General features: G+C 40.6%; 1 protein-coding gene across 3 annotated transcripts; it reads left to right on the top strand.

The window, feature by feature from the left end:
* Positions 1–19038: 19038 nt before the first annotated feature.
* LOC309816472 (signal-regulatory protein beta-1-like) lies at positions 19039–55181 on the top strand. Of its 3 annotated transcripts, none has more exons than XR_014296028.1 (6): positions 19039–19141; positions 35287–35640; positions 41977–42297; positions 42863–43192; positions 51807–53104; positions 55079–55181. XR_014296028.1 is itself a non-coding variant. In XM_082644006.1 (6 exons), the coding sequence occupies exons 1-5, from the start codon at positions 19069–19071 to the stop codon at positions 51908–51910; spliced, it is 1182 nt and encodes a 393-aa protein (XP_082500132.1). In that variant the 5' UTR covers positions 19039–19068; the 3' UTR covers positions 51911–51912; positions 52539–53419. The 3 variants fall into 3 exon arrangements, 2 of the variants coding, with proteins under 2 accessions (XP_082500132.1, XP_082500131.1); XM_082644006.1 differs by lacking the exon at positions 55079–55181 and having other exon boundaries at positions 51807–51912; positions 52539–53419; XM_082644005.1 differs by lacking the exon at positions 55079–55181 and having other exon boundaries at positions 51807–53423.
* Positions 55182–72089: the final 16908 nt, after the last annotated feature.

The raw sequence follows: 72089 nt of genomic DNA, 5'->3' as shown, positions 1-72089 counted from the left end.
GGCTCAGCGGCCATGGCTCACGGGCCTAGCCGCTCTGCAGCATGTGGGATCGTCCCAGACCAGGGCATGAACCCGTGTCCCCTGCATCGGCAGGCTGACTCTCAACCACTGAGCCACCAGGGAAGCCCTGTTGGAAGATTTTTAATCACAGTCTCAATTTCAGTGCTTGTGATCGATCTGTTTATATTTTCTATTTCTTCCTGGTTCAGTCTCGGAAGGTTGTGCTTTTGTAAGAATTTGTCCATTTCTTCCATGTTGTCCATTTTATTGGCATTGACTTGCTTGTAGTAATCTCTCATGATCCTTTGTATTTCTGCAGTGTCAGTTGTTACTTCTCCTTTTTCATTTCTCATTCTACTGATTTGAGTCTTCTCCCTTTTTTCTTGATGAATCTGGCTAATGGTTTATCAATTTTTTTTATCTTCTCAAAGAACCAGGCTTTAGTTTTATTGATCTTTGCTATTGTTTCCTTCATTTCTTTTTCATTTATTTCTGATGTGACCTTTATGATTTCTTTCCTTCTGCTAACTTAGGGTTTTCTTTGTTCTTCTTTCTCTAATTGCTTTAGGTGTAAGCTATGTCATTTATTTGATATGTTTCTTGTTTCTTAAGGTAGGATTGTATTGCTATAAACTTCCCTCCTAGAACTGCTTTTGCTGCATCCCATAGCTTTTGGGTCATCATGTTTTCATTGTCATTTGTTTCTAGGTATTTTTGATTTCCTCTTTGATTTCTTCAGTGATCTCTTGGTTATTAAGTAGTTATTATTTATTCTCCATGTGTTTGTATTTTTTACAGCTTGTTTCCTGTAAGTGATATCTAGTCTCATAGCATTGTGGTCAGAAAAGATAGTTGATATGATTTCAGTTTTCTTAAATTTACCAAGGCTTGATTTGTGACCCAAGATCTGATCTATCCTGGAGAATGTTCCATGAGCACTTGAGAAGACAGTGTATTCTGTTGTTTTCGGGTGGAATGTCCTCTAAATATCAATTAAGTCCATCTTGTTTAATGTATCATTTAAAGCTTGTGTTTCCTTATTTATTTTCATTTTGGATGATCTGTCCATTGGTGAAAGTGGGGTGTTAAAGTCCCCTACTATAATTGTGTTACTGTCGATTTCCCCTTTTATGGCTCTTAGTATTTGCCTTATGTATTGAGGTGCTCCTATATTGGGTGCATAGATATTTACAATTGTTATATCTTCTTCTTGGATCAATCCCTTTATCATTATGTACTGTTCTTCTTTGTCTCTTGTGATAGTCTTTATTTTAAAGTCTATTTTGTCTGATACGAGAATTGCTACTCCAGCTTTCTTTTGATTTCCATCTGCATAGAATATCTTTTTCCATCCCCTCACTTTCAATCTGTATGTGTTCCTAGGTCTGAAGTGGGTCTCTTGTAGACTGCATATATACGGGTCTTGTTTTTGTATCCATGCAGCCAGTCTATGTCTTTTGGGTGGAGCATTTAATCCATTTACATTTAAGGTAATTATCGATATGTATGTTCCTATTACCATTTTCTTAATTGTTTTGGGTTTGTTATTGTAGGTCTTTTCCTTCTCTTGTGTTTCCTGCCTAGAGAAGTTCCTTTAGAATTTGTTGTAAAGCTGGTTTGATGGTGCTGAATTCTCTTAGCTTTTGCTTGTCTGTAAAGGTTTTAATTTGTGTATCGAATCTACATGAGATCCTTGCTGGGTAGAGTAATCTTGGTCGTAGGTTTTTCCCTTTAATCACTTTAAATATGTCCTGCCACTCCCTTCTGGCTTGCAGAGTTTCTGCTGAAAGGTCAGCTGTTAACCTTATGGGGATTCCTTTGTATATTATTTGTTGTTTTTCCCTTGCTGCTTTTAACATTTTTTCTTTGTATTTAATTTTTGATAGTTTGCTTATTATGTGTCTTGGCATGTTTCTCCTTGGATTTATCCTATATGGAACTCTCTGTGCTTCCTGAACTTGATTAACTATTTCCTTTCCCATATTAGGGAAGTTTTCAACTATAATATCTTCAAATATTTTCTCAGTCCCTTTCTTTTTCTCTTCTTCTTCTGGGAACCCTATAATTCCAATGTTGGTGCATTTAATATTGTCCCAGAGGTCTCTGAGACTGTCTTCAATTCTTTTCATTCTTTTTTCTTTTTTCTGCTCTGCAGTAGTTATTTCCACTATTTTATCTTCCAGGTCATTTATCCAGTCTCTTGCCTCAGTTATTTTGCTATTGATTTCTTCTAGAGAATTTTTAATTTCATTTATTGTATTGTTCATCATTGTTTGTTTGCTCTTTAGTTCTTCTAGGTCCTTGTTAAACGTTTCTTATATTTTCTCCATTCTAGTTCCAAGATTTTGGATCATCTTTACTATCATTATTCTGAATTCTTTTTCAGGTAGACTGCTTATTTCCTCTTCATTTGTTTGGTCTGGTGGGTTTTTACCTTGGTCCTTCATCTGCCGTGTGTTTCTCTGTCTTCTCATTTTGCTTAATGTACTGTGTTTGGTGTCTCCTTTTCGCAGGCTGCAGGTTCATAGTTCCCTTGGTTTTTGGTGTCTGCCCCCAGTGGCTAAGGTTGGTTCAGTGGGTTGTGTAGGCTTCCTGGTGGAGGGGACTGGCACTTGTGTTCTGGAGGCTGAGGCTGGATCTTGTCTTTCTGATGGGCAGGACCATGTCCGGTGCTGTGTTTTGGGGTTTCTGTGAACTTATTATGATTTTAGGCAGCCTCTCTACTAATGGATGGGGTTGTGTTCCTTTCTTCCTAGTTGCTTGGCATAGGGTGTCCAGCACTGTAGCTTGCTGGACATTGGGTGGAACTGGGTCTTGGTGGTGAGATGGAGATCTCTGGGAGATTATTGCTGTGTGATATTATGTGGATCTGGGAGGTCTCTGGTGCACCAATGTCCTGAACTCGGCTCACCCACCTCAGAGGCACAGGCCTGACTCCTGGCCGGAGCACCAAGAGCCTGTCATCCACTCGGCTCAGAAAAAAGAGAAAAAGGGGGAAATATATATATATATATATATATCATTGCTCCCAAAGTCCACCTCCTCAATTTGGAATGATTCGTTGTCTATTCAGGTATTCCACAGATGCAGGGTACTTCAAGTTAATTGTGGAGATTTAATCCGCTGCTCCTGAGGCTGCTGGGGGAGTTTTCCCTTTCTATTCTTTGTTCGCACACCTCTGGGGGTTCGGCTTTGGGTTTGGCCCCGCCTCTGCATGTAGGTCGCCTGAGGGCATCTGTTCTTCGCTCAGACAGGACGGGGTTAAAGGAGCAGCTGATTAGTGGGCTCTGGCTCGCTCAGGCCCGGGGAGGGAGGGGAATGGAATGCGGGGCGAGCCTGTATAATGTTGCAACATCCTGAGGCTCCGTGTGTTCCCCCGGGGAAGTTGTCCCTGGATCCCCCGACCCTGGCAGTGGCGGGCTGCACAGGCTCCCGGGAAGGAAAGTGTGGATAGTGACCTGTGCTTGCACACAGGCTTCTTGGTGGCTGTAGCAGCAGCCTTAGCGTCTCATGCCTGTCTGTGGGGGCCGCGCTGGTAGCTGCGGCTCCTGCCGATCTCTGGAGTTCGTTTAGGCGGCGCTCTTAATCCCCTCTCCTTGTGCACTGTGAAACAAATAGGCAAGAAAGTCTCTTGCCTCTTTGGCAGCTCCAAACCTTTTCCTGGACACACTCCTGTCTAGCTGTGGCTCACTAGCCCCCTGCAGGCTGTGTTCACGCATCCAACCCCAGTCCTCTCCCTGGGATCTGACCTCCGGAGCCCGAGCCTCAGCTCCCAGCCCCCACTCACCCTGGCGGGTGAGCAGACAAGTCTCTCGGGCTGGTGAGTGCTGGTCGGCATCGATCCTCTGTGTGGGAATCTCTCCGCTTTGCCCTCCGCACCTCTGTTGCTGTGCTCTCCTCCGTGGCTCCGAAGCTTCTGTAAGGTCAGCTGGCCTGAGGCAGGTGATGCAAACAAATTCACCGGTTGCATCAGCCCAGGGACTTTCAGCCTTCCCGCTCTTGAGAGGGGCGGAACTAACGGTCCTACAACTGATGCAACTGGTGTCCGATATTGCCACAGCACCCGAAGAAAACCGCCAAATGAGGACTAATCTACACCAAGAACGATCTGCCCCACCCTTTCCTTTCTACCCCCTATAAATCCCACCCAAGCCCTCAACCGGGCGCGACTTCTCTGGCCCTGCCCTTCGGACCAGCGAACCTGTCCGGGAGCGCTCCCGAATAAAGCTAATTTAAAGCTCTTTGTTTCACGGTGCCATCCTTTACGGCCAGGCCTTACAGCTTCCCCCCCTCCGCCACCGGCAGTCTCCGCCCGCGAAGGGGCTTCCTAGTACGTGGAAACTTTGCCTCCTTCACGGCTCCCTCCCACTGGTGCAGGTCCCCTCCCTATTCTTTTGTCTCTGTTTTTTCTTTTTTCTTTTGCCCTACCCAGGTACGTGGGGGAGTGACTTGCCTTTTGGGAGGGCTGAGCTCTTCTGCCAGCGTTCAGTAGGTGTTCTGTAGGAGTTGTTCCACGTGTAGATGTATTTCTGATGTATTTGCGGGGAGGAAGGTGATCTCCACGTCCTACTCTTCTTCCATCTTGAAGCTCCTCCCTCAAAATTACCTTTTAATGATTGTGTGTGAATGTGAAATTTTAAATGAAGGGTTTGATGGTACTTGGTATAAGTTTTTAGGAAAAAAATAATGCCAACTTCCTTACACTCCCAGAACTTGTTCCTTCCAAGAGTTGGTGCATAGTTGTCATTATATTCTATGCTTAATTAAAATATAACAAATAAAATTATTTTTTTATTTTTATTTATTTATTTTTTTTTGCGGTACGCGGGCCTCTCACTGTTGTGGCCTCTCCCGTTGTGGAACACAGGCTCCGGACGCGCAGGCTCAGCAGTCATGGCTCATGGGCCCAGCCGCTCTGCGGCATGTGGGATCTTCCCAGACCGGGGCACGAACCCGTGTCCCCTGCATCGGCAGGCGGACTCTCAACCACTGCGCCACCAGGGAAGCCCCCTAAAGTTATTTTAATAATTGAAGTGTTTTTCAAGTTCAAATTTGAATCAATTCCTCTTTGACAATTTCACTGAAACTGGGACATGATTTTGTAGGGTCCTTCTATTGGCTTTTTGTTGTATTTTCTAATACCAAATAGCTGTATGTGTTTATATCATTTGGTTGTGAAGAATAAATAAGTTAACACATGTGCAGTGACTCCAACATGGCTCCCAGTGCAGGGGAGTAGTTATCATCAGCTGTGCCTGGGTCTCTGTCCTCCCAACAGTGTCCTGGACCCCTTACAGTCCGGAGACCTCACTGGTGACTGGAGTGGTCTTGCTGAGACCCTCCGTGCTTTTACTGGTCCTTGTCACCCTCTGGAGACCATGGCATTTGCTTGGTGATACCTTGCCCTGGCCTGTTCTCCACAGGCACCACCTAGTTACCAGACCGTCACAATCTGTTCTCAGGGTTCTGCTCTTTGCTTGGTAGGAATCCCTGCCTGTGTGCTGAAGGGGAAAGACTGAGAACCGATAGTGACCTTCTGGGGATGGTGTCTTGCCTGGCTGTCCCACCCATTAGCAGTATCATTGATGTAACCATACAGGTCGAGATGGGTTGAGTATAAAGAAACAATATTTGGAGAACAAACATACGCTTAGTTTTTTTCAAATTGCACTACATAAAAGGAGTTTCTCTCTCTACCCTAGACCAAGAGCTGAAGTCTGTCTTAACTGGACCCCTGAAAGCTGATCTGATCTTAGACAATTTCATAATAAGGGTCTTGGAAACAGAGGGAAGGTGACCTGCACAGGGTCTTGCATTTGGCTGTGGTGTCAGTGCAGGGGTCAGAATCTGGTTCTCCCATCCCTTTGTTTAGTGTGAAAACTGCACCATGCTGTGTGTTCTTATGAATTCTACTGAAACCCTTAATGGCTTTTAGTATTTTAGAAATCTCCCAAATTTTCTTCAGTATACATATATTCTACTTCATAGCTGAAAAATCTGTTTGAAAAAAATTCCAGAAGTTTTTAGGTAATAATTCCAGCAGCCTGCAATCATAAATGCTTATAGCCTTATAGTTGGGGTATCAGAATAGCAAATGGTTAAACCCTGTGTCTGGCATAACTTTGTGACCTTGCGTAAATATTTAACTTCTCCAAACCTAAGTTTCTTCCTCTGTCAAATATTAGTATCGTGGAGTCATGAAGATTAGAGGCTAGGAATCTTCATAAAGTCATAGAGTAAGTCAACTGATATATAGGTTCTTAAATAGAATTCAGGTTCACCTTTTCCTATTTAATGGCCACAGTGGAAAAGAAAGGAAAGATTAGGACAGCTTCATCATTCCATGCTTCCATCCAAGCATGCATTCACTCATGCATTCCCACTCTCATTCAACCATGAGATTACTTATGCATGCATCTGTTAACCAATATCTAACTCCTCCTCTGTGGCAGGCCCTGGGCAGACGACCCCATGCTCAAGGAGCCCCCAGGTTCCCACAGTGAACTTCCTACGGTAATTGTCTGCTTTCTCTGGGCTGTGTCAGTTTCCCCTTGCAGTGACCGTTTCCAAGTCTTCACCCTCCTTGGACTTGCTCGCTGTTACCTGCCTTGTGCAGTGATTCTATCCACAGAGTATGCATCTCACCTGGTTGAAGAACTTCCGTATATTCAAGGGAGCTGAGCAACCCAGGTCAAAACAGAATAGTGATGGGACCTACACCCTGGAAGGCTTGCATTTGGTGAACGCCTCGGTGCAGGGGTCTGAGCGTGTGCTCACCTGTAAGGTGCAGCATGAGGCACAGTCTCGCATCCAGGCCAGCCTCATACTGTTCGCTGCATATACAGACCCATTGTATGTGACTCGGGCACATACAAATGTACTGGGAACCCAGGTAAACTCACCTCTACACCTGTGAGAAACTGGGTGACCTCTGTCTTCCAGTGGAGTGAGGTATTAACTCACAGAATCCCATTTGATATCTTCTCTGCCTATTGTCACCTAGGCCCAGAGATGCCTGCCCTTATCTTTGTGGCTTTCCTCCTGGGCTTCACGGTTCTGCTGGTAATCAGTTTCATAGTCACCTACTTCCACAGGTGCTGGAGCCTATAACAGGTGAGTTGATGGCAGCCTTAATCCTTAGAGAGGGAGATCAGGGCCACCTTCCTGAGCTGGCAAGAGGAATCCAGGGCGAGCCCAAAAGTCACACAGCAAACCAGCCTCAAGGAAGAGTTCTGAACAATCTTATTTCCTCCCAATGTGTCCTGGAATTCTCAGAGGCTTTCAACTCTCATACATTATTTAGTACCCTGGAATTTGAAGTTTTTACAATTATGTTCGTTGGGACCCTGGAGGTGAGGATCCAAGGTACAGAGTTGCGATAAAGGTCCAAGATTTGAGACCCAAACTCCAAAGAGTCCCTCTATAAACCATTGTATATTCAGTTATCACATGGTATATCCTAGGAATGAATAAGGAAAGTATTATTAAAATCAACTAATGGAACCTATCTGGGGGACTTGGATGTGCTGACTAGTAACACAGATGAATGTGGGTATGGGAGAGAGTTCACAACTTAGAAAGTGGTGTTGGGTGTAGTGAGTAAGGACTTCATTTCTGATCAGTGCCATGAACCCAGGCCGTGCTAAGTGCCTGCCACATAGTATGTACTCAGAAAACGTTTGTGGAATTAATGAATGAATGTTTTCCCCAATAGCTATTGCATACTCTTCGATACACTGCTTCCTGCCCTGTGCAAGGGGCTCAAGTGGAGAGAAGCTGTAAGGACCAGAGGTGACCCAAGACTGCCCCCCTTCACTCTGCTGTCCCCACCTCTACCATGCACATGCTCCCTTCCACACACCCTCCTATGTTCCTTCTGTCTGAGCTTTGGAGCTGAGTTAAGGATGGACATAGGTCATGGATATCTATAATGTCTGACCCTGATGCATTGAGCTTCAAACTGCCTCCACCCAAAAGAGAAACAAGTAGATCCAGGAAACAGATTTCCATTGTGCCCCTGATTGTGAACAACCTTTAATTTTCAGAGCACTTCTTACTTACATCCAGAGCTTTCGCAAGTGTGATTTCATTTTAACACATATATATTTAAAACCAATAAGTTGAATAAGCATTTTTCTATTCTGAAATTTATAGAGAATAATATAAAAATATCCATGGACCTATCTACCATGCTATCTTTGCAAACTGTTCACATTTTATTATGATCTGTTGTTCCTTTTAAAATTACTGTCCTGGATTTGGTATTTATAATCTCAATCATGATTTCATACTTCTACAACATATGTATAAATCCTTAGGCAATATATACTACTACTTGCATGTTTTAACTTTTATATAAATGCTATTATACTGTATACAGCATCCTTGAAGTTTTATTTTTATACTTAACACAGTTTGTGGGATTTATTTATGTTAGTATATGTAGTTTCATTTTCTTAATTTCCACTGCTCTATAGCTTCTATTATAAGAGTATGCTACAATGTATTGATTTTTTTTGTGATGTATATTAAATCTTTAATGTTTTGCTAGTACCATTTTGCACAAATATTCTTATCTTTGCTTCCTTGGCATATATGGGAGAGTCCCTCTTCCTTTGGTGTGGTCCACAAAGCAGACTATTGGTATCATTTGGAGATTTTTTTTTTTTTTAAAGAAGATGTTGGGGGTAGGAGTTTCGAGGGCTTTCTCTAGTTGTGGCAAGCGGGGGCCACTCTTCATCGCAGTGTGCGGGCCTCTCCGGAGCACAGGCTCCAGACGCGCAGGCTCAGTAGTTGTGGCTCACGGGCCTAGTTGCTCCGCGGCATGTGGAATCCTCCTAGACCAGGGCTCAAACCTGTGTCCCCTGCATTAGCAGGCAGATTCTCAACCACTGTGCCACCAGGGAAGCCCTCATTTGGAGATTTTGTTATATATTTTTTAAAAAAGGTTTTCAATTCTTTTTCTAAAAAAATTTTTATTGGAGTATGGTTGCTTTACAATGTTGTGTTAGCCTCCACTGCACAACAAAATGAATCAGCCATACACATACAGATATCCACTCCCTTTTGGACTTCCCTCCCATTTAGGTTCCACAGTGCATTAGGTAGAGTTCCTTGTGCTATACAGTATGTTCCCATCACTTGTCTATTTTATACATAGTATCAATAAAGTATATGTGTCAATCCTAGTGGTTTCCACTTCTCGATCAAGTTTTGCTCTTTCCATTAATGCTTTTGATCTCACTTTATTTTTCATGTGTGTGTATGTGTATGTGTGTATTACAGGTGGGGATCTTATTGAGATATTATTATTATTATTATTATTATTTTGATCCGCACTGCCCCTTTGCCGTACATCAAGTTTCCATAAATTTCTGGTTCTTTTAATGTGGTTTTCGTTCCATTGAGCTCTTTATCTATCTCTCTGACCAAACTACCCTGTCTTAGTTAGAATAGCTTTATAATAAGTTTTAGTACCTCATTTGGGTAAATCTTCCCACCTTTTCTGGTTGTTCAAAGCTGTCATGGCTATTTTTGACCCCCATGTGGGTTTTTTTTGTTTGTTTGTTTTTGTTTTTTGCGGTATGCGGGCCTCTCACTGTTGTGACCTCGCCCGTTGCGGAGCACAGGCTCTGGACGCGCAGGCTCAGCGGCCATGGCTCACGGGCCCAGCCGCTCCGCGGCACGTGGGACCCTCCCGGACCGGGGCATGAACCTGTGTCCCCTGCATCGGCAGGTGGACTCCCAACCACTGTGCCACCAGGGAAGCCCCCCCCCCCACCATGTGTTTTATTTTACTTTATTTTCTGCTTTTCAGAAATTGAAGTGTAGTTGATTTACAATATTATGTTAGTTTTAGTTTTAGGTGTACAACATAGTGATTCAAGATTTTATAGATTGTACCCTATTTAAAGTTATTACAAAATAATGGCTATATTTTCTTGTGCTATACAATATATCCTTGTTGCTTTTTGTTTTAAATAGTAGTTTTAATCTCTTAATCCCCTTCCCTCTCCCCACTGGTAACTACCAGTTTGTTCTCTATATCTATGAGTCTCTTTATGTTTTGTTATATTCATTCATTTTTTTATTTTTTACATGCCATGTATATATATTTGTCCTTCTCTGTCTGACTTAGTTCACTAAGCATAATACCCTGCAGGTCCATCCACGTTGTTGCAAATGGCAGAATTTCATTTTTAAAAATGACTAACATTCCATTATATATATGTATATAATATATATAATATATATTATATATTATATATATACCACATCTTTATTATCCATTCATCTGATGATAGACACATAGGTTGCTTCCATATCTCAGCTATTATAAATAATGCTGCTATGAACATTGGGGTTCATGTATCTTTCCAAATTAGTGTTTTTGTTTTCTTTGAATAGAGTGGAATTGCTGGGTATATGGTAGTTCTATTTTCAGTTTTCTGAGGAACCTCCATACTGTTTTACATAGTGGCTGCATCAATTTACAATGTCACCAACAGTGTACTACGGTTCCCTTTCTTCCACATCCTCACCAATATTTGTTATTTGTAGAATTTTTGCGGATAGCCATTTTGACAGGTGTAAGGTGATGTCTCATTGTGGTTTTAATTTGCTTATTCTGGTGATTAGCAATGTTGAGCATCTTTTCATGTGCCTGTTGGCCATCTGTATGTCCTCTTTGGAAAAATGTCTATTCAGGTCTTCTGTCCATTTTTTAATTGGGTTGTTTTTTGGTATTGAGTTGTATGATCTGTTTATATATTTTGGAAATTAACCCCTTATCGGTCATATTATTTGCAAAATATTTTCTTCCATTCAGTAGGTTGTCTTTTTGTTTTGTGAATGATTTCCTTTGCTGTGCAAAAGCTTTTAATTTTAATTAGGTCCCATTTGTTTGTTTTTGCATTTCTTTCTTTTGCTTTAGGAGTCAGATCCAAAAAATATTACTACAATTTATGTCAAAGAGTGTTCTGCCTAGGAGTTTCATGGTTTCGGGTGTTACATTTAGTTCTTTAATCAGTTACAATTTATTTTTGTGTATGGTGTGAAGGAATGTTCTAATTTCATTCTTTTACATGTTGCTATCCAGTTTTCCCAGCACCACTTATTGAAGAGACTGTCTTTTCTCCATTGTATATGCTTGCATTCTTTGTCATAGATTAACTGACCGTAAGTGTGTGGGTTTATCTCTAGGCTTTCTATTCTGTTCCATTGAGCTATGTGGCTGTTTTGTGCCAATACCATGCTGTTTTGATTACTGTAGCTTTGTAGTATAGTCTGAAGTAAGAAAGCATGATACTTCTAGCTTTGTACTTTTTTTCTCAAAATTGCTTTGGGAATTCAGGATCTTTTGTGGTTCCATATAAATTTTAGGATTATTTGTTCTACCTGTATGAAAAACGTCATGGGTATTTTGATAGGGATTTCATTGAATCTGTAGATTGCTTTGGGTAGTATAGTCCTTTTCACAATATTGATTCTTCCAATCCATGAACATGGTATATCTCTCCATCTGTTTGTGCCACCTTTGATTTCTTTCATCAGTGTCTTATAGTTTTCTGAGTACAGGTCTTTTACCTCCTTAGGTAGGTTTATTCCTAGGTATTTTATCCTTTTGTTGCAATGATGAATGGGATTGTTTCCTTAATTTCTCTTTCTGATCTTTCATTGTTAGTGTATAGGAATGCAATGGATTTATGTACATTAATTTTGTATCCTGCACTTTACAAATTCATTGATTAGTTCTAGTAGTTTTCTGGTGGCATCTTTTTAAAATATTTATTTATTTATTTATTTATGGCTGAGTTCAGTTTTTGCTGCTGCACGCTGTCTTTTTCTAGTTGCAGTGAGCAGGGATTACTCTTCATTGCAGTACACAGGCTTCTCATTTTGGTGGCTTCTCTTGTTGTGGAGCATGGGCTCTAGGCATGTGGGCTTCAGTAGTTGTGGCTTGTGGGCTGTAGAGTGCAGGCTTAGTAGTTGTGGTGCACAGGCTTAGTTTCTCCACGGCATATGGGATCTTCCTGAACCAGGCACGAACCTCTGTTCCCTGCATTGGCAGGTGGAATCTTAACCACTGTGCCTCCAGGGAGGCCCTCTGGTGTCATCTTTAGGATTATCTATGTATAGTATCATGTCATCTGCAAACAGTGACAGTTTTACTCCTTCTTTTCCAAGTTGTATTCCTTTTATTTCTTTTTCTTCTCTGATTGCTGTGACTAGGACTTCCAAAACCATGTTGAATAATAGTTGTAAGAGTGTATATCCTTGTCTTGCTCCTGATCTGAGAGGAAATGCTTTCAGTTTTTCACCATTGAGAATGATGTTTGCTGTGGGTTTGTCATATATGGCCTTTATTATGTTGAGGTAGGTCCTCTCTATGCCCACTTTCTGGAGTGTTTTTATCATAAATCGGTGTTGAATTTTGTCAAAAGCTTTTTCTGCATCTATTGAGATGATTATATTGTTTTTATTCTTCAGTTTTTTAATATGGTGTATCACATTGATTGATTTGCACATATTGAAGAATCCTTGGATCCCTGGGATAAATCCCACTTGATCGTGGTGTATGATCCTTTTATGTGTTGTTGGATTCTGTTTGCTAGTGTTCTGTTGAGGATGTTTGCATCTATATTCATCAGTGTTATTTTCTTTTTTAGTTGTATTTTTGTCAGGTTTTAGTATCAGGGTGATGGTGGCCTCAAAGAATGAGCATGGGAGTATTCCTTCCTCTGCAATTTTTTGGAAGAGTTTGAGAAGATGGGTGTTAGCTCTTCTCTCAATGTTTGATAGAATTCACCTGTGAAGTCATCTGGTCCTGGACTTTTATTTGTTGGAAGATTTTAAGTCACAGTTTCAATTTCATTACTTGTGATTGGTCTGTTCATATTTTCTATTTCTTCCTGGTTCAGTCTGGAAGGTTATATCTTTCTAAGAATTTGTCCATTTCTTCCAGGTTGTCTATTTTATTGGCATAAAGTTGCTTGTAGTAGTCTCTTATGATGCTTTGTATTTCTTTTCTTTCTTTAAAGGGAATGTTATTTATTTAGTTATTTAGTTATTTATTTGGCTGTGTTGGGTCTTCGTTTCTGTGCGAGGGCTTTCTCTAGTTGTGGCAAGCAGGGGTCACTCTTCATTGCGGTGTGCAGACCTCTCACTGTCACAGCCTCTCTTGTTGTGGAGCACAAGCTCCAGACAGGCAGGCTCAGTAGTTGTGGCTCACGGGCCTAGTTGCTCTGCAGCATGTGCTATCTTCTCAGACCAGGGATCGAACACGTGTCCCCTGAATTGACAGGCAGATTCTCAACCACTGAGCCACCAGGGGAGCCCCGATGCTTTGTATTTCTGCAGTGTCTCTTGTACCTTCTCCCTTTCTATTTCTAATTTTATTGATTTGAGTCCTCTCCCTCTTTTTCTTGATGAGTCTCCCTAAAGTTATCAATTTGTTCATCTTCTCAAAGAACCAGCTTTTAGTTTTATTGATCTTTGCTGTTGCTTTCTTTGTTTCTATTTCTTTTATTTCTGCTCTGACCTTTATGATTTCTTTCCTTCTGCTAACTTTGGGTTTTGTTTGTTCTTCTTTCTCTAGTTCCTTTAGGTGTAAGGTTAGATTGTTTATTTGAGATTTTTCTTGTTTCTTGCAATAAGATTGTAGTGCTATAAACTTCCCTATTAGAACTGCTTTTGCTGCATCCCACAGGTTTTGTATCATCGTGTTTTCATTGTCATTTGTCTCTAGGTACTTTTTTATTTCCTCTTTGATTTCTTCAGTGATCTCTTGGGTATTTAATAATGTATTGTTCTTCCTCCATGTGTTTGTGTTTTTTATGTTTTTTCCCCTGTAATTTATTTCTAATCTCATAGCGTTGTGGTCAGAAAAGATGCTTGATATGATTTCAATTTTCTTAAATTTACTGAGGCTTGATTTGTGAGCCAAGATGTGATCTATCCTGGAGAATGCTCTGTGTGCACTTGAGAAGAATGTGTAATCTGCTGTTTTTGGATGGAATGTCCTATAAATATCAATTCAATCTATCTAGTCTATTGTGTCATTTAAGGCTTGTGTTTCCTTATTAATTTTCTGTCTGGATGATCTGTCCATTGGTGTAAGTGAAGTGTTAAAGTCCCCCACTAGGGCTTCCCTTGTGGTGCAGTGGTTGAGAGTCTGCCTGCCGATGCAGGGGATGTGGGTTCATGCCCCGGTCTGGGAGGATCCCACATGCTGCAGAGCGGCTGGGCCCATGGGCCATGACCACTGAACCTGCATGTCCGGAGCCTGTGCTCCGCAACGGGAGAGGCCACAATAGGGAGAGGCCCGCACACCACAAATAAAAAATAAAGTCTCCCACTATTATTGTGCTACTGTCAATTTCCTCTTTTAGAGCTGTAGCAGTTGCCTTATGTATTGAGGTGCTCCTATGCTGTGTACATATATATTTATAATTGTTATATCTTCTTCTTGGATAGATCCCTTGATCATTATGTAGTGTTCTTCCTTGTCTCTTGTAACTTTCTTTATTTTAAAGTCTATTTTATCTAATATGAGTATTGCTATCCAGTTTTCTTTTCTTTTTTTTTTAAAATAGATCTTTTTTGGAGTATAATTGCTTCACAATACTGTGTTAGCTTCTGTTGTACAACAAAGTGAATCAGCCATATGCATACATATTTCCTCATATCCCCTCCCTCTTGAGCCTCCCTCCCACCGTCTCTATCCCACCTCTCTAGGTCATTGCAAAGCACTGAGCTGATCTCCCTGTGCTGTGCTGCTGATTCCCACTAGCTAACTATTTTACCTTTGGTAGTGTATATATGTCAGTGCTACTCTCAATTTGCCTCAGCTTCACCTTGATTTCCATTTGCATGGAATATCTTTTTCCATCCTCTCACTTTCAGTTTATATGGGTCCTAGGGTCTGAAGTGGGTCTCTTGTAGACAGCATATATATGGATCTTGTTTTTGTATCCATTCAGCAAGCCTGTGTCTTTTGGTTGGAGCATTTAAACATTCACATTTAATATAATTATCAATATGTATGTTCCTATTACCATTTTCTTAATTGTTTTGGATTTGTTTTTGTAGGTCCCTTTCTTCTCTTATGTTTCCCACTTAGAGAAGTTCCTTTAGTATTTGTTGTAGAGCTGGTTTGGTTGTGATGAATTCTCTTAGCTTTTACTTGTCTGTAAAGCTTTTGCTTTCTCTGTCGAATCTGAATGAGATCCTTGCCAGCTAGAGTAATCTTGGTTGTTGGTTCTTCCCTTTCATCACTTTAAATATATTGTGCCACTCCCTTCTGGCTTGTAGAGTTTCTTCTGAGAAATCAGCTGTTAACCTTATGGGAGTTCCCTTATATGTTATTTGGTTTTTTTCCCTTGTTGTTTTAATAATTTTTCTTTGTCTTTAATTTTTGTCAATGTGATTACTATGTGTCTTGGAGTGTTTCTCCTTGGGATTATCCTGCCTGGGACTCTCTGCACTTCCTGGACTTGGGTGGCTATTTCCTTTCCCATGTTAGGGAAGTTTTCAACTATAATCTCTTCAAATATTTTCTCAGGTCCTTTCCCTCTTTTCTCCTTCTGTGATCCTTATAATGTGAATATCTGTGCGTTTAATGTTGTTCCATAGGTCTCCTAGGCTGCCTTCATTTCTTTTTATTCTTTTTTCTTTATTCTGTTCCATGGTAGTGAATTCCACCATTCTGTCTTACAGGTCACTTATCCATTCTTCTGCCTCAGTTATTCTGCTATTGATTCCTTCTAGCGTATTTTTCATTTCAATTATTTTATTGTTCATCTCTGTTTCTTTGTTCTTTAATTTTTCTAGGTCTTTGTTAAACGTTTCTTGCATCTTCTTGTTCTTTGCCTCATTCTTTTTCCGAGGTCCTGGATCATCTTCACTATCATTATTCTGAATTCCTTTTCTGGAAGGTTGCCTATCTGCACTTCATTTAATTGTTTTTCTGGGGGTTTGTATTGTTCCTTCAACTGGTACATAGTCTTCTGCCTTTTCATTTTGTCTATCTTTCTGTGAATGTGGTTTTTGTTCCACAGGCTGCAAGATTGTAGTTCTTGCTTCTGCTGTCTTCCCTCTGGTGGATGAGGCTATCTAAGAGGCTTGTGTAAGCTTCCTGATGGGAGGGACTGGAGGTGGGTAGAGCTGTGTGTTGCTCTGGTGGGCAGAGATCAATAAAACTTTAATCCACTTCTCTGCTGGTGGATTAAGTGCTGAGTTCTTATGGGTGGGGCTGAGTTGCCTCCCTGGTGGTTGTTTGGCCTGAGGTGACCTATCACTGGAGGCTACAGCCTCTTTGGTGGAGCTAATGGCAGATTCCAGGAAGTCTAATGCCAAGGAGTACTTCCCAGAACTTCTGCTGCCAGTGTCCTTGTCCCTGTGGTGAGCCACAGCCACACCCTACCTCTGTAGGAGATCCTCCAAAATTAGCAGGTAGGTCTGGTTCAGTCTCCTATGGGGTCACTGCTCCTTCCCCCTGGGTCCTGATTTGCACACTAGTTTGTGTGTGTGCTCTCCAAGAGTGGAGTCTTTGTTTCCCCCAGTCCTGTTGAAGTCCTGCAATTAAATCCCAGTAGCCTTCAAAGTTTGATTCTCTGGGAGTTCCTTCTCCCATTGCTGGACAGCCAGGTTGGGAAGCCTGATGTGGGGCTCAGAACCTTCACTCCAGTGGGTGGACTTCTGTAGTATAATTGTTCTCCAGTTCTGGGTCACCCATCCAGCGGTTATGGGATTTGATTTTATTGTGATTGCATCTCTCTTACCATCTCATTGCTGCTTGTCTTTTGTCTTTGGATGTGGGGTATATTTTTTGGTGAGTTCCAGTGTCTTCCTGTCAATGACTGTTCAGCAGTTAGTTGTGATTCTGGTCCTCTTGCAAGAAGGAGTGAGCACACGTCCTTCTGCTCTGCCATCATTAACCAATCCCTCCTTTGTCTTTTGTTATAGCATTTCCATAAAGTGTATTTTGTCTGATATGAGCATTGATACCCCTGTTTCCTTGGCATTTCCATTTGTATGAATTCTCTTTCTCATCCCCTTAGTTTCAGTCTCCAAATGCATTTTAGAATCACTCTTTCAAGTTTCATGAAAAACAGTTTTAGAATTATTATTTTATTACATTGAATTTATATATTAATTTGGGAAAAGTGAAATCTTTTCCAATATTGAGTTTTCTTATTCATGGATATGATATACCTCCATTTATTCCATTGTTAAAGTAATTTTAAATTCACAGTTTTACAATTTTCCCCCCTAATTGTCTTATGCATCTTTAGTTACAGCTATCTTTAATAATTTCTAGTTTATATAATCTGTAAAAATTATTATTACTGCTTCCACTAGTTTTGACTACTGATTGTAATTGAGGTAGATCATCAATATTTTATCCAGCTTACAAAACTCTCAGCATTGCTAATTGTAAGGGCATTTTTGTGTGTGTAACTCTGTTAACTTTAATCCAATTATCCAAATTAGTTTCATCTTTATCAAATATTCATATCCAAATGATTTATAAGACAAATAGTTCTACAAGTTCTACATATGAAAACTGGAGTCTCTCTAACCTCCTGCCATTTTCCACCTCTGAGGAGAAACCACTTTCAAATCTTTTAACTGATTATTTTAGGTTTTAATGTCAAATGTCATACAACATGCTTCTATAGCACTTCTTGTTTTCTCACTCTTAGACAATTATTGATAGCCCACTATGGAAGATGGGTATGTAATGTTTTGTTACTCCTGACCTCATGACACATACGCACATTTTATATCCTTATCATCCTAAAGTAAGCATAGTTTTGGATAACTTAATAGACAGTGTCTATGTTATTGTGACTATGAAATTCTTATTTATAGTTGAGTTTGTAACATTCTCAGTTTTGGTTCATGTTGATCCTCTTGTGTGTATGTTTGTGTAACCACCACCATGGTCAGGATGCAGAACATTCCATGACCACAAAGTCTCCCATGTGCTAGCCCTTTAAAGTGACACATCCCCACCAAACCAAACCTCTGGCAAATGTCATTGTTTTCTCCATATATATAATTTTGAGACTGTTATTATCAGTGGAATTGATATTTTGAGATTGTCTTTGTTTACTCAACACAATGCCTTCAAGAGACTTTCAGTTGTTACACACATATATAGCTTATTCCTTTGTATTGCTGAGTAGTATTTCCTGGTATGGATGCACCACAGTTAGTTACACTGTTCACTTCTTGTGAGACATTTTAATTTTTTTCCAGTTTTTTGCTTTACAAAGAAATTTGCTATAACATATGTGCACCAGTTTTGTGTGGACATAGTTTTCATTTCTCTTAGATAAATGCCTGGGAGTGTAATTTCTGGGTCCTATAACCCACTTCCTCTACTGAAAGAAGTAGGAAACAATTCCTTTTTTAGATGCAGGTGATACAAGTTCTGAGGTCCTCATTGCACTGTGCTTTTGGGCTAAGTTTTATCAGTTATATCAATAAAGGCTTGGAATAGAAAGTCATTTCAGGAGCAGATCTAGTTCCATCCCATATTTGAGAGGCCCTGGAGAACCCTCTTCCTTTTTTCAGTTGAGTTGGTCTTTGTTGGTAGGTTCCAGAATGAGGCCACAAGCCAGCCACATCCTAGGCTCCTGGGCTTGGGACTTTGGAACACAGCCCACAACCACAGATCCTTCTTGGGATCTGTGAGTTTGCCTGGGGCTTCCAAATAGGGGTTCACCATGAATGGAGTGAGGGGCCCAGTGGAGAGAACAGAGACCCCAAGTAGGGAGCAAGTTTATTTCTGTTAGGCTTGTCCAATCCCTCTGAAAACATAAGATGAGTAACTCCTCACTTTCCATCTGCTTTCTCTGCCTGATTTCCAATTCACCATCTGAAGCAGGAACTGTCTAGAACCTAGAAGTGGATTCAGATCTCACAGCCATTTCATCCCATCATAGGCACTTCCTCTTACATCATTGGGAGGTGGGGCTTCCTTCCTCTCCACAGAGCACGGAAGTACAGGTTCTCCCCACGACGCACATTTGGACAGAGCAGGCTCCTCAGGCTTCCACGATGCCCATCCCTGTCTCCTTGTCCAACCATCCTCCTCCTTGCCTGCTGCTGACTCTACTGCTGGGACTCACAGGTAAGCATTCCCTGGGGTAGAATCCCCTTTCCCCGACCCCTGGACCTCCCCCTGCCCCTGCACTTTTAGGTCTTAAAAGTAAACATGGGTATGTCACCTGGGCAGAAGTCCACAGAAGTCCAAGGACTGGGCATTATTCAAGAGCATGAAATCAGGGATCTGAGCATTTTCTCTGTGGATCCATTGCCTGCAGCTGGTTACCAGAGGCATTGAAACAGATGATGCTTCAAACACCAGCAATGAAAGCTTTGTGTGTATTAACTTGTTTAATCCTCACAACATCCTAGTGTGATAGCTATGACTATTATCCCTGATTTGCAGATGGGGAAACTGAGGTAGGGACAGTAACTTGCCTGACATCACCTATCTAAGGCAGTGGAACACAGGATTCTTTTCCAGGCTGTACAGCTCCAGAGTTGATTCTTTTAACCATGTTGTGCTGCTCAGCTTCTCAGAGAAGGCTAATGGAAGAAAAATCAGAAAATTCTGAGAAGGAAACAATAGATTTGTCAACACCCATCATGCCACTCAGAGAACAGCAGAGTTCAAATCTTGCAATGTGTACTCCCAAATTTTTGTCAGTGATGTGTTGGATGGTTTTTCTATGTGCTAAATTTTTTTCCACTAAGCTTTTAACGTGTGTTTTAATTTCGTTTGATCCTCAAAACAACCAGTACACTAGCATAATAGGTTACACTTTAATACATGTTTGTGGATGCATGTATTAATGTGTGCATGTGTGTATGTATGTGTATAAGTGGGTGTGAGGAATTGTTCCCAGACACATTGGATTTCAAAAAGACTTCCTTATTTTTCCCCTAAATCATTTTTCAGTCTACATGAGATGACATCAGATGTTTAGTCTTTGCTGTCTCTCAGCAACATCCTTCCTTTTCTACTTCTCTATAAATCTATCCCTTACCCACACCCAAGACAAGAAAACTCTCCTGGTAAATGAGTAGAATTTTGTGCATTAGTATCTTGGAGTCCACTCTTCCATGCTGGATAGGGGTGAGGAAGAAAAGAGGGTATCAAAGACACAGAGACTCTTGCCTATATGACCTATATATTCATATCCATATCTGTATCTGTAATTATATTTATATGCATATCTATAACTATCTATAGCTATATCATTGAATGCTAGTTGAAGCCTCCATGCTTCAAGAAATCTAATGAGTAATAACTATTCATTTTCTTGAACACTCATCGTGTGCCAGACACTGTTGGAAATGCCCACCGCTGTTAACTCATGTAATCATTATATCCAAGCTAGATCCTCTTGTCACCCCTACCTTACAGATAAGAAAACTGAGCAAGGAGAAGTTCAAGGTCACTCAGTGGTACATGGTAGAGGTATGATTTGTACTCAAGCAATCTCATACTAGAGCTCATAATTTTAACAATTGCTCTTCTTGATACCGTGGCCCTGCTTCCATCCCATGAGATTTCTGCAGTTTCTGCCAATGGGTGTGTAAAGCGTGGAGTGTGGGAAAGAAGGTTTGTGGTTTTCCTTTACCTAGGCTCTTCTGCTTCCTGCATACATGCAAGTTCCTTTTTTGTTTTTCACCAACTCATCTACATGGGAAACTCAGTTTCTGACATAATTTTCACAGAGATTACCCACTTAGAATTAAATGCCTCAGGGAGATGTCACACTGGGCAATTCCCACAACATACATATATTTTTTGCATACTACTATATGCCAGGAACTCTTATAGGAATGTGGGGTGCCTTGGTGAATAAAAGTCAAAATAGTTGCCTGCATGGGTATTTATCTTAGTGGAAGAACTGACAATAAACAATAGACTTATACTTAAGTAAATAATATAGTATATTAGAAAGTGATGTGTTAAAAAAAAGAGTAGCCGGATGACAGAATTTGGAGAATCTGTAGCATGGGATGTATTTTAAACCTGGTAGTCTTGTGGCGGGGGGGCATCACTTAGAAGGGGAAATGTGAGCCAAGATTGAAAGAAGGTTCTGGAGTGAGCCATGTGGTTATCTGGGGGAGGAGACCTCCTGACAGGAAACAGCATGTGCAAAGGTCCTGAAAGTAGAACCATCCTCCTGTGTTGAAGGATTTGGGCTTTTGCTCTGAGTGAAATCTTTGCCATTGCAAAGTTTTGAAGGGAGAAGTGACATGATCTAACATGAGTTTTAATTTATTCTAGCATTTCGTTGAGAATAGACTGCAGAGGACACAGACAGAGGCAACTAGAGCATTTGAGGTCATGACATTCATGCAAAAAAAGTAAAAGTGAGTTGCACCTGGAGAGTACCTAGTAGAGATAAGAGAAGGAGTTCAGATTCTGGATGCACGCTGAAGAGGAGGCAACAGGATTTCTTGATGTGTAGGATTTGTGGTGGGAGAGAAAAGCTCCAAGGTTTTGAGATCTGAGCATCTGGAAGAAGAAAGGGGATTCAGGTGAGATATAGAGGGTGTAGGGGAAATTCAGTTCAGTTTTAGATGTGTTAACTGTGGGATGTTTATTTCTATCCAAAGATGACGAGTGGATAGTTGGACATACAAGTCCAGAGTTCCGGGGAAAGGCCTAGACCAGAGAGGTAATAGGAGAATTATTGATACACAGATTGTAGAGTTTTTGCTATCCCTTGGCTCCTCTCAACCCTCTGATCCCTCTTTTCTCCTCCTCTCCTTTCATTTCTCCCTCCAACGTTCTTTCATATTTCTTCCCATTTTTGTCTTAGCAGTTCAGCTTCCCTGACCTCACTCTTCTTCTCCAGACTTAAAAACCCAAACCACTTGATATTCTTGGCACATCACAGCGCCTGCCCTGTAATAGCATGTGCCCTCCTTACGTGGCATGATTGGTTAGAAACAGTGCTTAGTGGGTGGGTTTACCAGCTCACACTCTGCAAAGGTGAACCACAAATTTTCTCCCTAAGGAGTAGGGAAGAAATAGAAAAGAACACAGGATTTGCTTGTGGCGCCACAACAGCCTGCTCCTCTGGTTTATATCTCTGCAGTTAGACCCATGCCTGTTAAATAGGACATTTCAGATAAGATGGAATGTGTTTACATTTCTCTGTATCTCCAGAAACTTGGTAGTCAGTGAGGCTGTGAAATCAACCTGGAAAACTTGCAACTGTAGTTAAATGATTGGCCCAGCGGTGACTTATGTTCCTTCAACTCATAACTCATTGTCTAAACATAGTCAACCACCCACAATTCTTTTCAAAACACGATTTTGGAGTTTACTGTTTCCTTGCTTGCCTCCATGGTTCCATCTCCCCATTCACTTGTAGGTTTCTCAAATGTATCAGCGTTTAGAACCACACATTTTATTTTCGTTTGAGCTATTTAGTCCAATTCAAAGGCTCTGCATGGGGCAATCATCTTATTTTGGTTAACATCTTTTATTGCAGTAAAATATACATAACATGAAATTTACCATTTTAACTATTTTGAAGGTTACAAAGTGGCACTATGTTCCTTCACAATGTTGTAAAGCCATCACCAGTATACATTTCCAGAACGTTTTCAACATCTGTAGCAGAAATTCTGTATCCATTAAGCTATAACTCCCCAGTTCTCCTTCCCTGCAGCCACTGGTAACCTGTATTCTACTTTTTCTCTGTGAATTTGCCTATTCTATGGATTTCATATAAGTGGAATCATCTATTTTCCTTTTGAATCTAGCTTATTTCACTGAGCATATTTTTAATGTTCATATATGCTGTGGAAGGTGTCAGAATATCATTGTTTTTTAGGGCTGAAATATATTGTATATATTTCATACATATTTCATATATATTTTATATGTATATGTGTATATATATAAAGATATATATATATATCACATTTTGTTTATCCTTTCATCCATTAATGGAATTTTGGGTTGTTTATACTACCCCTTTTTATTGAAATATAGGTGCTGTAAAATATTACATGTTACAGGCGTACAATATAGTGATTCACAATTTTTAAAGGTTATACTCCATTTATAGTTATTATAAAATATTGACTATATTTCTGGTGTTGTACAGTATATCCTTGTAGCTTATTTTATACATAATAATTTGTAACTCTTAATCGCTTACCCCTATATTGCCCCTCCCACCTTCCCTCTACCCGCTGGTAACCACTAGTGTGAGTCTGTTTCTTTCTTGTTATATTAACTAGCTTGTTGTATTCTTTAGATTCCACATATAAGTGATATCATACAGTATTTGTCTTTGACTCACTTCACTTAGCACAATGCCTTCCAAGTCCATCCATGTTGCTGCAAATAGCAAATTTTCATTCTTTCTTACAGCTGAGTTGTATTCCATTTAACACACACACACACACACACACCACATTTTCTTTATACATTCATCAGTTGATGAAATTTGGGGTTGTTTCTACTACCTTTTGGTATTGAGAATAATGGTGTTATGAACATTGATGGACCATTGTATGCTTAATTTCTGCTTTTAATTATTTAAGGTATACACCTAAGAGTGGATTTATTGGATCATATAGTATATTCTACGTTTAACTTAAAAAAATAACGAAGGGTTAAAAAAAACTTTTTAAAAAACACTAGTGTTTCCACGGAGACTCCACCATTTTTGCACTCCTATCAGCAATGTACAAGAGTTTCAATTTCTCAACATTTTACCAACCACTATTTTCAATTTTTTTGTTTTGTTTTGTTTTGTTTTTGGTAACAGCCATCCTACAGGATATGTAGGGGTATCTCACTGAGGTTTTAATTTGCATTTTCCCAATTATTAGTGATGTTGAACATCATTTCACATGCTTATTGACCATCTGTATATCTTCTTTAGAGAAACATCTATTCAATTCTTTTGTTCATTTTAAAATTGAGTTGTTTGTTATTTTGTTGCTGGATAGTAGGATTTCTTTAAATATTCTTGATACATATCCCTTATGAGATATATGCTTTGCAAATGTTTTCTCTCATTCTGTAAATTGTCTTTTCACTCTCTTGATAGTATCCTCTGGTGCTGGAAAGTTTTAATCTTGATGAAGTCAAGATTAAAATTTCTAAAATACTTTTTTGTTGCCTTCAGTGTCATATCCAAGAAATTATTGCTAAATTCAATGTCATGTAATGTTTCACCTGTGAGTTTTTCTCAGAATTTTATAGTTTTAGCTCTTACATTTAGGTCTTTGATTATACACCATTTTTGTATATGGTGTAAGGTAACGATCAGCTTCATTCTTTTGCATGTAAATATCAAGTTTCCTCAGATTCATGTATTGAAAACACTGTTCTTTGTCCATTGAATGATCTTAACACCCTTGTTAAAAAATCACTTGACTAGGGCTTCCCTGGTGGCGCAGTGGTTGAGAGTCTGCCTGCCGATGCAGGAGACGCGGGTTCATGCCCTGGTCCGGGAGAGTCCCACAAACCGCGGAGCAGCTAGGCCTTATACTATACACCCTAAGAAACTAGAGAAAGAAGAGTAAAGTAAACCCAAAACCCAAAGCTAGAAAAGAAAGGAAATAGTCAAGATTAATGAAGAGAAAAATAAAATGTGAATTAAAAAATAACAGAGAAAATCAACAAAACCAAGAGTGGTTCTTCAAAAAGATTAATACAATTGACAAAATTTTAGCTAGATTGACTAAGAAAAAAAAAACAATGAGAAAGAGAGAGAGAAGGCCCAAATAACTAAAATCAGAAATAAAAGAACATACTAATAATTTTACAGAGATAAAAATGATTATAAAAGAGTACTATGAACGATTAAACACCAAAAAATTGGATAACCTAGATAAAATGGACCAGTTTCTAGAAATATACTACACCAAGGCTGAATTATGAAGAAATATAAAATCAGAGTAGTCCTATAACTAGCAATGAGATTCAATCAATAATCAAAAACCTCCCAACAAAGAAAGCCCAGGACCACTTGGCTTCATTGCTGAATTCTCCCAAACTTTTAAAGAAAACTAACATTATTCCTCCTCAAACACTTCCAAAAAACGGAAGAGGAAGGAAGACTTCTTAATTTTTTCAGAGCCTATTAAAACTCATTCTCGGCATTATTCTGACACCAAAGCCAGACAAAGGAATAAGAAGAAAATACAGACCAATATCTTTTATGACTATTGATGCAACAATCATCAACAAAATGTTATCAAACCCAATTCAATAGCATATTAAAAGAATTATGCACCATGACCAACTGGGTTTTATTGTGAAAATGGTTCAACATATGAAAATCAAACAATTCATTTTACTACTTTAATAGAATAAAGAGGGAAAAAAATCATCTCATCTGATGCAGAACAAGCATTTAATAAAAGTCAACATTTTCCATGATAAAAACAATCAATAAACTAGGAATAGATGGAAAATTGCCCAATAAATGAAGTCATATATGAAAAACCCACAGCTAACAGCCTAGTTGATGGTGAAATTCTGTAAACTTTTCCCCTAAGATCAGGAATAGAACAAAGATGTCCACTTTTGCCACTTCTAGTCAACACAATAATGGAAGTTCCAACAAAAGCAATTAGGCAGGAAAAATATATAAAAGGCATTCAAATTGGAAAGAAAAAAGTAAAACTCTCTTGTTTGTACATGACATGATTTTTTATGTAGCAGTTCTAAAGATTCCAACATTTAAAAGCATTAGAGCTAATAAATAAATTCAGCAAATTTTTGAGATATAAAGTCAACACACAAACATCAGTTGCTTTTCTACACACTAATGACAAACAATCCAAAAAGGAAGTTAAGCTAGCAATTTCATTTGTAATAGCCACAAAAAGTGTAAAATACTTAGGAGTAAATTTCACCATGGAAATGAAAGACTTGTGCATCAAAAAGTACAAAACATTGCTGAAAGAAAATAAAGAAGACATAAATAAATGAACAAAACATCCTGTTATTATAGATTGGGAGACAATATTGTTAAAATGTCAATATTACCTGAAGAAACTACAACATTCTATACAATCCCTATTAAAATCTCAAAGACATTTTTTTTTTCAGAACTAGAATACCCCATTCTAAACTTCATATGAAATCTCAAGGAACCTCAAATCAGCAAACAATCTTGAAAAAGAAGCACATAGTTTGTGGAGTCACATTTCCAGATTTAAAACCTTAATACAAAGCTACAATAATCAAAATAATGTGGTACTCACATTAAGAAACATATATAGACCAATGGCAATGAATAGAGAACCTAGAAATAAACCCTCACATATATAGTCAAGTGATTTTTTTTTTTTTTTTTTTTTTTTTTTTTTTTTTTTTTTTTGCGGTACGTGGGCTTCTCACTGTTGTGGCCTCTCCTGCTGTGGAGCACAGGCTCCGGAGATGCAGGCTCAGCAGCCATGGCTCACGGGCCCAGCCACTCCGTGGCATGTGGGATCCTCCTGGACTGGGGCACGAACCCACGTACCCTGCATCGGCAGGCGGACTTTCAACCACTGCACCACCAGGGAAGCCCTGTGATCTTTTCTTAAATGTCTGCATTTTCAGCCATAAATTTCCCTTTAGGATTGCTTTCTGTGCATCTTGCACGTTTTGGTGTTATGTGTTTATGTTTTCATTTTTCTCCAGGCATTCTAATTTCCCTTGTGATTTCTTCTTTGACCTACTGATTTTTTAAGAGAAGGTTGTTTGATTTCTATGTATTTGTGAATATTTTATTTCCTCTTCTGTCATTGATCTAGTTTAATTTTACAAACTATTTGACCAGTGGGCTGCTTGAATAGCCCTTCTTCAGATTCTAATAAGTCACCCTGTCATTCATCCTGTGTGACAATGACACATACATAGAGTTTTCTTATGGCAACTGGTTTTTGTAACTGTCAGGACAGATGTGTGTGGTAGACAGAAAATACCCCTTCAATATAGGAGGAGCAATCAAGATGGTGGACGAAGAAGATGTGAAGCTCAACTCCTCCCACAAATACATCAAAAATATATCTACATGTGGAATAATTCTCACAGAATATCTAATGAACACTGATAGAAGAACTTAGACTTCTGAAAGGGCAAGAAATTCTCCATGTAACTGGGTAGGGCAAAAGAAAAAATAATGAAAATGAGACAGGAATCTGGATGGGACCTGTACCCATTGGAGGGAGCTGTGAAAGAGGAAACGTTCTGCACCCTGGCAAGTCCCCTCACCAGTGGGGAGATCAGCTAGGACAGATGGGGAGCTTCAGAACCTCAGAAGAGAATGCAACAACTGTTTGCAGCAGCTAGAATGGAGAGAGACTGGTACAGGTGGTCAGTGCCACAGCCCTGCACTCCCCATTCTGAGATGTTCTTCTGCCCATGCGGCGGGTGGCTGGGTGCTGAAGCTTGGGATTCAGAGATCAGACCCGGGGAAGGATTGGGGTGGTCTGCGTGGGAACAGCCTGAAGGGCCTGGAGCCTGGTTCAACCCCACCTGAGGGTGTATGCAGAGGAAGCCTGGGCCACCTTAGAGGCCAGGCACCATTGTTTGGGTGATGTGTGAGGGGAGGAGCAGAACATGCCATTGTAGCCTTTTTCCCCAGGCATGCTTTCAGGTGGCAGGACACTGCCTACACAAGCTCCAGGAGCTATTGTCAGTCACCACCACCAACCCTTTGCTTCAGGAACAGTCACGAGGAGCAGTTACAATATGCCACTGCTGCCCCCTGGGGCTACAGGAGTAGTTGAGAGCTGCCTCCACTCCCATCACATGCTCCAAGGCACGTGTGAGCCAACACTGCTGCCAAGAACCCCAGGACCAGGCACCAACCACTGCATCTGCATACCCCCTACCAAGGGGATAATGGCCAACACACACTGAGGAAAGAGTTGGCAGGCATCCATACTAAAAACAGCCCTCACATCAAAAATGTTAAACCCACACAAGCTACACAGGGACATTCCCACATGTAAATAGTCTTCCAAGACCACAGTAGAAAATTTTTTCTCCTAAACTCACAGAATAAGAAAAATATAAGTAAAATGAAGCAGAGGAGCCAATTCCAGTTAAAAGACCAAGAGATTCCCCTGAAAGAATAAACACTGAAACAGAGCTCTTTAGTCTAATAGACACAGATTTCAAAAAGGAGATAATGAAAATACTGATGGGATTAAGAAAGGGTATCAACAGAAGTGCAGAACACTGTAAAAAGGAACTAGAAACTAGGAAGAGGAACCAAGAAAAAATAGAAAACTCATTTGCTGAGACGAAGAGTGAACTAAAGGCAATGAATAGCAGAATGAATAATGCAGAAGAACAAATAAGTGACCTGGAAGATAGAATAATGGAAATCACCCAATCAGGACAGTAGACAGAAAACCAAATGAAAAAAAAAAATGAAAGCAATGTAAGAGACCTATGGGATAATATAAAACTTGCCAATCTACACAAAATAGGGATTCCAGAAAGGAAAGAAAGAGAAAAGAGGATCAAAAATGTATTTGAAGAAATTATGGCTGAAGACTTCCCACATCTAAAGAAGAAAACAGATATCCAGGTACAGGAAGCACAGAGGGTCCCAAACAAGGTAAGCCCAAAGAGACCTACACTAAGATGTATTCTAATAAAAAATGGCAAAAGTTGATAAAGAGTGGATTCTAAAAGCAGCAAGAGAAAAACAGTTAATTACAAGGGGACCCCTATAAGGCTGTCAGCAGATTTCTCTACAGACACTTTGCAAGCCAGAAGGAAGTGGCAAGATATATTCAAAGCCCTGAAAAGGAAAAATCTGCAACCTAGACTACTCTACCCAGCAAGATTATCATTTAGAATAGAAGGAAAGATAAAGAATTTCTCAGACAAGCAAAGCTAAAAGAAAACAGCAATACTAAACCTATTCTAAAGGAAATATTGAAAGGTCTTCTCTAGAAAAGAAGTAAGAATATATAGGACAGACAAAATCACAGTTGGAAAGCAAATCACTTAAATAAGCTAGTATGCAGATCTTAAAAATCAAAAAAGTTCTGTGAAAGTGATGATAACCACAATGAACAGCAAAAGGATGAACATGAAGACGTAAAAGAGGACATCAGAATCATACTGATAAAATGTGGGGGAGGAGAGTAAGAAACATTTGTTTTCATTTCCTAGAATGTGTTTGAGCCTCTATGACTACCAGTCTAAGGCAAGTAGATATAGATGGGGTTAATATACTTGAAAAACGAGTAACCACAAATCAAAAACATACAATAGACTCACAAAAACCATAAAGAAGAGAAATAAGTATAATACAAAAGAAAATCATCAAACCACAAAAAGAAAATGAAAGGGACAAAGAAGAAATACAAAATCAATGGGAAAACAGGCTTAAAATGGCAATAAATACATAGCTATCAATAATTACATTAAATATCAATGGAATGAAAGCTCCAGTCAAAAGGTACAGGGTGGCAGACTGGATAAAAAAACAAGAGCCTACAATATGCTGCCTACAGGAGACCCAGTTTAGGGCAAAAGACACACATAGATTGAAAGTAAGGGGATGGAAAAAGATATTTCACGCAAACAGAAATGGGAAGAAAGTGGGGGTCACAATACTCATATCAGACAAAATAGACTTTAAAACAAGGGCCCTATACATACGTTCCCATATCTATAGGGCCTTTGTTTTAAAGTCTATTTTGTCTGATATGAGTATTGTGACCCCCACTTTCTTCCCATTTCAGTTTGCATGAAATATCTTTTTCCATCCCCTTACTTAGGTTGTGTGGCAGCCACACATTAGAATGAAGCAAGATTGAATAAATTACTACTATATGGAACAAAGTGAGTGAATCTCACAAACGTAATGTTGAGGAAAACAATGCAAACTGCTTGATTCCATTTTACACAAAGTTCAAAAAGAGGTATAACCAACCTATGGTGTTAGAAGTCACGACAGCAGTAAGTTTCAGAAAGAAGAAAGAGAGGAGTCACTGGGAGGAGACACGAGGAATGCTTCTGGGGTCCTGGGAACATTCCACTTCTTGACCTAAGTGGTGACTACGTGGGTATGCTCACTTTATTATAACACACAATATGCTCATGACTTATGCATGTATATGTATTTGTGTATTTATGTGATTTGTATGCATATAATGCTTCCATTTTAAAGCCTTCTTTAGAAAAAGATAATGTATGTAAAGCACTAAATATAGTGATTGACATGTATTAGGCTCTTGATATTAGCTATAATGAATAAAATGATGGAAGCTCAAAAAAAAAAAACCCAAAGGCCATAAAGATAAAGAAGGACACTATATAATGATAAAAGGCTCAACATAAGAAGAGGATTTTACACTAGTCAACATATATGCACATAATATAGGAGCAGCCAAATACATAAAACAGAAATAAAGGGAGAAATTGACAGGAATACAACAATTAGACTTTAACACCCCACTCACATCAATGGACAGATCTTCTAGACAGAATGTCCTAAATGATACAATAGAACAGTTAGACTTCATTGATATTTTTAGGACTTTACATTAAAAAAAAAAACAGACTACACATTCTTTTCAAGTGCACATGGAACATTCTTTAGGAATGATCACATATTGGGACACAAAACAGACCTCAATGAATTTAAGAGTATAGAAATTATCTCAAACATCTTTTCTGAACACAACAGCATTCAACTAAAATCAACTACAGAAAAATAAATGAGGAAAAAGATTACATGGAGACCAAATAACATGCTACTAAAAAACCAATGGGTCGACGATGAAATCAAAGAGAAAATTTTAAAAAATTACCTTGAGACAAATGACAATGAAAACACAATACAAAATCTATGGGATGCAACAAATGCAGTCCTTAGAGGGAAGTTCATAGCAATACAGTTCATAGCCTTCATCAAAAAACCAAGAAGATCCTCAAATAAGCAACATAGTCTACCACTTAAAAGAATTAGAAAAAAAGAACAAACAAAATGTAAAGCCAGCAGAAAGGAGGAAATAATAAATATCAGAGAGGAAATAAAATAGAGATTAAAAAAAAGTAGAAAAAAATCAATAAAACCAAGAATTGGTTCTTTGAAAGGGTAACAAGATTGACAAACCTTTGGCCAGGCTCACCAAGAAGAAAAGAGAGAGATCCTGAATAAACAAAATAAGAAATGAAAAAGGAGACATTACATCTGATACTGCAGAAATACAAAAAAAACATAAGGGAATACTATGAACAATTATATGCCAACAAATTTGACAACATAGAAGACATGGACAAGTTTCTAGAAACATACAGCCCACCAGTAATGAATCAAGAAGAAATACATAATTTGAACAGACTGATCATGAGAGGTGAAGTAGAATCTGTAATAAAAAAACTTCCTACAAACAAAAGTCCAGGACCAGATGGCTTCACAGGTGAACTCTACCAAACATACATAGAAGAACTTACACTGATCCTTCTCAAACCCCTCCAAAAAGTTGAAGAGGAGGGAACACTCCCAGAGACATTCCATGAAGCCACCATTACCCTGATATCACAACCACACAAAGACACCACCAAAAAAGAAAATTACAAGCCAATATCTTTGATGAATATAGATGCAAAAATTCTCAACAAAACATTAGCAAACCAAATCCAGCAACACATAAACAAGATCATACACCACAGACAAATTGGATTCATCCCAAGTTCACAAGGATGTTTCGACATACAGAAATAAATCAATACGATACACACACATACAGAAATAAATCAATACGATACACCCCAGAAACAATACCACATGATCATCTCAATAGATGCAGAAAAAACATTTCACAAAATTCAACATCAATTCATGATAAAAACTCTTGCTAAAGTGGGCATACAGGGAACAAAACTATTTATGACAAATGCACAGCTAAAATAATACTCAATGGTGAAAATCTGAAAAATTTTCCACTAAAATCTGGAAAAAGACAAGGATGCCCACTCTCACCTCTTCTATTCAACATAGTACTGGAAGTCCCAGCTACAGAAATCAGAGAAGAAAAAGAAGTAAAAATATCTAAATTGGAAGGGAAGAGGTAAAATTGTCATTATATGCAGATGACATGATACTATATATAGAAAATCCTAAAGACTCCACACAAAAACTACTAGAACTGATCAACAAATGCCACAAGGTAGCAAGATACAAGATTAATACAGAGAAATTGGTTGCATTTCTTTACACTCACAATGTAATATCAGGAAGGGAATGTAAAAAAAACAATACCTTTAAAACTCACACCCCCAAAAATAAAATACTTAGGAATAATCCTGACTAAGGAGGTGAAAAACTTATACACTGAGAACTATAAAACATTAATAAAGGAATTGAAGATTATTCAAAGAAAAGGAAAGATAGCCCATGCTTTTGGATTGGAAGAATTAATATTGTTAAAATGGCCATACTACTCAAAGCAATCTACAGGTTTATTTCAATCCCTATCAAATTACCCATGACATTTTCCCCAGAACTAGAACAAATACTCCTACAATTTATATGGAACCACAAAAGACTCAGAATTGCCAAAGCAATCCTGAAGAAAAAGAACAAAGCAGGAAGCATAGCCCTCCCAAACTTCAGACAGTACTACAAAGCTACAGTATTGGCAAAACAACATGGTACTGGCACAAAAACAGACATATGGATCAATGGAACAGAATAGAGAGTGCAGAAATAAACCCACACACTTACAGTCAATTAATCTTTGACAAAAGAAGCAAGAATATATAATGGGAAAAAGACAGTCTCTTCAGCAAGTGGTGTTGGGAAAGTTGGACAGCTGCATGTAAATCGAACATACCCTTTCACCATATAAAAAAATAAACTCAAAATGTCTTAAAGACTTAAACATAAGTCATGACACCATAAAACTCCTAGAAGAGATCATAGGCAAAACATTTTTTGACATAAATTGTACCAAAGTTTTCTTAGGTCAGTCTCCCAAGGCAATAGAAATAAAAACAAACAACGGGACCTAATCACATTTACAAACTTTTGCATAGCAAAAGAAACCATAAACAAAACAAAAAGACAACCTACTGAATGGGAGAAAATATTCACAAAGGATTTGACCAACAAGGGCTTGCTTTCCAAAATATACAAACAGCTCATACAACTCAACAACATTTCTCCAAAGAATAAATACAAATGGCCAATAGGCACATGAAAAGATGCTTATTAATTATTAGAGAAATTCAAATCAAAACTAAAATTAGGTACCACCTCACATCAGTCAGAATGGTCACCCTTAAAAGCTCTACAAATAACAAATGCTGGAGAGGATGTGGAGAAAAGAGAACTCTCCTATACTGTTGGCAGGAATGTAAGTTGGTACAGCCACTATGGAAAACAATATGGAGGTTCCTCAGAAAAATAAAAAAAGAATTACCATATGATCCAGCGATCCCACTCATGGGCATATATCCAGACAAAACTCTTATCCAAAAAGATACATGCACCCCTATGTTCATAGCAGCACTATTCACAATAACTAAGACATGGGAACAACCTAAAAGTCCATCAACAGATGAATGGATAAAGAAGATGTGGTACATATATACAATGGAATACTATTCAGCCATAAAAAAGAATGAAATAATGTCATTTGCAGCAACATGGACACAACTAGAGATTATCATACTAAGTGAAGTAAGTCAGAAAGAGAAAAGAGAAACACCATATGATATTTATATGTGGAATCTAAAAGATGACACAGGGAATTCTCTGATGGTCCAGTGGTTAGGACTCCACACTTCCACTGCAGGGGGCCTGGGTTCGATCCCTGGTCGGGGAACAAGGATCTCGCAAGCTACGCCACATGGACCCACCTCCCCAAAAAAGATGAGACAAATGAACCTAACCACAAAACAGAAACAGACTCATGGACATAGAGACCAAACTTGTGGTTGCCAAGGGGGAGAGGGTAGGGGTAATGTAATCTATTATATATGGAATGGGTAAACAACAAGGTCTTACTATATAGCACAGAGAACTATATTCAGTATGCTATGATAAGCCATAATGGAAAAGAACATATTAAAAAAATAATGTATATATGTATATACAAGAATATATATATGTAGAAATGAGTCAATTTTTGTACAGCAGCAATTACCAAAACATTGTAAATCAACAATATTTCAGTGTAAAAAAGTTATAAATCAAGTAAAAAGAAAAAAAGAAAGTAGCCCCCCCAAAGAGACCTATGTCCTATACTCACCTGTGAATATTTTACTTTACTTGGAAAAAGAGATTTTGTAAAAGTGATTAAGTTAAGACCCTTGCTATGGGGAGAATATCCTAGATTATCAGTGTGGGCTCAATATAATCTTATAAGAATGAGGCAGGAAAGCCAAAGTTAGAGAAGTACAAGTGACAATGGAAGTAACATTAGAGTCATAAGAAGATGGAAACCATGAGAAAAGGAGTGTAGACAGTCTCAAAAATTTGGAGAGACAATGATCAGAGCCTCCAGAAGAAATGTAGCCCAACTAACTCCTTGATTTTAGTCCAGTAATACCATTTCTGGTCCTTTGACATCCAGAATTATAATAAAACTGTTACTTCAAGCCACTAAATTTTTGATAATTTATTACAGCAGCCTTAGGTAACTAATAAAACATGACTATGTCATTGGGAAAAAGTGCTAGGGACTTGAAACAATATTTTATTTTCTTCTTAAACTAAATGTTCATTGTGTTGGGAGCTCTGCCCATCACTGCCACTCAAGTATCCAGGTTGTTGGAGCCAACCTCATCATGAGAATGTGGATCTCTTGGGAAGATGGAAGTTGGTCCATAAAGGCTCTTGCAGTTAAATGAATAACCAACGAAATATATCCATCACTTCTCCTCACAGCTCAGTGGTCTAAAGAAGCCATGTGGTCCCACCTAATGCAAAGGCCAGAAGTGCAGCACTCCAGGAGGCCACAAAGTGAACAGCCAGAAATATTTGGTGAAGTATGACACTTCCAATGAGGGCTGAATTACTCAAACCCATTCTCTGCCACATCATTTAACCTCTCTGTGCCTCAATTCCTCTCTTCTATTAGGGTCTCACATTATAGGTTCATTGTGCAGGTTGCATGCAATATACACACAATGGGCTGAGTTCAAGGCTAGCTCATGGTGCACTAAGTTAATGAAAACTGTTGTTGATAAATAATTGAGAAAACCTACAGGATCACATAAGGATGAATAAATAACTGGATTGTGTTTCCCTCCAGGAGTGGCAGGTGAGAACGAGGTGCAGGTGATTCAGCCTGAGAGGTCAGTTTCAGTTGCAGCAGGAGAGACGGCCACTCTGCACTGCGACGTGACCTCCCTGATCCCCGTGGGGCCCACCAAGTGGTTCAGAGGCACAGACCCAGGCCGAGAGTTAATCTACAGTTTCAAAGGAGGCTCCTTCCCTCGAGTAACAAGTGTTGCAGATACTACAAGGAGAGACAACATGGACTTTTCCATCCGCATCAGTAACATCACCCCAGCAGACACCGGTATGTACTACTGTGTGAAGTTCCAGAAAGGAAACCCTGACGTGGAGGTTAAGTCTGGACCAGGCACTCATCTCACTGTGAGTGGTGAGTATGGCCTGGGTCTCCTTTGTCCCCCTGGTCTGTGACAACAAGTCAACAAGAATGCCCTCCACCCTTTGAGAAAAAAGAAAAAAAAAAGAATCAAGTGCAGCAGTGGGTGTTTATATCATGATCTGATTTCACTCCCTTTTACAGATCAGGGAAACTGAGGCCTGCAGAGGTTGTGCTATTTGCCAAAGGCCCCACAACTGGTAAAGCTGGGAAAAGTCTGGAACCCCAGTCTGCCTGGCTCCACAGCCCTTGCCTTTTCCATCCTGTCTAACCCTTTGGTTCCAGGGATGAGGGAACTGAAAGTCTGAGCGACTTGCCCCGTCACAGCCCAGGTATCACCTCCTGCCTCCAGAGAGTGCTCCCCTCAATGTGGCTGAGTCTTCTCTTTATTCAGCACCTATTGAGCACCTACTGTGTGCCAGGCCTTGCTCCAGATGTTGTGGAAGCAGCAGTGAACAAAGCAGACGAGGCTCTTCTCCCATGAAACTTATGTTGTCTCCCCTTCCAAAGAGAAGTCTATCCAGGACAGGGTTTCTTTATTTCCTCTTCAGAAACATCACACTGAGAAGAAATTCCTAGAGGCATAGGTTCAGTGTTTACTCTGATGGCCTGGGCTAGAGGAGATGCCCAGAGGTTGGGTGTTTCCTGGGGGTCTGTTGGGAAAACCCTCCTGTGATTCAGGGACCGACTCACACAGTCACTGAAGGCTCCCAGCAGAGCTGGGTCATCTCAGAATGTCCCTCCCCAGGGAAGAGGTTCCCCATGTGTGTGACTTAGGGGCTGCCCCATTGAGGCAGCAAAGGCACTCATTAAGAGTTTTCTGACAAAGACCCTGAGTCCTCTTCCTAACTCCTGAATCCTGGACTGTGACACAGGAGGGACCTTTTGACACTGTCTGCCCAGCCCTCCATGTACAGATGGTGGCCTGAGGCCAAGAGGTGACTGGAACCCAGACCACAGTCCCATGGTCAGTGAGTGAGGGTATCCTTCCAGAACCCAATCTGATTCCAGGCCAGGCTCTTTCCTGTACCAGCATTGGAACTGGTTTCATGGAAGAGCCTGGTACATGGAAGTTGAAGAATAAAAGCTCCTTGAATTAACCATTGAACATGATGTTTTCATTGCTTTCCCATAGGGTCAGAAGGCTCCTCGCATTCAGGCCCTAAGTCCTGAGGCGACTGGAAACTTCTCCTTACTTTCAGTCACATGATCCCAAATCCCTCATTCCATATCAGCACCTAGAGCTGCGCATTGTTTCAATAGCTACTTAACATTCAGGGTATGGAGACAATCGTTTTCATTTTACAGTCTCCTGTTGACAGGTACTAAGGTGTTCCTAATCTCGGTCTATTGAAACAGCACCGCAGTGGATAACCTTTCCATGTGCCACTCTCCTCAAAGGGGAAATACCCACTGGAAGTAGCATTGCTAGATCAGAGAGTATGTGTATTTTAATTTGTGTGATTATATTGCCAACTTTTCCTCCTAGTCATGGTAGCAAATGAATCTTCCCAGAGCTCCAGGCATTAGCAGGGAAGGTGGCTTTATCCTGATTTTGCCGATATCACTGAACTTCCCAGTTTGTCGGTTCCTTGCTCAGCCAATCACAGCTAATAAGTGGTTCCACTGCCACTCAGATCTGCTGCCTCCCAGGAGGCTGCTCGTCCTCTTCCCCAGGCCGCCTGCTCAGAGGATTCCCTGGATGAGAAGGGAAGGAGGGGGAGGGGAGCAGCAGCCTGTCAGATTCTGAATCTTCCTCATGGCATTTACTCCTTATAACCAGTGCTCTGAGGGTAGGGCCGTCTGTTGTCCCTTTTACATATGAGGACACTGAGGTTCAGAGACAGGACCTGATTTGTGAGCAGGTAGGGGAGCCAAGATTGAACCCAAGTACCTAGACTCACGACCCTGCTCTCTGCACACCCCACTGTGCTTGTCAAAGTGTGGAGAAAACTCCAGGCCTGTCCTCTTAAAACCTTGTATTGTTCTGTTCTTTAGCAATAAGCATTTTAAAAAGTCCTGTATGGAGGCAAGTCTAGCTTTACCACAGATCAGACAGATACTACAGTGTCTCATGATGTGCTGAACGTTCGTAAAATGCAGGGCTCAGCACACTTAAAAGCATCAGGAGTTTTTCTCTCCATTGTTGCGATCTTGCTCCTTCACTAGGCCTCATGGGGGAGCAGCTCTGGGAAGGGTAGAATGGACAGAGCAAAGAGGGGCCAGTGCAATCCCAGCAGCACCATGCACGCCCATTCCTGGCTCAGCAGACTGAGGATGGGGAGGGGGAGGTGTTCCCTAGAGGGTGCTGGGGGCCCCGTGTGAGCAAGAGTTCATATCCTAGACTCAGGTGTCAGGACCCCATGTCTTCCCATGTTGCTACAGGGTCCCCAGGCTGGGCACTCAGAAGCCACTCCTCCCTGTAGTTGCTTGAAGTCAAGAATCTCACAGGGAAAAGGGGAGGGTGGTGGTCAGTGGGGGGACTTGTGAAGGTGGGGCGCTTCCTCTGCTGATAGACATGAAAGCTTGGAGGCGACAGGAAATACTTCTGGGACACAGTGGGCGGGTAAGGAGACAGTCCCTTCATTTCTCTCAGCCTCAGTTTTCTCATCTGTAAAATGGTGACCATCATGGTCTCCTTTCAGGAGAGTTGGAAGGATTTGAGGTGCTCTGTCTAAATCACCAGCACAGAGTAGGGGCCCCCCAGTCGAGGTGTTCTTTCAAGGCTGTGACCCAGTTCCCTGTACTGGGCCCCATTTCCTCACGTGTAGAAAGAGGATAATCACACAGCCTTTGCAGGATGTCCTGAGGGTACAATGACCTGATGACAGAACAGCCCCTCAGGGAGTGGTGGTGCTGGCCTCCCAGGCTGTGTGATCTTGGGCATATCTCAGTTCCCTCTAGTCCTCAGTTTCCCCATCTGTGCAATGGTGGTAATCACGCTGCCTTTCAGGAGTCTGTGATGACTGAAGAAGATCTAGGAAGCCCTGGATGGAGTGGGCTGGGTGTCACTGAGCTCAGTGCACAGTGGTTGAGAGCCTGGGCAGAGCCCCCCTGCCTGGGCAGAGCGCCCCTGCCTGGGCCTCCATCCCAGCTCTGCCCCGTCCCAACTCTGGGACCTCTGACGAGTCCCTTCCTACACTGGGGCTTGGTGTCCTCATCCGTCAGTGACAGCCCTGCCCTCACAGAGCATCTGCAGGAACTGAATGAGGGACGCATGTCAAGAGCTTAGAGCAGATCCTGGCATATGGTACGTGTTCCACCAACGTGAGCTCTGATGTGCTGGAGCCAGAGGACCTCGGATGGGGTCCCTTTCTCTACAGGACTAAGTACAACTGGGGTTGTGATGGAGCTGGGTTCCTTTTGACCTTGGCTGCTTATTAGAATCACCTGGGAGATGGTAAAAGATCCCTAGACCCTGGTTCCACCCTAGAAATTCTGATTTAATTGGTCAGACGTGGGCCTGGGCAGCTGAGTGTTTTCACTCCTGCAGAGGATGCTGGTGCCCAGCCAGGGCAGAGGAGCCCTGAGTCACGTGTTCTCTGAGGTCAGAGGGAAGGCTGTGGTTTTTCCAGGACAGAGGTGGGTCACCCGTGGTGCCTGGGTTGTAAGAACAGCTCTCCTGGGTGTGAGTGCTTCAGGATAGCCCGTGACAGTGACAGCTCTTAGGATGCCCAAGAAAGTCATTCGGAGTCGATTGGCATGCACACACCCCACCTCCAACAGAGCTCACCTGGGCTGAGAGGTGCGTCCTCCCAACTCAGACCACCCTGTTCAGACCTGAGCTTCATCACTGGGGAGACCTTCCCATCTTTACACACGTGTGTGTGTAAACAGGCTCTGGAATGCCTGCAAATGCTCCCTGCTCAGCCTGGAGACCTCCTGCCTCAACACACCACAGTGACACTGACAAAATCTGTTCTTCCTCCTTTCAAAATGCTTACAGCTTCTGTAAAGAGCTGATCTGCAGGAAAACGCCTGTGATCTCTTGTGTGTTTTGAAAACCAATTCCCCAAACTTGTTTCTTGAGGGAATTTTTTTAAAAAATGGGAACAGATTTATAATTTGGTGTTTCTACTAGTTTTTTCATGTGGATTTCTGCATGACAGCTGCATGGAGCATGATTTGAGACTCTTCTTGGTGTTTCTGTTGTGCTTTTGTTTTGCCTTCTTACTGCCAAAAAAATAAATAGGTAGTTTTAGAACTAGAATGGCCAGATCTTAGGATAACAATCATGGGTGTTATTCATTCTTTTTTAATTATGGGTGTTATTGATTAAGCACCTACTATATGTCCATTTCTTCCAGGTTGTCCATTTTATTGGCATTGACTTGCTTGTAGTAGTCTCTTAGGATGCTTTGTATTTCTGCAGTGTCTGTTGTAACTTCCCCTTTTTCATTTCTAATTTTATTGATTTGAGTCCTCTCCCCCTTTTTCTTGATGAGTCTGGCTAATGGTTTATCAATTTTGTTTATCTTCTCCAAGAACCAGCTTTTAGTTTTATTGATCTTTGCTATCATTTTCTTTGTTTCTATTTCATTTATTTTCTGCTCTGATCTTTATGATTTCTTTCCTTTTGCTAACTTTGGGCTTTGTTTGTTCTTCTTTCTCTAGTTCCCTTACGTTTACGGTTAGATTATTTATTTGAGATTTTTCTTGTTTCTTCAGGTAGGCTTGTATAGCTATAAACTTCCCTCTTAGAAGTGCTTTTGCTACTTCCCACAGGTTTTGGATCGCCGTGTTTTCATTGTCATTTGTCTCTAGGTACTTTTTGATTTCCTCTTTGATTTCTTCAGTGGTCTCTTGGTTATTTAGTAACGTAGTGTTTAGCCTCCATGTTTTTGTGTTTTTTATGCATCTTCCCCTGTAATTTTACATATATCCTGGCTCATCTTACCAGGTGGTGCTTGTATCTACTTTGTCCAGAAACAGACACGGAGGATCAAGGATAAAGAACAGTGACACTAAAATCGATGTGTCCCTGCATGCAGTGAGATGAGCTCTGACCTTTCCTCACTGGGTGCCCTTGACCAGCTTCTTCCCCCCTGAGCCTCATCCCATATATGGAGTCACTCTTGGGTCTCCCTCACAGGGCTGGTGAGGGGATTAAAAAGCTGAGGGTGATAGAAAGATCAGGCCATCTTTAGGCTCTGAAGAAACTCTGGACAAGTGGTAACTGATCAGAGTATCTTGTCCCTTTAGGGGTGTCCAGGATGCTGGTGTTTATACAATTTGACATATTAAGGTAACTCCTTGCTATGTCCTCAAACGTTTGATGAGTTTTAGGAAGCAAGTTAAGTATCTACAAATGCAAATATTTGTCATGTTTGCTGTCTGCCAACTTTTACAGGAGGTGTTGAGTAATAATGAACAGTTGGGAGACACCCTACAGGAACCTTCTAAAGAGAGAAACCACCCTCACATTTGATTGACCGATTTGTGTGCTTCTGGGTGCTTTATAGGCCTGTGCCTGTGTCTCTACAGATTTAATAACAATTAAGAAATTAACCACCACTGCTTTCTCAGCGCTCAGTGATCTTTCTTCTCAACCCAAAACTGAACCAAGAGAAGAACCCAGACTCAGAAAAACATCCATTTGCGCCCTTCCTTTGAAATTCAGGGATTGATACATTAGCCCTACTGAAATATTCATGGAAAGAATGAAAACTATGCAGTAAATTCATAAACACCTGAAGGCACAGCTCTGGGTATAAATACAGTCTGGGTTAAAGATGGATCTGTGTTTGTTGGTTTTGTGAATAATCTTGTGTTTTACTCATAGCAAATTTGCTCCCACTGCCTGATTTGACCCTCACTGCAGCCCAGGAAGGGTAATGCCTGCTGTCCCCTTTCACAGATGAGGAGCTGGGAGGTGCCGTGGCCACACCTCTCGTTGGACGGCCAGCCTGGTTCAGCTTCCATGTGGTCCCGCTATGACCCCGCTTCCCCTGCATTTACTTCTGTAAACACTTCTCCGAACTTACCTAAGTTTTCCAGGGGGAGCCCAGCTAGGAACAGTTAATAGGAGAGTAAGACCAATCAGTACTTTTGTTCCTTTGCCCAAACTGGTGGGAAATCACCTGGCAGATGTAAGAAGGTGGACTTTGAACTCAGGCCTGGAATTCCATGTCAGCCCTGCCCCTGACTCAGAGTCACCTCTGGGAACCTGTGTGTCTCCTCTGTCAGATGAGGATGATGACACTGCCCTCCCAGAACTATGTGAAGAATTTAAAAAATAATATGTGTGGTGGTTCTTAACTGTGTCACATTTTTATCATTAGTGATGATAATTACAATCATGTTCATCATTTATAAATGTTCCTTTTGTAGCCAAACCCTCTCCTCCTGTGGTATCAGGCCCCGCAGTGAGGGTCACACCTGAGCAGACAGTGAGCTTCACCTGCAAATCCCACGGGTTCTCCCCCAGAAACATCTCCCTGAAATGGTTCAAAAATGGCAATGAGCTCTCAGCCTCCCAGACCAACGTGGAACCAGAGGGAAACGACGTTTCCTACAGCATCTCCAGCACAGCCAAGGTGGTGCTGGCCCCGGGGGATGTTCGCTCCCAGGTCATCTGCGAGGTGACCCACATCACCCTGCAAGGAGACCCTCCTCTTCGTGGGACAGCCAACTTGTCTGAGACCATCCGAGGTAGAAGCCCCTCACACCAGCCTAAGCCCGCACCTGCCCTCAAGGCCCCAGCCTGTTCCTCCTCCCTGCCTTTTGCTCCAGGCCTCAAATTGCCTGGAATCTACTTCCTGACAGTTCTGCCCCATCACCAGGCTCCTAGATGAGCTGGTCACTAACTACTGTTTTAACGGCAGCTGCCAGGTGGACACCCCTCATGTGCCAAGCACTGTGCTAAGTAGTTTCCTTTACTTTATCAATAGTTTCTCCAACTACAGGCCCCTATGTGCTTGGTGATTTCATATACTTTGCTGCAGTTATTATATTCCAACTGCATGCCAGGGGCTGTGCTTGTAGATGACACACATTATTAACCTAATAGGAGCTCAGTCCTTGAGCACCTACTGTGTGCCCTGCAGTGTGCTTATGATTTCATTTATATACAAAGAGACCCTCGGTGTTTGAGCACATGCTGCATGCCTGGCCCTGTCCTCTGGTGACTCCCTTGCTGTGCTGGAAGCTGTTATCCAGCCCTCTCCTGTGACCTGTTGGTTCTAGAAGGTCAGAGCTTCTGCCTGTGCTGTTTCAGTTCCGCCTACCTTGACGATTACCCAGCACCCCATGGCGGGGAACCAGGTGAATGTCACCTGCCAGGTGAACAAGTTCTACCCCCAGCGCCTACAGCTGACCTGGTTGGAGAATGGAAATGTGCCCCGAATAGACATGGCTTCGACCCTCCTAGAGAACAAGGACGGGACCTTTAACCGGACGAGCTGGCTCGTGGTGAACTCCTCTGCCCACAGGGAGGCTGTGCTGCTCACCTGCCAGGTGGAGCATGACGGACAGCCAGCGGTCACCAAAACCCACACCCTGGAGGCCTCTGCTCCCCAGAAGAACCAGGATGCAGATGAACCTCTTGGTGAGGCCTCCACTCCAACTGACCCAGTTCTTTACCTTTTTTTTAATATTAAAGGTAGTAATTCATGCTTATTATAGAACACTCTAGAAGTCAATAGGTGTAAAACAGAATTTTAAAATAAGTTCCCTCCCCCAAATCCCACACCCCCAAGAGTGACCACTGGTAAGAGTTTGGCATATTCTTTATAGATCTCTTGACATAAGTATCCATGAAAGAAAGTAGGAAGGAGGGAGATCATCCTGTTCATAGAATCCTGCCTCTCACTCTCTTCAACTGACAGTAATTATGTTCCTCATTCCTTGTCCACCCACCCACCTCCCTCCTCCTTGTTCTTTCTAACCTCTGCTTAGTCTCCCTCCAGCCTAGACTTTTCCATCCATATCAGTAACATCACCCCAGTAGACACCTGCACCTAATACTCTGTGAAATTTTGGAAGGGTAGCCCTGAGGACATGAAGGTTGAGTCTGAACCTGGCACCCAGGTGACCATGAGTGCTCATTGCACAGGGCTCCTTTGTCCCCTGATTTGTGACAATGGACTACTAATGATCACAGTCGCTCACTGAACATTTTCTAAATTCAGATCTCAGTTCAGCTGTGATCTCTTTTCCTGCTTCAACAAACCAGAGAGTTTGGAGTTTAACAGAAGAGACTCAGAGAGAAATGGGGGATGGGGGATGTTGTTGAAGATTTGTTGCCTTTAGTTCAGATGATTGGGCTAAACTAATAAAGGTGAATCTGAGTCTCTGAGGACAGGAACCACCAGCCTGTATAACAGATATGTGCTAATTAAAGACAGGTTCCCACTCAGCTGAACCACCAGCCTGTATAACAGATATGTGCTAATTAAAGACAGGTTCCCACTCAGCTGGGCATTTTCCCAAGGACAGTCCCCCTTTCTATGAATAAAACATGTCTTATAGGCTGTCATGTAACATCAAGAGAGGGTCAAGTCACATCCAGGAGTCTTTCCTCCAGAAGACCTTTCAAAGTCCCACGTTCCTTCCAACATGCCCGTGGTGTTGTCCTCATCTTCTGGGTCAATGCTGGGTCACTGAGTGGCCATGTCCCTGCCTGCTGGAAGAATAAAGAGAGGAAGAGGAGAACAAACAACTTCCCTTAAACAAGAGATATAGAGAAGTTGCATAATTGTGTTCACTTTAACTTACTCCTGTGTGCACAACCAGTTGTCAGTGGAGTCCACAATTGTGTGGTCATACGGTTAAGGACCTTGATTTTCTACAAAACTAATACCAGTGCACACTTAATATATAATCAATATTAATTCCCTAATATCATTTAAAATGGAGTATACATTCAAATTTTCCAAAATATATTTTATTGTTGTTTTTGTGCACCAAAATTGTTTTTAATTCATCTGTAAGTTCTTGGCAAAAATTTTCCATGACTCCATCTGGGCCTTGAAAATCTATTTTTTTATTTGAAAAAGAATTTGAATTGTTTAAGACTATTCAGATTATTCATTTCATATAGTGTGAGCTGTGGTAGGTTCTGCTTTTTGAGGTATTTGTTCCATTGTCTTTAAGTTGTCAAATTTCTGCCTGTATAGTTGTTCATAACATTCCCTAACTATCCTTTTGTTGTCTGAAGGATCTGTAGTGATGCCCTCTGTTTCATTCCTGATATTGGAAATGTGTCATTCATTTTTCTTTGCATTTGTACTAGAAGTTTTTCAATTTTATTGATCTTTTAAAGGAACCCACTCTTTTTTTCTTATTAGTCATCAATTTTATACACATCAGTGTATACATGCCAATCCCAATCACACAGTTCATCACACCACCACCCCCAACCCCCCTCCGCTTTCTCCACTTGGTGTCCATACATTTGTTCTCTACATCTGTGTTTCAATTTCTGCCCTGAAAACCGGTTCATCTGTACCATTTCTCTAGGTTCCACATATATGCGTTAATATACGATATTTGTTTTTCTATTTCTGACTTACTTCACTCTGTATGACAGTCTCTAGATCCATCCACATCTCAACAAATAACCCAATTTTGCTCCTTTTTATGGCTGAGTAATATTCCACTGTATATATGTACCACATCTTCTTTATCCATTTGTCTGTCAATGAGCATTTAGGTTGCTTCCATGACCTGGCTATTGCAAATAATGCTGCAATGAACATTGGGGTGCATGTGTCTTTTTGATTATGGTTTTCTCTGGGTATATGCCCAGTAGTGGGGTTGCTGGATCACATGGTAATTCTATTTTTAGTTTTGTAAAGAACCTCCATACTGTTCTCCATAGTGGCTGTATCAATTTACATTCCCACCAACAGTGCAAGAGGGTTCCCTTTCCTACACATTTGTTGTTTGTAGATTTTCTAATGAAGCCCATTCTAACTGGTGTGAGGTGATACCTCATGGTAGTTTTGATTTGCATTTCTCTAATATAATTAGTGATGTTGAGCAGCTTTTCATGTGCTTCTTGGACATCTGTATGTCTTCTTTGGAGAAATGTCTCTTTAGGTCTTCTGTCTATTTTTGGATTGGGTCGTTTGTTTTTCTAATATTGAGCTGCATGAGCTGTTTATATATTTTGGAGATTAATCCTTTGTCCGTTGATTCATTGGCAAATATTTTCTCCCATTCTGAGGGTTGTCTTTTCATCTTGTTTATGGTTTCCTTTGCTGTGCAAAAGCTTTTAAGTTTCATTAGGTCCAATTTGTTTATTTTTGTTTTTATTTCCATTACTCTAAGAGGTGGATCAAAAAAGATCTTACTGTGACTTATGTCAGAGTGTTCTTCCTATGTTTTCAGCCAAGAGTTTTATAGTGTCCAGTCTTATATTTAGGTCTCGAATCCATTTTGAGTTTATTTTTGTGTATGGTGTTAGGGAATGTTCTAATTTCATTCTTTTACATGTAGCTGTCCAGTTTTCCCAGAACCATTTATTGAAGAGACTGTCTTTTCTCCATTGTATATCCTTGCCTCCTTTGTCATAGATTAGTTGACCATAGGTGCATGGGTTTATCTCTGAGATTTCTATCTTGTTCCATTGCTCTATGTTTCTGTTTTTGTGCCAGTACCATATTGTCTTGATTACTGTAGCTTTGTAGTATAGTCTGAAGTCAGGGAGTCTGATTCCTCCAGCTCTGTTTTTTTTCCCTCAAGACTGCTTTGGCTATTCGTGGTCTTTTGTGTCTCCATACAAAATTTAAGATTTTTTGTTCCAGTTCCATAAAAAATGCCATTGGTAATTTGATAGGGTCTCCATTGAATCTGTAGATTGCTTTGGGTAATATAGTCATTTTCACAATATTGATTCTTCCAATCCAAGAGCATGGTATATCTCTCCATCTGTTCATATCATCTTTAATTTCTTTCATCAGTGTCTTATAGTTTTCTGCATACAGGTCTTTTGTCTCCCTAGGTAGGTTTATTCCTAGGTATTTTATTCTTTTTGTTGCAATGGTAAATGGGAGTGTTTCCTTAATTTCTCTTTCAGATTTTTCATCATTAGTGTATAGGAATGCAAGAGATTTCTGTGCATTAATTTTGTATCCTGCAACTTTACCAAATTCATTGATTACCTCTAGTAGTTTTCTGGTAGCATCTTTAGGATTCTCTATGTATAGTATCATGTCATCTGCAAAGAGTGACAGTTTTACTTCTTCTTTTCCAATGTGTATTCCTTTTATTTCTTTTTCTTCTATGATTGCTGTGGCTAGGACTTCCAAAACTATGTTGAATAATAGTGGTGAAAGTGGACATCCTTGTCTTGTTCCTGAACTTAGAGGAAATACTTTCAGTTTTTCACCATTGAGAATAATGTTTGGTGTGAGTTTGTCATATTTGGCCTTTATTATGTTGGGGTAGCTTCCCTCTATGCCCACTTTCCAGAGAGTTTTTGTCATAAATCTGTGTTGAATTTTGTCAAAAGCTTTCTCTGCATCTCTTGAGTTGATCATATGGATTTTATTCTTAAGTTTGTTAATACATTGTATCACATTGATTGATTTGCATATATTGAAGAATCCTTGCATCCCGGGGATAAATCCCCCTTGATCATGGTGTATGATCCTTTTAATGTGTTCTTGGATTCTGTTTGCTAGTATTTCGTTGAGGATTTTTGCATCTATATTCATCAGTGATATTGGTCTGTAATTTTCTGTTTTTGTAGTATCTTTGTCTGGTTTTGGTATCAGGGTGATGGTGGCCTCATAGAATGAGTTTGGGAGTGTTCCTTCCTCCGCAATTTTTTGGAAGAGTTTGAGAAGGATGGATGTTAGCTCTTCTCTAAATGTTTGATAGAATTTACCTGTAAAGCCATCTGGTCCTCGACTTTTGTTTGTTGGAAGATTTTTAATCACAGTTTCAATTTCATTACTTGTGATGGTCTGTTTATATTTTCTATTTCTTCCTGGTTCAGTCTTGGAAGGTTATACCTTTCTAAGAATTTGTCCATTTCTTCCAGGTTGTCCATTTTATTGGCATTGACTTGCTTGTAGTAGTCTCTTAGGATGCTTTGTATTTCTGCAGTGTCTGTTGTAACTTCCCCTTTTACATTTCTAATTTTATTGATTTGAGTCCTCTCCCTCTTTTTCTTGATGAGTCTGGCTAATGGTTTATCAATTTTGTTTATCTTCTCCAAGAACCAGCTTTTAGTTTTATTGATCTTTGCTATCATTTTCTTTGTTTCTATTTCATTTATTTTCTGCTCTGATCTTTATGATTTCTTTCCTTTTGCTAACTTTGGGCTTTGTTTGTTCTTCTTTCTCTAGTTCCCTTACGTTTAAGGTTAGATTATTTATTTGAGATTTTTCTTGTTTCTTCAGGTAGGCTTGTATAGCTATGAACTTCGCTCTTAGAAGTGCTTTTGTTACCTCCCACAGGTTTTGGATTGCCGTGTTTTCATTGTCATTTGTCTCTAGGTACTTTTTGATTTCCTCTTTGATCTCTTCAGTGATCTCTTGGTCATTTAGTAAGGTATTGTTTAGCCTCCATGTTTTTGTGTTTTTTATGCATTTTCCCCTGTAATTCATTTCTAATCTCATAGCATTGTGGTCGGAAAAGATGCTTGATATGATTTCAATTTTCTTAAATTTACTGAGGCTTGATTTGTGACCCAGGATGTGATCTCTCCTGGAGAATGTCACATGCACACTTGAGAAGAAAGTATAATCTGCTGTTTTTGGATGGACTGTCCTATAAATATCAATTAGATCTATCTGGTCTATTGTGTCATTTAAAGCTTCTGTTTCCTTATTTATTTTCATTCAGGATGATCTGTCCATTGGTGTAAGTGAGCTGTTAAAGTCCCCCTATTATTATTGTGTTACTGTCAATTTCCTCTTTTAGCTGTTAGCAGTTGCCTTATGTATTGTGGAGCTCCTATGTTGGGTGCATATATATTTATAATTGTTATATCTTCTTCTTGGATTGATCCTTTGATCATTATGTAGTGTCCTTTGTCTCTTGTAACATTCTTTATTTTAAAGTCTATTTTATCCAATATGAGTATTGCTACTCCAGCTTCCCCTTGATTTCCATTTGCATGGAATATCTTTTGCCATCCCCTAACTTTCAGTCGGTATGTGTCCCTAGGTCTGAATTCAGTCTCTTGTAGACAGCATATATATGGATCTTGTTTTTGTATCCATTCAGCGAGGCTGTGTCTTTTGGTTGGAGCATTTAATCCATTCACTTTTAAGGTAATTATAGATACGTATGTTCATATGATGATTTTCTTAATTGTTTTGGGTTTGTTTTTGTAGGTCTTTTCTTCTTCTGTGTTTCCCACTTAGAGAAGTTCCTTTAGCATTTGTTGTAAAGCTAGTTCTGTGGTGCTGCATTCTCTTAGCTTTTGCTTGTCTCTAAAGCTTTTGATTTCTCCATCGAATCTGAATGAGATCCTTTCCAGGTAGAGTAATCTTAGTTGTAGTTTCTTCCCTTTCATCACTTTAAATATATCATGCCACTCCCTTCTGGCTTGTAGAGCTTCTGCTGAAAAATCAGCTGTTAACCTTATGGGAGTTCCCTTGTATATTATTTGTCATTTTTCCCTTGCTGCTTTCAGTAATATTTCTTTGTCTTTAATTTTTGCCAGTTTGATTACTATGTGTCTTGACATGTTTCTCCTTGGGTTTATCCTGTATGGGACTCTCTATGCTTCCTGGACTTGGGTGGCTATTTCCTTTCCCATGTTAGGGAAGTTTTCGACTATAATCTCTTCAGATATTTTCTCTGGTCCTTTCTCTTTCTCTTCTCCTTCTGGGACCCCTATAATGCGAATGTTATTGTGCTTAATGTTGTCCCAGAAGTCTCTTAGGCTGTCTTTATTTCTTTTCATTCTTTTTTCTTTATTCTGTTCCGCAGCAGTGAATTCCACCATTCTGTGCTCCAGGTCACTTATCCGTTCTTCCACCTTAGTTATTCTGCTATTGATTCCTTCTAGTGTAGTTTTCATTTCAGTTATTGAATTGTTCATCTCTGTTTGTTTGTTCTTCAATTCTTCTAGGTCTTTGTTAAACATTTCTTGCATCTTCTTGATCTTTGCCTCCAGTCTTTTTCCGAGGTCCTGGATCATCTTCACTATCATTATTCTGAATTCTTTTTCTGGAAGGTTGCCTATCTCCACTTCATTTAGTTGGGTTTTTTTGTGGTTTTATCTTGTTCCTTCATCTGGTACATAGTCCTCTGCCTTTTCATCTTGTCTATCTTTCTGTGAATGTGGTTTTTGTTCCACAGGCTGCAGGATTGTAGTTCTTCTTGCTTCTGCTGTTTGTCCTCTGGTGGATAAAGCTATCTCAGAAACCACTCTTTGTTTCAATTATTTTCTCTATTGTTTATCTGTTTTCATTTTCACTGATTTTTCTCCTTTCTGTATTATTTCCTCCCTTCTGCTTGCTTTGGGTTTATTTTGCTCCTTCATTTCTCATTTCTTGAGGCCGGAGTTTAGATGATTGCTTTAGACTTTTTCTTTTTCCTAGTGCCACACCTGTGTCTCCTCTTGTGCTTGGTTCCTGACTGCTGTGTTCTTCCTCCAGTCCTCAGGTCCCTAGACAGTCTGCCTCCTCGTCCACCTCAGAGTCCGCCTATGCTTGTCCCGTGTGTTATTTCTAGGGTTCAAGTTGTACTGAACGAGGAGAGTAAGAGAGAAGAGTCCATGCCATCTTGTCTGGCATGGCCTGTAAATGCTTTTTAATCTTCCATCTTCTGCTCACGCTCAACCAGGGCCGGTACTTCTGGGAGCTACAGGGTGCCTGACCCATGATGCTTGCTAGTGTAGTAAAGCTGGAAATGTTTTTTGGAGGATCTAGGTTGACAGGCTGAAGAGATGTGTAACATGCTGATGTGATCCCTCTCCCTGGATCCAAAGCCTACCCCGGGCATCTGAGGGCTCCAGCCACTGCAGGCCTGCGTCCAGTGGGTCTGGTGTGAGGATGCACATCTTATTGTTTGTTTTTATGGTATTGGGGTTTTTTACAATATTTCTAGCCTAATAGACCTCTCTTCCCTAGTACAGCATAAATCAAGATGTTAACGGAGTTTTTGGTTGGTTGGTTGGTTTTGATAGTGGGAGAAATGTTCTGAGTCCTCTAATTCTTTGGTTCTCTTTTGTCTTTCAGGAACCTAAATCCCTTCCCCTTACTTTTTTCTTTTTCCCTTTACCTCTTAATTGCCATCAGCACGTCTTCCTCCTTTTCAATTTTTCTACCCAGAAGTTATGCACTCTAACTCATGCATATCCATTTATTCACATCTGTTTTCTCCTTGAATTAGGTTCCTATAGTCAGTGTAAGTAATTACCACATTTAGTGATTTAATACAAGACAAATGCATTATCATACAGCTGTAGAGGTCAGAAGTCTACAATGGGTGGCTGGGCTCCGCTCCTTCAGGAGGCTCTAGAGAAGAATCGATTTCCTTGCCTTTTCCAACTCCCAGAGGTGTCCACACTCCTTGGCAAAGGCCTCACATCAGTCTGACCTCTGCTTCTGACATCACATCTCCTCCAACTGTTCTGCCTCAATCTTTTACTTATAAGAATCTCTGTGATTACATGGCCTCCACTAGGAAAATGTGCCCATCTCAAGATCCTTAACAAATCATTACTGCTAATCCCTTTTGACATGTAAGGTAACATATGCACAGATTCTGGGGATTCTGTTCCAACCCTTTTAAATCACACATACTTTTAAGCCCCTTTCTATGATCTGTGCTCCTTAGGACACTTTTCCAATATTTTCAAAGTTTAGACAAATTTATATTGGTGGTGGCATTTCCAAATAAGTCTAGCTGCCTTGTCTATTTCTCCATAATTTTCCTGGTGGCTGGTTGAAGATGGGATGGCAACCTAGTGAGAGACTATTAGGATTTGCTGAATTTTCTCTTGTCTCACAGTTATTTTCACTTCTGACATTTTCTCTTCAAGTAATAACACCCTTGCAACCTGAGAAAACAGAGTAGGAGAATAAGGAACTCCTGTATGCTGATTTCTGCCTCAAACTTGAGCCCAAGATGCAGGTCAAAGCCTCAGAGTCCTGATGGACCCAGGTGGCCTCAGATGGAGTAAGTCGAGGCCACTGGGAATGGCTCCTGTGTGATCCCTCTAATCGCTCCTCTTGTCCCTTGATGATTTCCAGGCCCAGAGCTGTCTTCTCTCCTGGTAGTTCTCCTCCTAGGCCCCAAGGTGCTGTTGGTGATCAGTGTCTCTGTCATCTTTGTCCACAGGAAGCATTGGGCCTGACTGTAAGTTGGGGTAGGAGGGAGGGCAGGACAAGGTCTGTCCTAGATGACATAAGGTCAGTAAGGGAGCCAGCCCACAGGTCACACAGGGTCAGGGCCCACGTGGTGATAAGAGAAGGGGGCACTCTTCCCTCCATACCCTCAGGAGTATCCTGTTTCCCCCTAAGAGGTGCCCAACTCCCAAGAGGTGTGCGGGGTCCTGGAGGAGGTGGGCTGGATCAGGGGTTTTCAAAGGGTGTCTCTTAGCAGTTCTGTGGAGGAAGTGGGCAGAGGTTGCTGAATGAGGAGGAGCTGAGTGGGTGGTTCCCTTAGAGACCATTTCTAGACACTTGAGCCCTGGGGCTCCTTGGGGAAAAAAGAATCCACATTTTCGGGTAATGTTGAGAACTCTGGATTGGTTATTCTGAGAGTGGCTTCTGCTCTGACCCTCCGTGTGACAGAATAGAAGGGCTAGGGATGGGGCATCAGGACCTGGGGAGGAGGCTGAGGGGTCAGAGTGCTATCCCAGGGGCTGCCCATCCTCTCAAGACAGGCATCCCAGGAGGAGAACACCTGGACACATAGGAGGCATGCAAGGAACGTTTCCTGAGTGATGAGCAGATAATTAAATATGGACATGTTTACCACAGCTCCTTCCTTCCTCCCTGCTGGTGTCACCCTCAGTGTCTGCTGCCTCCTCCCCTTCCTGAGGGGCCCAGCCCAGGAGAAGGACTCAGCTGAGAGCTTCCACGACTCTGCTTCAAATGCCTCCCCTCCATGGAGACTTGCCTGCCCACATGCCCCTGAAGCCACCAGAGTTGGGTCTTCATACATGGTACTGAGCAAGGATCATGGAAAGTTGCTCTGGGGGCTGACTCAGGACATTTCCCTGGAATGTGAGAAATAAGTCAAATCAACACAGATCAGGTTATCTCTCATCCATCACCTTGGACTCGGCCATGAACTACACAATAATGACCTGTACTGAGGAGTTATTCTGTCCTCTGGATTTCTGCCTTCACCTGACTCCCCACCCTCTGAGGTGCCTCTTTAGTACAAATGACTCCCCATCTTAGTTTTAAGAAAAATTATTCTACTTCCTCGTTGTCTAAATAGCCAACTTCTCAAACCCAGAAAATAGTGTTCCCTCCTCTCTCCGTGATGGGAAGAGTAGTTTTTCTATAATCTTGCGTCCTTCCCAACCCTATTGCTCATGGTAAGTATACTGTGTCCAGAAACCTGGAGTCATCCTTGATTTCTCTTTCTTTTATATCATGTATTCAATTCTGCCTTCAAAATGTTTATGTCCAGTGGTCAGATGGAACTATTTAACAATTGACTATCCAAAAGGAAAAAAAAATAAAGAAAATTTCTTGGTATAAATACTCCCAATGTGGTCAATTTCAAGTTAGCAACAGTTTAACAACTAGTTTGCAAAATTCCTGAAAACGTAAATATCAGCTCTCATGAGCCAGTCCAATCCCCTCCAGCACACTTCTGAATTGCATCTATAATCTGCACATTCTCATCCCCACCACTGCTCCCTGGTCCCAGCCACCATCATCTCTTCCTGCACCATTGCTATAGTCTCTGACTGGCTTCCCTGTTTCAGCCTCAGTGATTCCTTGGGAATGTAAGTCAAATCCTATCATTCCTCTGCTTCCTCCTCCAACATGTCTGCCTGGCTCACTCTCTTCCTTCATTCCAGCCTCTGCTCAAATATCACTTTATCAAAGGCATCTTCCATATACCATCCTGTATAAAGTATCAATTCCTCTCTCAGCCTCACATTCCATGATCTCTTAACCTGATTAATTTGTTTCCTGAACACTTATTACCATCTGACATACAAAGCATAGGCAGTTCTCACTTTGCATGGTAGAGAAGGACCATAAAAATTACCATGTAAACTGAATCATGGAAAGTGATCTCAGTAATCAATGGGATAAATAAAGATTGTTCTGTGATCATTAAAATTTGATTTCAAAATATTAGGAACTCTCTTACTGTCAGCTACTAATAATATGTAGTTTGACAAATTTAGAAACACTGAGAATTAAAGCAATTTATTTCTTTTTTTTTTGGAGTTAATTAATTTATTTATTTTTGCTGTGTTGGGTCTTCGTTTCTGTGCGAGGGCTTTCTCTAGTTGTGGCAAGTGGGGGTCACTCTTCATCACGGTGGGCGGGCTTCTCACTATCGTGGCCTCTCCCGTTGCGGAGCACAGGCTCCAGACACGCAGGCTCAGTAGTTGTGGCTCACAGGCCTAGTTGCTCCGCGGCATGTGGGATCCTCCCAGACCAGGGCTCGAACACGTGTCCCCTGCATTGGCAGGCAGATGCTCAACCACTGAGCCACCAGGGAAGCCCCCAGCAATTTATTTCTTTATAAAAACTTATCCAAAGTATTTGAACAGTGCTTGCCTTCTTCTTCTTGCATAATTTATAATATAAGAGCATCTTTTTAACAACTTGGTGAACTATGCTCCTTGCGAAGTTTGGATCCATTTCTGACATTTTATGCCTTGTACTCTCAATGTTGTGAAATCTTTACAAACTTTCTTTAATTCAAAGTATTTGCTGTTGTCACTTCCTCTGGGACATTTTCACCCTTTTCCTCACCACCACTTTCCTCAGTTATGTGGTAAGTTTGCCTTTACTAAGTTCTTCTGATTGCATATCTAGAATCTTTCTGACACTATTAAGGTACCACTCCTTGGTCAGCTGTTTCTTCTGTAATCCATTTATACTGTTTGAATATAACTTCTCACATCATCATATTTTGTCTCTCCATGGCACTTTCATCTTTGTCGCCAGTTCCCTTTTATAATTATTCACTTTTGTAAATGTCATGTGGGTTTATCACTGGGAGACCGGAGAAAATACAACTACCTATTTTTCTGTCTGTGCCTAAACTGTGTAAGAGAGTCACAGTGACCAATCACTACAGACTTTCAAAGAATTGATATGATTGGTTACTGATCATGATGAGCATCTGTTAGTACATAATGATTTGTGGAATGAAGTATGCTTAGCAGCAAAGTTGTACGTTATGTATCGTTCACAGTAAAGTTCCTGTGGTAACTGAAATCTGAACCCTGTGTTGGGGGATTGATGTTATTTAACTAAACTGAAATTCATGCACCAGGCAAAATGAACCCTGATGTATGTGTTATCTCTTCCTCAAACAGGACATCAGTGCTATGAGAAGGGACTCTGAATCCTCAGGTGCCAGAACGGTGACTGCCACATACTAGGCCATTGTTTAATTTAATAAATGAATGAATTAGTTTTTACTAGATGTTGGATTTCAAAATAAAAATTATCTAATTCAATCATCTGGCTCTTGTGTTCTAAAGTTTTTTCATTAAAGGCTAATCTCTCTTCTTTGTGTTCAGAAATCCTATCAAAAATTCAATATTCTTCAGAAACCAAGGAAGTGAAAAACCAAAAGAAAACAAAAGCAAAAACTGACATTGATAAGAGTTTGTCAAAGGGGCTCAGAAACAAACTGAAAGAGGTCCCAATGGACAAAGCTGGAACAATTTGGGCAAGAAATATTGGATATATATATATATATATATATATATATATATATATATATATTCTGAATGTTTTTGTCCCCTCAAAATTCACATTTTAGAATATTAATGCCCAATGTGACCATGTTAGAAGTTGGGGCATTTGGAACATGACTAGTTCATAAGGGCTCCTCTGTCATGAATGGGATTATTACCCTTCTAAAAGAGACCCCCAAGATCATCCTAGCTCCTTCTTCCATGTGACGATACAATGAGAAATCTGCATTCCAAAAGAGGGCCCTCACCCAATCATACTGCCAAACTGGTAGTGGAATTCAAACCTCCAGAACTGTGAGCAATAAATTTCTGTTGTAAGCCATCCAGTCTGTGATATTTTGTTATAGCACCCAAATAGACTAAGACAGATTATAAACTAAAATATAACAAATATCTATGAGTCCATATAGATGTAAATAAGTGATTTAATAAATTAATAAATGGAGAATTTAAAAAAATCTTCTTTGCAGGAAAGTCTCAATTTATGAAGACACTTCACTCTAAATAAGGGAAAACCCAATTCACTACCCCTGAAGTATGGGCTCTACGTGGTGACTCCCTTCCAAAGGGGATGAATGGAAGGAAGAAAAAGTGTTACTATACAGTGGGGAAACCTGACTAATATGAGTTAGCCAGGTCATCAAGAGTTCACCAACAATAAATCAATATCAATAGGCATAAATCATGTAGATTTGATGAAAATGGCACGTTTCCTCTGGGACCTTCCCCAAAACCCATAACCCTAGAATAATTATGAGAAAAGCATCAGACAAAATGTAACAGAGGGGCATCCTACAATAAATCTGAGCAGTATTCATCAAATCTGTAGAAATCATCAAAAACAAGGACAGTCAGAGAAGGTGTCACAGCTGAGAGGAGCCTAAGGAGACACGACAAGTAAATGTGTGTGGTATCCTGCATGGGACCTTGCCACAGACAAGGACTTTATGTAAAACTTAAGGAAGTCTGTTATGGACCAAATGTTTGTATCCCCCCTGAAATTCATATGTTCAAGTCTAACCCCTGAAGTGATGGTATTTGGAGGTGAGTCTTTGGGAATGAATTAAGTCATGGGGTGGAGCCCTTTCCCAGAATGTCGCATAGTTGGAATCATGCAGCATATAGATTTTTCCTTTCATTTATTAATAAGCATTTAAGATTCCTCCACATCTTTTCAGGGCTTGAGAGTGCATATCATTTTAGTTCTGAATAATATTTGATTATCTGGATTTACCAATTTCTTTATCAGTTCACCTACTGGAGGTCATCTTGGTTGTTTTCAAGTTTTTGCAAGTATGAATAAAGCTACTATGAACTTCAGGGAGAATCTTTTCCAGGCCTCTCTCCCAGCCCCTGGTAACCTCAGATATTCCTTGGATTGTAGATGGCATTTCCCTGTGTCTCCACCTCATCTTCTTTCTGTGAATGACAGCTAAGTTAAGCTGTGCCTGAACTCTTGATTCACACAAACTATGAAATAATAGACTTGTTTTTTTTTAAGCCACTATGTTTTTGGTAATAAGTTATTCAGCAGTAGAAAACAAATGCATTATATTTGAGAAATCCATCAAGAGAAAGTCCTCCATAGTTTTGTAGAATTCATCTTGCATACACTCTGTGTATCTTCCATGAACTCAGTGATAATGCTGCTTGTGTGATCCCCAAGAACACGTACCAAGAGCAATTAAATAGTGAGGAATAAGATTTTGTTGGATAGGGTTGGGCATTAACATGAAATATTGTGATAGTTAAGATTTTTTCACACTCTAAGAACCAATTTTCACCCATTAGGAAAAATATCAATTTCATGGAGAATGCAAGTCTCAACGTTTATTTTGGATGAGTGGGCTTTTGCATCATGAAAGAGCTTGCAGAAAATGGGAGATGGCTCTTTCTCCAGTTCACTCTCTGAACACAGTATGTTGGCTATGAACACCTTGTCCTTAGCTTGAGGCCTTGTCTCTGATCCCAGAAAATAAAGAAAAATCTGACACAAATTCTATTTGACGTTTCTCATTTAATAGAAATGTATTTGTCCTCATTGTAAATATGTTTATTTAAGTGCCTGCTATCCTTCAGGCCATCCTCATATCCTGATGGCCAAGGAAGGTGTCATCCTCCTTTCTGTGCATTAGTCTCCTTCTCACCCATACGGCAACCACATTTATAATTTTTATACTTTGGTGCCAGTACACATGGCTGAAAGGATGTGTAATGAGACCTCATCTTGATCTATACCAGAACCTCAGAACATCTTGGGCCAAGGCAAGGAACATGAACAATGACTTGACATTTCTTACAGGAACTTCAGGTGAAGAGTTCCGGTAAAACAACCTGAGAGTTCAGTGTCAGTCAAAGCTGGAGGTACTGTAAACCGGGGCTACAAAATGTCTTCTTTGTCCCCACGAGTGCCTGTCTAGTGGTTCAATGGGACTGGGCCAGAATGGTAAGTAATCTATGGTTTCAGTGGAAGACAATTTCCCAAAGTATTCTAAATGGAAAGCACAATGACCAACCAAACAGATTGATTCCATCTGCATCAGTGATGTGTCACCTATACTGTGTGAAGTTAATGAAAGGGCATCCTGACATGTCCATATATCTGGTCCAGGTACCTATGTGTCCATGAATGGTGAAAATAATCTGATAAACTCCATCCCCTTGTCTGCTAAAAGTAGACTTTTAAAAACTCTGCAATATGCACTACATCATTATCACACACTGGGTCCTGGGCCCCTTCATTCACAAACAACCCTGTAAGCTGGCATCCTGCTGATGACTCTTCTGGTTATTCATTCTGGGGTCCTATGTCTAATATTCAATCAAGCCAGTTTGAGAGGATAGGGCCCTTCTGTGATGGCCAACACCACCAGAAACTGAACATAAGACATGGACACTCTGAAGTAAAAAAAATTGGGGGTAGGAAAAAGGCAACTAAATGTGTGCATCGTATGGTCCAAAAAGTTGGAAAACTGGGACCTGGAAGGCTGACTAGTCATTCTGAAATTTCAGGACAAACCTGGGCTCAGAAATATGCATTGTATCTATTACGACCTATTTTCTGACCCTGAATATTAGAAACAGATACTTGTAGCTGTATCTTAGCTTCTGGATTAAGGATGAAATCTCAACCTGGGTGAAGTTTGCCCCCAAATGCCCAATATCGACTGAGCCAAAACAAAGGAATCCTCAGGCAAGCAGAATCTCTTCTAGCCTGCACAATTCCACTCACCTGTTTCCAACTGGATTGTGATTGGAACATGGTGGCAAGTACCTGAGGGGTCACCACAATTCAGTCAGGGACCTTGTCCCACCCACAGGAAGTCAATGAGTGGGTTTGTCCTCCTACTATGGCCAGGAGTAGCTCTGGGGAATCATGAGACTTAGAAGGAAGGGTTGTAAGTGTCACCCACTTCCAGATCTTTTCTTCCAGAAAAGCCCTCCAGGAGGGGTTAATTAACTCTCCTGCCACTTGCCATTTACCTGGTCTGCTCTGAGAATTGTACTCCAAGCTCTGCTGTTCTTTTATTCTCTGGGGACAATCAGTGTTTCCTTCCCATTGCTACCATCTGAATTAATATTGTGAAATACTTTGAGGTGAGTGTGTTCCTCTGTTCAGAATACAAAGCCAGCAGAAGGAAGAAAATGAAAAGATTAGAGTAGATTGGAGCAGAAATAAACATAACCAATGAAAGTCAAAAGAAGGTATTAAGAGAGGAAAGGAGGGGAGAAGATGCAAGACATACAGATAATAATGCACAAAATAGCAATAGGAAGTCCTTCCCCATTTGTAATTATTTTAAATGTAAATGGATTCAACTCCTCAATAAATAGACATACATTGACTAAATGGGGAAAAAACAGCAAGGATCCAAGTACATGCTATCTATAAGAGATTCACTTTAGATCTATGAGCATACAAAGGCTGAAAGTGAAAGAAAGGAAAAACATGTCCATGCAAATTGTAACCAAAATATAGCAGGGGTAGCTATACTAATAGTAGATAAAATAGAATTTAAGTAAAAAACTGATACAATAGACAAAGAGGACATTATATAGTGATAAAAGAAAATATAACTAATATTTGTACATCAAATGTCAGAACTCTAAATATAAGAAGCAAATATTTCCAGAATGGAAGGGAGAATTAGAGAGAAATAAAACAATAGAAAAAGATTTGAATACCCCACTTTCCATAATAAATGAACAACCAGAATGAATATTAATAAGGACAGAGAGGACTTTAATAACACTACAGATCAATTGGACCTCATTGACATGTACAGAACATTCCACTGAACAAGAGCCTAATACACATCCCTCTCAAGTGCACATGGATCATCCTCCAGGATAGAACACATGGTAGGCAGCAAGACAAGTCTTAAGATGTTTTGAAAGATTGTAATTGTAGAAAGTACCTTTTCTGATTACAATTGAATGAAATTACAAATCAGTAGCTGAAGAACAGGAAAATCAAAAATATGTGAAAATTAAACAACACACTCTCAAATAACCAATATGTGAAAGAAGAAATCACAGGGGAAGTTAAATAGTACCTTGAGATAAGTAAAAACAAAAGCACAACATACCAAAGATTATGGATACAGAAAGCAGTGCTCTAATACTCCTACACCTATTTAATTAATTTAACATTTAGCTCTATTTGCCTTACATTGAGCATCAAAGAAAAAATATTTCTTTAATTTTTTTTAAAAGGTAACTTTTTTGAGCATGAGAGATCTTGTGGCTGGTTCCTGGGAAAAGAAGACATAGAGAGCAGGCAGGCTGGGGTAATTTCAATGGATGTTTCTTTCTGTTTCTGTCTTTAGTTGTCCCCACCCTGAAGATCACCACCAAGCCCTCTGGGATGCAAATCCATATGCATCAGAGAGTGAATCTCATGTGCCATGTGAGCCACTTTTCTTTGTTTTTTTTCCAGTGTTTTCAATAGTCTTTATTAGTGTTACGGTCTGTATTTTATTTTATTTTTTAAATTTTATTGGAGTATAGTTGATTTACAATGTTGTGTTAGTTTCAGGTGTACAGCAAAGTGATTCAGTTATACATATACATATATTCATTCTTTTTCAGATTCTTTTCTCATATAGGTTATCACAGAATATTGAGTAGAGTTCCCTGTGTTATATAATAAGCCCCTGTTGATTATTTATCTTACATATAGTAGTGCGTGTATGTTAATCCCAAACTCCTGATTTATCCCTCCCCCCTCCCACGTTTCCCCCTTAGTAACCATAAGTTTGTTTTTGATATCTGTAAGTCTGTTTCTGTTCTGTAAATAAGTTCATTTGTATTGTTTTTAAAATTAGATCCCATATATGAGTGATATCCTATGATATTTGCCTTTCTCTGTCTGACTTACTTCACTTAGTATGTTAACCTCTAGGTCCATCCATGTTGCTGCAAATGGCATTATTTCGTTCTTTTTTATGGCTGACTAGTAGTTCATTGTATATATGTACCACATCTTCTTTATCCATTCCTCTGTTGACGGACATTCAGGTTGTTTCCATGTCTTGGCTATTGTAAATAGTGCTACAATGAATGTTGGGGTGCATGTTTCTTTTTAAATTATGGTTCTCTCCAGACAATGTCCAGGAGTGAGATTGCTGGATCGTATGGTAGTTCTATTTTTAGTTTTTAAAGGTACCTCCGTACTGTTCTCCATAGTGGCTGTACCCATGTGAGCCACTTCTACCCTTCCAAACTGCACATCACCCGGATGGAGAACAAGCATAAGACACAGACCATGAAGTCCCCTCAGGTCATCAGAGGCCCAGAGAGGACCTACTCTCTGGAACACACTTTGCAGGCAGAGGCCACGCTGGATGGCAAGAAGTTTGCTTGCTGGGTGGTCCAGGATGAGCAACCCCCAGTCCAGGCCGACATCACCCTGAGGGCTCAGGCACCCAGTGTGGGAAAATGTGGATACAGCCTCTTGCCAGCCCCTCTGGGCAGCATGACTGGGAATATCTGGTGTGAAAACACCTGCCATATGCCTGGGGTGCAGACAGTAGTAAGTCAAGGACTCAGGGTAGCAAGGGATGAAGGTGAAGGAAGGGAGGACACCCTGGGCTAGTAATAAAACTCTCAGGCATTCATCCCCAAGTTCCATTCCTCCATCCCTTACATCCTCTTCAAGGAGAAGGAGTCGGACTTGCATCTCCAAGTCCATGCACTCTTTGGGTTGTAAGTTCTCTGTCTTAGCACTTGACTGCAGGAAACAGTAGACACTGAGGACAGCTGTGCACCAAAATCCCTTCCAGGAAGGCTTTAATCAAGACTGATTCAGCTGGAAGTTATTGCAAGCCAATTTTTAAAAACATCTTTATTGGAGTATAATTGCTTTACAGTGGTGTGTTAGTTTCTGCTTTATAACGAAGTGAATCAGCTATACATATACATATATCCTCATATCTCTTCCCTCTTGCATCTCCCTCCCTATACCACCCCTCTAGGTGGTCATAAAGCAATGTGCTTACTCTTGAATGTATTAAGTCTGAAGTGCATGCAGGCATCCAGAAAGAAACAGCTCCTAGACAACAGGGAGAATGTGTATGGATCAGAAGGATGAATACTTACAAAGGTGAAGACTTGGAAGACAAAGCAAATACACAGTAGTTGAAGTTGAAATAATATTCCACTGGGGAATAGAGTACGGAAAAAGAAAAATGAATCACTTTAAAATATCAAATTTAGTGAACATTTGAGAGGAGGAGAGCCAATGAATTGGAGTCAGAAAGATAAGAAGTAGAAGAAAGGGGTGTGACAATACTAAGAGAGGAAAGAGTTTGAAGAGGAAGAGTTTGGTGAATAACTTCATATGCCAGAAGGATGTGAAGCAGAACTAAGTTGGACCTGGTGATTGTATTAGTTGTGGTTCCCCAGAAACACAGAACTAACAGTGTGTGTGTGTGTATATACATATATGTATATACACACATACACACAACAGTGTATGATATATATATATATATATATATATATATATATATATGAATTGGTTGATGCAAATATGGAGAGTGAGAAGTACCACAATCTACACTTGGCAAGCAGGAGACTCAGGAGAGCTGAGGGTCTAGTCCAGTCTGAGTCCGAAGGCAGGAGAAGACGGATGCCCTGGTTCAAATATAGTCAAGCAGAGAGAGAGACTTCTTTCTCACTCAGCCTTTTTGTCCTAATCAGGCCTTCAATGGATTGGATGTGGCCCATCCACACTGGGGAGGGCAATCTGCTTTGCTCAGTCTCCTAATTCAAGTGTTGATTCTGTCTAGAAGCATCCTCCCAAGACACACCAAGAATAATGTTTAATCAAATATCTGAACCTCCTCATTGCCCAGGCAAGTTAATACATAGAATTTACTATCACAGCAGAGAAAAGTCACTGCTGACCAGAGACCTTACCAAGAGGAGTTCTAGTTGAGTTGTTCTGGTGATATCCAGATACCAAAGGACTGAGAAATAAACAGAAAGTGAATAAATGGAGACACTAGGTTCGGACTGCTCATTCAAGAAAGTTAGTTGACTGCACAAGGAAGGAAAGAGAGAAAGCAACACATCCAGGAGAAAGATAAGTTGAGGAGGATTTTTTTAAGGTGAAGGAAATTCGAATATGTTTAATATTTATTGGCTGAGGTGGATGCATTTGTGAAGAGCAAATGACTGAAGTAACAAATGGGAAGAATTAATTAATAGGGCAGAATATTGAAAAAGGCTGAAAGGAAAGTGATGTGTATGAAAATAATTAGAATATAGTGCAATCTGAGGTAATAATAATAATATTACAAAGTGAGAAATATATTCCATTGCCCAAGTATTAGATTTAGGCTTTAAACCTACAGAAAGATCCATAGAGAATTATATCTTAACATATGTTCTATGCATTTATGCAAGAAAGTAAATAATATCAGATGATTATAAACACAGGTGGTGATTTTTTTCAACTGTCCCAAAGAGTGAAACTTGCTCATTATAAAGGTGTCAGCAACACTATCCTGAATTGCTGTCTAAAGCCCCTGCCTAATTCACCTTCCTACTGTCTCAAATAGACATCAAGTCAAAAAAGCCACTTGGCTCCAGGAAGAAACGTCTCAGAAGAATCTTGTCATGGATTTTTCAAGGATGACATAATTATCTTCTGTAGCAGTCAACCGCAGAAGGGAAGTAACATGAAGGATTACTCTGAACAGATGCAGAGCATCATCATTATGCAGAATTGAACAACACTGAATGACAGGTAGCTTTAGCCAAAAGGCGACTCTATTCTATTCACCACTGTGGTCCTCCTGCTTAGCTCCCAGGACTTGGCACCCAGAAAGCATTCAATAAATATTGGCTGTATGAGTGGATGAAAATGCTGTGATCCTAGGAATGCATTGTCAGTCTTCATTTGAAGGTCAGTATGCAAAGAAAATTCTTTAGAGGCCAAATTCCTAGGCATCTTTGGAACTTTAAGGCAAAACTCTTCTTCTGAACATAAGACCAAAAGGCACTGAAGGGGCCAGATGAAATGCAAGCTTGTAGAGACAAAGTATGCATGATCCATGGGTTGACTGAAGAGAAGTGAGAGGATTGCTCTCTGTAGTGGATGCTGTGGTGCACGGTCCCTATCCTCCTTAGGATGGAGGCACTCCTGTTCTTGCACCTGGGGTTATTGGTGACTAACAGCTCTTACCTGAGGAACTCTCAGGAAATTACCCTCAAAGGAAGACAGAGCTACTTAGCCTAAGGTCACACCGCTTCCCCAGGAGCAGCCCACATCCAATGAGTGGTTAATGGAGGGGGTGGTAGGGGTAGTGGTGTCCGTGGTGGGAGTGAAGTCCCATGCCCCTCACCTCAAGGTCAGACATGTCTGAATAGCTAGCCCAGCTCCAGAGCTTTCGGTGGGATTGTCTGTGGTCTGTATTTTGCCTACATTACAACTCCAGTCTTTTCTCTGCCCGATTCTTCTCCTTCACTCCCTCACGAATGGTGGTCCTTGTGGGCACTCTCTGTAAACCTCACGCATGCAGCTCTCGGTTTCAGGGTCATCCTGCTGTGGAGACTGACCTGAGATATTCTATGTCACTTAATATTTCTAGATAGACAAGAGGGCACTCTTTTAAGAGCTAAAACATTCCAAGGGGGATTACACTGAGGGCCTTGGTTTCAGCTCAGTGCTAGGCACCTGTGTGTTCCAAAATACTAAAAATGGGAACCAGAGAATGAAGGAGGCCTGGCTTGACTTGCGTGGGTCAGAACAAGTGTCTTTGTCTGTCACATAGAGGAGGTCACATCCTCACACCTTCAGCATGCGTCTGCTGGCTGCTACATGTCCGTGCCTCTCAGCCCCAAAATGTACCTTGCTTAGGTTTTTTTTTTTTTTTAAAGCATCGTTATTGGAGTATAATTGCTTTACAATGGTGTGTTAGTTTCTGCTTTATAACAAAGTGAATCAGATATACACACTCCCTATCCCAACCCTCTAGGTGATCACAAAGCACCGAGCTGATCTCCCTGTGCTATGCGGCTGCTTCCCACTAGCTATCTATTTTACATCTGGTAGTATATATATGTCCATGCCACTCTCTCACTTTGTCCCAGCTTACCCCTCCCCCTCCCCATATCCTCAAGTCGATTCTCTAGTAGGTCTCTGTCTTTATTCCTGACTTGCCCCCAAGTTCTTCATGAACTTTTTTTTTTTTAGATTCCATATATATGTGTTAACATATGGTAGTTGTTTTTCTTTTTCTGACTTACTTCACTTTGTATGACAGACTCTAGGTCCATACACCTCACTACAAATACCTCAATTTTGTTTCTTTTTATGGCTGAGTAATATTCCATTGTATAATGTGCCACATATTCATCTGCTGATGGACACCTAGGTTTCTTCCAAGTCCTAGCTATTGTAAATAGAGCTGCAATGAACTTTGTGGTACATGACATTTTTTGAATTATGGTTTTCTGAGGGTATATGCCCAGTAGTGGGATTCCTGTGTCGTACGGTAGTTCTATTTTTAGTTTTTTTAAGGAACCTCAATACTGTTCTCTATAGTGGCAGTATAAATTGACATTCCCACCAACAGTGCAAGAGCATTCCCTTTTCTCCACACCCTCTCCAGCATTTATTGTTTCTAGATTTTTTGATGATGGCCATTCTGACCAGTGTGAGGTGATACCTCATTGTAGTTTTGATTTGCATTTCTCTAATGATTAGTGATGTTGATCATCCTTTCATGTGTTTGTTGGCAATCTGTATATCTTCTTTGGAGAAATGTCTATTTAGGTCCTCTGCCCATTTTTGGATTGGGTTGCTTGTTTTTTTGATATTGAGCTGCATGAGTTGTATGTTTTGGAGATTAATCCTTTGTCAGTTGCTTCATTTGCAAATATTTTCTCCCATTATGAGGGTTGTCTTTTGGTCTTGTTTATGGTTTCCTTTGCTGTGCAAAAGCTTTTAAGTTTCATTAGGTACCATTTGTTTATTTTTCTTTCTTTTTCCATTTCTCTAGGAGGTGGGTCAAAAAGGATCTTGCTGTGATTTATGTCATAGAGTGTTCTGCCTATGTTTTCCTCTAAGAGGTTTATAGTCTCTGGCCTTAGATTTAGGTCTTTAATCTATTTTGAGTTTCTTTTTGTGTGTGGTGTTAGGGAGTGGTCTAGTTTCATTCTTTTACATGTAGCTTCCAGTTTTCCCAGCACCACTTATCGAAGAGGCTGTCTTTTCTCCACTGTATATTCTTGCCACCTTTATCAAAGATAAGGTGACTATATGTGTATGGGTTTATCTCTGGGCTTTCTATCCTGTTCCATTGATCTATATTTCTGTTTTTGTGCCAGTACCATACTGTCTTGATTACTGTAGCTTTGTAGTATAATCTGAAGTTCAGGAGCATGATTCCTCCAGCTCCGTTTTTCTTTCTCAAGGTTGCTTTGGCTATTCAGGGTCTTTTGTGTTTCCATACAAATTGTGAAATTTTTTGTTCTAGTCCTGTGAAAAATGCCAGTGGTAGTTTGATAGGGATTGCATTGAATCTGTAGATTGCTTTGGGTGGTAGAGTCATTTTCACAATGTTGATTCTTCCAATTCAAGAACATGGTATATCTCTCCATCTATTTGTATCATCTTTAATTTCTTTCATCAGTGTCTTATAGTTTTCTGCATACAGGGCTTTTGTCTACTTAGGTAGGTTTACTCTTAGGTATTTATTCCTTTTGTTGCAATGGTAAATGGGAGTGTTTTCTTTCTTTTTTTTTTTTTTTTTTTTTTTTGCTGTACGCGGGCCTCTCACTGTTGTGGCCTCTCCCGTTGCGGAGCACAGGCTCCGGACGCACAGGCTCAGCGGCCATGGCTCACGGGCCCAGCCGCTCCGCGGCATATGGGATCCTCCCAGACCGGGGCACGAACCCGTATCCCCTGCATCGGCAGGCGGACTCTCAACCACTGCGCCACCAGGGAGGCCCGGGAGTGTTTTCTTAATTTCACTTTCAGATTTTTCATCATTAGTGTATAGGAATGCAAGAGATTTCTGTGCATTAATTTTGTATCCTACTACTTTACCAAATTCACTGATTAGCTCTAGTAGTTTTCTGGTAGCATCTTTAGGATTCTCTATGTATAGTATCATGTCATCTGCAAGCAGTGACAGCTTTACTTCTTCTTTTCTGTTTTGGATTCATTTTATATCTTTTTCTTCTCTGATTGCTGTGGCTAAAACTTCCAAAACTATGTTGAATAATAGTGGTGAGAGTGGGCAACCTTGTCTTGTTCCTGATCTTAGTGGAAATGGTTTCAGTTTTTCAACAATGAGGACGATGTTGGCTGTGGGTTTGTCATATATGGTCTTTATTAGGTTGAGGTAAGTTCCCTCTATGCCTACTTTCTGAAGGGTTTTTATGATAAATGGGTGTTGAATTTTGTTGAAAGCTTTCTCCACATCTATTGAGATGATCATATGGTTTTTCTCCTCAATTTGTTAATATGGTGTATCACATCAATTGATTTGCATATATTGAAGAATCCTTGCATTCCTGGGATAAACCACACTTGATCATGGTGTAGGATCCTTTTAATGTGTTCTTGGATTCTATTTGCTAGTATTTTGTTAAGTATTTTGCATCTATATTCATGTGATATTGGTCTGTAGTATTCTTTCTTTGTGGCATCTTTGTCTGGTTTTGGCATCAGGGTGATGGGGGCCTCATAGAATGAGTTTGGGAGTGTTCCTCCCTCTGCTATATTTTGGAAGACTTTTAGAAGATAGGTGTTAGCTCTTTGCTAAATGTTTGATAGAATTCGCCTCTGAAGCCATCTGGTCCTGGGTTTTTGTTTGTTGGAAGATTTTTAATCACAGTTTCAATTTCAGTGCTTGTGATTGGTCTGTTCATATTTTCTATTTCTTCCTGTTTCAGTCTTGGAAGGTTGTGCATTTCTAAGAATTTGTCCATTTCTTCCAGGTTGTCCATTTTATTGGCATAGAGTTGCTTGTAGTAATCTCTCATGATCCTTTGTATTTCTGCAGTGTCAGTTGTTACTTCTCCTTTTTCATTTCTAATTCTATTGATTTGAGTCTTCTCCCTTTTTTTCTTGATGAGTCTGGCTAATTTTGTTTAAGTTCTCAAAGAACCAGCTCTTAGTTTTATTGATCTTTGCTATATTTTCCTTCATTTCTTTTTCATTTATTTCTGATCTGATCTTTAAAATTACTTTCCTACAGCAAAGTTTGGGGTTTTTTTGTTCTTCTTTGTCTAATTGCTCTAGGTGTAAGGTTAGGTTGTTTATTTGAGATGTTTCTTGTTTCTAAGGTAGGATTGTATTGCTATAAACTTCCCTGTTAGAACTGCTTTTGCTGCATCCTATAAGTTTTGGGTCGTCGTGTTTTCATTGCCATTTGTTTCTACGTATTTTTTTATTTCCTCTTTGATTTCTTAAGTGATCTTTTGGTTATTAAGTAGTGTATTGTTTAGCCTCCATGTGTTTGTATTTTTACAGATTTTTGCTGTAATTGATATCTAGCCTCATAGCGTTGTGGTCAGAAAAGATAGATGATATGATTTCAATTTTCTTAAATTTACCAAGGCTTGATTTGTGACCCAGGATATATTCTATCCTGGAGAATGGTCCATGAGCACTTGAGAAGAATGTGTATTCTTTTCTTTTCGATGGCATGTCCTATAAATATCAATTAAGTCAATCTTGTTCAATGTATCATTTAAAGCTTGTGTTTCCTTATTTATTTTCATTTTGGATGATCTCTCCATTGGTGAAAATGGGGTGTTAAAGTCCCCTACTATGATTGTGTTACTGTCGGTTTCCCCTTTTATGGCTGTTAATATTTGCCTTATGTATTGAGGTGCTCCTATGTTGGGTCCATAAATATTTAAAATTGTTATATCTTCTTCTTTAGTTGATCCCTTGATCATTATGTAGTGTCCTTCTTTGTCTCTTGTTATAGTCTTCGTTTCAAAATCTATTTTGTCTGATATGTGCATTGCTACTCCAGCTTTCTTTTGATTTCCATTTGCATGGAATATCTTTTTCCATCCCCTCACTTTCATTCTGTCTGTGTCCCTAGGTCTTAAGTGGGCCTCTTGTAGACAGTATATACACAGGTCTTGATTTTGTTTCCATTCAGCCAGTCTATGTCTTTTGGAGCATTTAATCCATTTACATTTAAGGTATTTATTGATATGTATGTTCCTATTACCACTTTCTTAATTATTTTGGGTTTGTTATTGTAGGTCTTTTCCTTCTCTTGTGTTTCCTGCCTAGAGAAGTTCCTTTAGCATTTGTTGTAAAGCTGGTTTGGTGGTGCTGAATTCTCTTAGCTTTTGCTTGTCTGTAAACATTTTAATTTGTGTATCGAATCTGCATGAGACTCTTGCTGGGTAGAGTAATCTTGGTTATAGTTTTTTCCCCTTCATCACTTTAACTATGTTCTGCCACTCCTTTCTGGCGTGCCCAGTGTCTGCTGAAAGATCAGCTGTTATCCTTATGGGGATTCCCTTGTGTGTTATTTGTTGTTTTTCCCTTGCTGCTTTTAGTATTTTTTCTTTGTATTTAATTTTTGATAGTTTGATTAATATGTATCTTGGCGTGTTTCTCCTTGGATTTATCCTATATAGGACTCTCTGTGTTTCCTGGACTTGGTTAACTATTTCCTTTCCCATATTAGGGAAGTTTTCAACTATAATCTCTTCAAATATTTTCTCAGTCCCTTTCTTTTTCTCTTCTTCTTCTGGGACCCTTATAATTCAAATGTTGATGCATTTAATGTTGTCCCAGAGGTCTCTGAGACTGTCCTCAATTCTTTTCATTCTTTTATCTTTATTCTGCTCTGCAGTAGTTATTTCCACTATTTTATCTTCCAGGTCATTTATCCATTCTTCTGCCTCCATTATTCTTCTATTGATCCCTTCTAGAGAATTTTAAATTTCATTTATTGTGCTGTTCATCACTGTTTGTTTCCTCTTTAGTTCTTCTAGGTCCTTGTTAAACGTTTCTTGTATTCTCCATTCTATTTCCAAGATTCTGGATCATCTTTACTATCATTATTCTGAATTCTTTTTCAGGTAGACTACTTATTTCCTCTTCATTTGTTAGGTCTGGTGGATTTTTACCTTGCTCCCTCATCTTCTGTTTCTCTGTCTTCTCATGTTGCTTAACTTATTGTGTTTGGGGTCTCCTTTGTGCAGGCTGCAGGTTCATATTTCCCGTTGTTTTTGGTGTCTGTCCCCAGTGGCTATGGTTGGTTCAGTGGGTTGTGTAGGCTTCCTGGTGGAGGGGACTAGTGCCTGTGTTCTGGTGGCTGAGGCTGGATCTTGTCTTTCTGGTGGGCAGGAGGTCCATGTCTGGTGGTGTGTTTTGGGGGTGTCTGTGGCCTTATTATGATTTTAGGCAGCCTCTCTGCTAATGGATGGGGTTGTGTTCCTGTCTTGCTTGTTGTTTGGCATAGAGTGTCCAGCACTGTAGCTTGTTGGTCGTTGAGTGGAGCTGGGTCTTGGTGTTGAGATGGAGATCTCTGGGAGACTTTTGCTGTGTGATATTATGTGGAGCTGGGAGGTCTCTTGTGGGCCAGTGTCCTGAACTTGGCTCTCCCACCTCAGAGGCACAGCCCTGACACCTGGCTGGAGCACCAAGGGCCTGTCATCCACTAGGCTCAGAGTAAAAGGGAGAAAAGAACGAAAGAAAGAAAGAAGAAGATAAAATAAAATAATTTAAAATAAAATTAAGTTATTAAAATGAAAAATAAAAAATAATTATTATTTTTTTTTCAGTAATTAAAAAAAAAAGAAGAGACCAACCAAACCAAAAAGCAAATCCACCAATGATAACAAGTGCTAAAAACTATACTAAAAAAAAAAAGAAAAAGAAAAACGGACAGACAGAACCCTAGGAGAAATGGTAAAAGCAAAGCTATACAAACAAAACCACGCACAGAGGCATACACATACACACTCACAAAAAGGGAAAAAGGGGAAAAAATATGTTTATCTTTGTTCCCAAAGTCCACCTCCTCAATTTGGGATGATTCATTGTCTATTCAGGTATTCCACTGATGCAGGGTACATCAAGTTGATTGTGGAGATTTAATCCGCTGTTCCTGAAGCTGCTGGGAGAAATTTCCCTTTTTCTTCTTTGTTCACACAGCTCCTGGGGTTCAACTTTGGATTTGGCCCCGCCTCTGTGTGTAGGTTGCCTGAGGGCATCTGTTCTTCGCTCAGACAGGACGGGGTTAAAGGAGCAGCTGATTCGGGGGCTCTGGCTCACTCAGGCCGGTGGGAGGGAGGGGCACGGAGTGCGGGGCGAGCCTGCGGCGGCAGAGGCCGGCATGACTTTGCACCAGCCTGAGGCGCGCCGTGCGTTCTCCTGGGGAAGTTGTCCCTGGATCACAGAACCCTGGCAGTGGCGGGCTGCACAGGCTCCCGGGAGGGGAGGTGTGGAGAGTGACCTGTGCTCACACACAGGCTTCTTGGTGGCGGCGGCAGCAGCGGCCTTAGCATCTCATGCCCATCTCTGGGGTCCGTGCTGATAGCCGCGGCTCACGCCCGTCTCTGGAGCTCCTTTAAGCAGCGCTCTTAATCACCTCTCCTCGCGCACCAGGAAACAAAGAGGGAAGAAAAAGTCTCTTGCCTCTTCGGCAGTTCCAGACTTTTCCCCGGACTCCCTCCCGGCTAGCTGTGGTGCACTAACCCCTTCAGGCTGTGTTCGCGCTGCCAGTCCTCTCCCTGCGATCCGACCGAAGCCCGAGCCTGAGCTCCCAGCCCCTGCCCATCCCGGGGGGTGAGCAGACAAGCCTCTCGGGCTGGTGAGTGCCTGTCGGCACCGATCCTCTGTGCGGGAATCTCTCCGCTTTGCCCTCCGCACCCCTGTTGCTGTGTTCTCCTCCGCGGCTCCGAAGCTTCCCCTTCCGCCACCCGCAGTCTCCGCCAGTGAAGGGGCTTCCTAGTGTGTGGAAACCTTTCCTCCTTCACAGCTCCCTCCCACTGGTGCAGGTCCCATCCCTATTCTTTTGTCTGTTTTTTCTTTTTTCTTTTGCCCCACCCAGGTACGTGGGGACTTTCTTGCCTTTTGGGAGGTCTGAGGTCTTCTGCCAGCGTTCAGTAGGTGCTCTGTAGGACTTGT

The sequence above is a fragment of the Mesoplodon mirus genome (assembly GCF_964341445.2).
Source record: "Mesoplodon mirus genome assembly, chromosome: 15".
NCBI lineage: Eukaryota > Metazoa > Chordata > Mammalia > Artiodactyla > Ziphiidae > Mesoplodon > Mesoplodon mirus.
This window is presented reverse-complemented; position numbering and strand designations above follow the sequence as displayed.

What these genes read in the sequence shown, in the direction of transcription:
- LOC309816472 (XM_082644005.1), top strand. Translation starts at nt 19,069, where the DNA reads ATGCCCATCCCTGTCTCCTTGTCCAACCATCCTCCTCCTTGCCTGCTG. An exon ending in CACTCATCTCACTGTGAGTG is followed by an intron (nt 35,641 to 41,976) that starts GTGAGTATGGCC and finishes TTCCTTTTGTAG; the next exon opens with CCAAACCCTCTCCTCCTGTG. An exon ending in GGATGCAGATGAACCTCTTG is followed by an intron (nt 43,193 to 51,806) that starts GTGAGGCCTCCA and finishes GATGATTTCCAG; the next exon opens with GCCCAGAGCTGTCTTCTCTC.